This window comes from Rattus rattus, chromosome 18, assembly GCF_011064425.1.
Source record: "Rattus rattus isolate New Zealand chromosome 18, Rrattus_CSIRO_v1, whole genome shotgun sequence".
Lineage (NCBI taxonomy): Eukaryota > Metazoa > Chordata > Mammalia > Rodentia > Muridae > Rattus > Rattus rattus.
This window is the reverse complement of record NC_046171.1, coordinates 11,333,336-11,405,424: the sequence shown is the minus strand read 5'-3', so window position 1 is coordinate 11,405,424 and position 72,089 is coordinate 11,333,336. Positions and strand designations below refer to the sequence as shown.

The 72,089-nt window shown below is 44.7% G+C and overlaps 1 protein-coding gene across 2 annotated transcripts; it reads right to left on the bottom strand.

Moving 5' to 3' along the window:
• Window positions 1-17,194: 17,194 nt before the first annotated feature.
• On the bottom strand, window positions 17,195-68,091 carry LOC116887116 (solute carrier family 5 member 4-like). 2 transcript variants are annotated; one of them, XM_032888661.1, is made up of 15 exons: window positions 67,957-68,091; window positions 66,940-67,011; window positions 65,462-65,566; window positions 63,501-63,560; window positions 60,762-60,866; window positions 43,955-44,060; window positions 42,893-42,973; window positions 35,427-35,647; window positions 30,496-30,631; window positions 28,638-28,745; window positions 26,910-27,060; window positions 22,084-22,252; window positions 20,391-20,606; window positions 19,374-19,476; window positions 17,195-17,409 (listed from the first exon to the last, which is right to left on the bottom strand). In XM_032888661.1, exons 1-15 carry the CDS (start codon window positions 68,089-68,091, stop codon window positions 17,195-17,197), a joined length of 1,983 nt encoding a protein of 660 aa, XP_032744552.1. The 2 variants fall into 2 exon arrangements, with proteins under 2 accessions (XP_032744552.1, XP_032744553.1); XM_032888662.1 differs by having other exon boundaries at window positions 17,195-17,454; window positions 19,404-19,476; window positions 67,957-68,082.
• Between the last annotated feature and the right edge of the window lie 3,998 nt (window positions 68,092-72,089).

The following is a 72,089-nucleotide window of genomic DNA, read 5'->3' as shown; positions in this document are numbered from 1 at the left end:
ATAAACCCAGGGCCTTACATGTACCACGTAAGGGCTCTGCCACTGAACTAACTCCCTAGTCACCATTTGTGTCTTGTCTCATAGGTGGCTAGAATGTCTGTGTAATTTCCCTTTGTTGGGTGTATAACTCCCGAGTTGATCACACTAATATTGCTTGGGTCTTACTTGAAGCACTTTTTGTGTAGATTATGTCCTAAATGAAGACTTGCCTTTTCCCATGTGATATAGTGACTCAGCTGGTCACTAGTCTATGGAGGAACAACTTTTTGTAGAACTGTAGAGCATCCTCTGAGGATTGGTCTTCACCTTCAGTAGCATTAGCTCTTTCTGTAAATCTCCAGAGCTGTTCTTGAGCCTGGCCTAGTGCCACCTGTTGTCCCTCCACCTCCAGCCCAGGTGACCAGCTGCTGCTGCTTATCCCTTAAGGAGTCTGGGTGCATGCTGGCTGTAGACACTGGTCTCAAACACTCTCTGAGTTTCCCCATCCTTTCTTTAAGGTACCTTATCTTGCTGGGTGTGGTAGCACACACTGGTAATTAATTAGAGCTCTTGGGAGACCGGAAGATCTGGAGTTCACACTCAGCCTGAGCTCTTCAGTGAGTTCCAAGGTACCCAGCAAGACCCTGTCCCTTAACAACAAAAGAGTCAGTGGGGACAGGTTCCTTAGATGTCCCTGTCCCATTTTTCCTTCCTCGGTTTAGTGAAGTTTCCCTAGATTCCATGAAAAATTGAGCAGAGGTTTTCGCCAGGTCATGGCCTCTGAAGACTGAGGGAGACCAGAGGTTGTGAGTCTCTTGTGCTTGACCATTGATCTACTGTGATCTGTCTCCTTACTATTTTGATGGGCCTTTTCAGTGATTTTTTTTTTTTTTTTGGGGGGGGCATGTCCCCCTGTATCTTTCCTTTTTTTTTTTTTTTTTTTTTTTTTTTTTTTTCTTTTCTTTTCTTTTTTTTTTTTTTGAGCTGGGGACCGAGTACCTTTCCTTTAGATGTAGGAGGTGTATTTGTTCCCCTTGTTCTGGAGGAAAATCCCATCATCTATGAAATGAGTCTGCAGACTTATGTACTGTCTGTGGTAAAAGTGAGAACCCTCTTAGACCTGTGTTGTCTTCAGCCCAATAGCTGTGGTTTTCTGTCTCACTAAAGCAGGCTCCGAAGGAGTACAGACCGTTGTTTACTGCTAAGGGAGGCCCAGGGCTCTGGCTCCTGCCTACCTGCTTCTCCTGTCCCCTGCCGCTGTCCAACAGACTCCCCTGCTACTGCACTGTTGTGACTGACCTGGCCGTTCCTCAGTAAATTCCCGATCCCTCCTGTGCAGAGGCTGCGGGCTGTTCCCTTGTCACAGTGCTTTCCCTAAGCCTGCATGGCTGCTACCTCACTTGTGGTTATTAAGCTTATCAAGATTTTTAGAGTGACTCGAAATGTCCCCTGCTTCTGAAGCCCTATGTACCCTTCTCTTGGAAGGCAATTACCTCTCCCTGCAGCTTTTTTCTCCTCTCTGCAACCTAGCCAAGTTTCCTAGTCGCAGAACTTGAGGAAGAAATCGTTAGCAAGAGCTTTGGTTCGTCTTAGAAGTGAGCTAGCTTAAGTCCATTTTTGTGCCTAACACAAAGAAGTAGAGTGAGCTGAGTCTCTGGAAGCTTTCTGTTTTATATTGACAGCTCTATCTATTTTTAAAGCAATGTCACTTTGTTTTGTTTACACATGAATTAAATATTTGTCAAGATTACTATTTTGTTACTCTGTGAAGTTGGTTGCTTGTTTTACCAAATAAAAGTTATTATTTTAATGTTGCCAAAGTTATTTATAAGAACTAGTAATTAGAATAAAGCATTTTGTGGAAACCTTTTGTGTCTTTTTGTTTTTACTTTGAGCACCATGTATTTTAGTTTAATTTTTGTTTTGTGTCTTCTGTAGTTGAGTTTATTATTTTTCTTTTTTTCTTGGATATTTTATATATTTACATTTTAAATGTTATCCCCTTTCCTCCCTGAGTTTATTTTTACCACCTCATTGGTTATAACTTGTAAGTGATATGTTTAATAAAGCTAATAGTCTTCTTTAATTTTAATTTTATTTATTATTATTGTGTGCATGATTTGTGTGTAGGGGTGTGGGTGCATCTGTGTCACCACACATGTATGGAGGTCAGAGGACAACATTTTTTTTTTTTTTTTTTTTGGTTCTTTTTTTTTTTTTTTTTTTTGAGCTGGGGACCGAACCCAGGGCCTTATGCTTCCTAGGCAAGCGCTCTACCGCTGAGCTAAATCCCCAACCCCAGAGGACAACATTTTGGGGTTGGTTCTCCTACTCTGGGATCTGAGGACTGAACCCTGGCTGTTAAACTTTTTTTCTTTCTATTGATTGTGAATTTCACACTATGCACTCCGATCCTACTGAGCTCCTGTCCCTCCGTATCCACTTCCCCAACCTTGCAACTTCCCTTCCCTAAACCCAAAACAAAAAGCAAACAAAAGAAAAAACACCTAAAACCAAAACATCCCGCCTTGGAAGCTGTGGTATGTCATCCCTCTTTTTTTTTTTCCCCTTTTTTCGGAGCTGGGGACCGAACCCAGGGCCTTGCGCTTGCTAGGCAAGCCCTCTACTGCTGAGCTAAATCTCCAACTCCCACCGTATACCCTCTTGACCAAACAAACAGCTCTACTTGCAAATATTCATTGCTATGAGTCCTTGGTCTGGTTTGGGGCCCCTGGCTTCTGTTACACCATCAATACTCAGTCCTTACCCGGACCCCATATTGTTGCCCTGGGCCGTGTCACGTGCTCCAGCGGTCCATTGTTGGGGCGAGCCAGCTCAAAGCCCTGAACCTGGGCCTGGATAGTACCTGAGTTGTTTGCTCACCAGCTCTGCTGTGCTTGCTTAGGGGAGGGCCAGAGCCCGCTGGCCTGCACTGCCCCGCAAAGGACGGGGTCTGCTCTGCCCAGTGGGAAGGAGTGGAACCAGCTCTCCCACTCTCACCCTTGACCAGCTCTTCTTGAGCTGCCCAGGTGACGTGTGGGACGACCAACTCTTACATTCTTCAGCTACTGAGGTGTGGGTCAGCTCTGCTGAGCTTTTGGACATCAACATGGCCCCAAGGCAGCCCTGAACAGAGACATGTTGGTGAGCTGTGGTGGTAACAGGGCCCTGGATGTTGAATAGGTCCTCGCTGCTGCAGGACCACGGGTGGGGAGAGTTGGGGGTGTGGGGGTGAAGCGGGGAGAGGTGGGGGTGACATCACCATGGCCTCGGGTGGCAGTGCAGGCTCCTCACATCAGACTTTTCCTCAGCATGCTCCTTATAGGGCGCAAACTGTTCAGCTTCTCGTTCTCTCCCATCTTTCTACTCCACGCTCGCTCATTATAGTGGCTCCTGCGTGTCAGGGGTCAGGTGCCTTGGACCATTATCTACTGAGCCATCTCATTAATGCATTGTTGTTTTTAAATGAGACTTGGTATCAAGGGTCCACGATTGTGTTGCTTAAGAATTTCAATTAATAATCTTAGAATCTTTAAAGAGAGTGGTATTTTTGTTGGATACTTAATAAGTCTTTTCTTTTTCTTTACTAAATAAAGGTTTTGGTCTGTATGGTGACACACACTGTTAACCTCAGCTCTTGGGAGGCAGAGGCTGTTGGGTTTCTGAATTCCTAGCTAGGTAAGACTCCAAGGGAGACCCTGTCTCAATAAATAAGTAAACAAACCAAACAGAAACCAAATCAACAAGGTTTTGCTTGACTCTGTTAACGACTTTTCATTTTGCAAACCTTCAGTCAGGTGTGCTGAGGCTTCGTTCTAGCGGCACTCTGGAGAGTGAGGCAGGATTGTGAGTTCTAGGCCAGCCTGGGTTACTTTATGAGTGAGACTGCTTCAAAACCTCAAGACGCTGACTCATTTTATATATCACGGTTTTACCAGGATGTCTGGTTGGCTTTCATAAGCAGCAACCTCTGACTAATGCCTTAAGTAGTTTGTTCGCTATTGGCAGCCGCTATTGCTGCAAAGCCGCGCCCTAAAGATGGCGCTGATTTCCTGTGCGTGAGTCAGCAAAACCCGAAGAGCAGCAACATGCATGCACCTACTTTTCCTAGCCTACGCCCAAGGCATGCAAATTAAGCATGGCACTGTGCACCAATCAGGTGGAGACACCGGTCTTCCAAGCATATTTAAGCAGCGCTCCTTTCTCATTCAGGGTTCCCCTTCCTACACGAGCTGTACAATAAAGGCTTGTCTGCAGAAGAATCCTGGTGTTCCGCGTCGTTCTTGCCAGCGAGACGACAGTCTCACGGGACAGTCCGCGCCTGACAAGAACCCGGCGTAGACCTGCTAGGTTTAAGAAGAAACGCATACTCGGGTCATTCACGTTATGAGAATGCAAAAATCTTTTACTTGATTCACTGAATCTCTACCCAAAGTTCTCTGGGTGGAAAATTACAGGAAGCACAGTGGAAAAACCGGCTTGCACCCTCAGGAACAAAGAAAGAGGAACAAAGGACAGGAACCAATCCGGAACCAATTATCGCCCAGGTATACCACCCTGGCGTGTCACTTCAGGGCCAGGGCGTTCTTTTGATAGGAACGAAAGGCTTCCACATGCATCAGCAAGGCTTCAGCAGGGGTCAAACGCAGACGGGGGTGGAGGGTTTGGGGGGTGTGGGGGGAGGGTCAGACAGTAGTTTACTTTTTGTCTTATTTTGTTACACTTCTACTTGGGGACCATTCATTTTCTGGGCTGTTTGGGTTCAGACTCCAGGACAAGGGGCTGAGGTGCATATTTTACATAACAAAGCAGACCTGGCCTCCAGGTTCTCCCAGCATCCCTCAGTATGTCTGGCATGCCCCGCCCTCAAGCCTGAATTTTCTAGGGGGGCGGGGCTGAGCTGTGCCCCACACCCACACCCCCAGAGGCTCTTTGCTGTATAACCCAGATGTTTTTTCTTCCTCTTATTGCCGCCTTCTCTCTTCCTTCTGTGTGCCCACTTTCTAGCTCCCCCCACCCCCCACCTCCGTCCTCTTTCTCCCCCATGGTAACTTCCCTGACCTTCCTTGGGCCAGTGAACTTACCTGGGAGCAGCTTCCCAATAACCCTGCAATCGTGTATATTTTAATCTGGCTTGAATTGGCACATCTTACAGGCGGAGAAAAAATTGCCACTGTCTTCAGTGGTTTGTTCTTTGCTTCAATGAAGACAGAATCTGTCACTGTTCTAGAGGCAGTTGGGCCCCGGTGGAACGGATGAAGTTGGGCTAGTGCTCCTTTGTAGTGGACCAGTTCTTGCAGGCTGCACTGACTGTATTACCTGGTCTCTGCAGTGGGTTCCCATGATGGAACAAGTTTTTTGACTCTTTTTTTTTTTAAAGATTTATTCATTTATTATATATAAGTACACTGTAGCTGTCTTCAGACACACCAGAAGAGGGCATCGGATCCCATTACAGACGGTTGTGAGCCACCATGTGGTTGCTGGGAATTGAACTCAGGACCTCTGGAAGAGCAGTCGGGTGCTCTTAACCGCTGAGCCATCTCTCCAGCCCAAGTTTTTGACTCTTAAAGCTGCACTCAGAAAGAATTCTCTCAAAATGGTTTCCCAACAGTGTACTGAGGAGCCCAGATTCCAGTCATTGGACCACCACCCCATTCCACCTGGTCTTCGTGAGCCCCATAAACGTTGAGATAAGACAGCTGCCTTAGAATATCCTTGAGTCTGTCCACCAGCTTGCTATCTGCCACATCTGGGGCTTGAGAACTAACCTTCCTCAGTTTATGAATTCCCTCTTATTATCCCCTCAAAAGGAGACTGCTTGAGCTCTTTCAAGGTCTTTGTCAGCTCCGGAGACTGAGACCCTAACCGGTTAGGAGCACTTCCCATCCCCCACCTCCCAGCACGAAGTGGATAAAATTGCCCTTGGCTTACCCTGACTTCCATGGTCCTTCCTCATTATTTGTGTGCCTCGTGACCCCAACGTATACCGAGACTGGTGGAGAAAAACTTCTGGTTGCCTGTGTGCTCCACAGACTCCAGGATTTCTGTAAGGTTAGACTCTCACTGATGAGTCCAGACTGAGTTCATGGATCCTCTGGGTGTGTCTCTGTCTCCCCTCCCCTCTCCCTCCCCCTCCCTTCCCCTTCCCCTCCCCTCCCCCCCCCTCCTTCTCTCTCTCTCTCCTTTCTTCTTCTTCTTCTTCTTCTTCTTCTTCTTCTTCTTCTTCTTCTTCTTCTTCTTCTTCTTCTTCTTCTTCTTCTTCTTCTTCTTCTTCTTCTCTCTCTCTCTCTCTCTCTCTCTCTCTCTCTCTCTCTCTCTCTCTCTCTCTCTCTCTCTCTCTCTTCCTGTCCCTAATCCAGAGGCCTCTTTCCTTTGTTTCACACTTATCCATAGAAAATCATAGCGCCCATTTCAGGTAGAATAAAATATTCTTGAGGCAAACAAAGGGACGATGATTCAGGTTACCTCCAATACTATGATGTTCCAATATGGTGACTTTTTTTTTTTTTCAGTAACAAGAAAGCCATAAATCTGGACTTTATTTATTTATTTATTTATTTTGGTTCTTTTTTTTTTTTTTTTTTTTTTTTTTTGGTGTTGGGGCCCGAACCCAGGGCCTTGCGCTTCCTGTGCAAGCCCTCTCCCACTTCCTTAAATCCCCAACCCCATAAATCTGGACTTTAAAATGCACTGATCGTGTAAGGGTCCAAGAATCACAGAGGAGAATCCCCAGATTTTGTATGTTAAAACAGAGAGGGTTTTATTCTGCAGAAATCCAGCATTCATCAAGATGGCGACCATAGACAAAGGCAAGTAAGCCTTTTCACAGGAAACTGCGGGGGTGGCGGGGGTGGGGGGGGAGATTAGTTAGAGTTACGTAATCTAAAACTTCACTGGTGGGCGCTGGGGATGTTACATGGGTCAGTTTCTGACTGACTCGCATCCAAGTGGTCAATGGGCTGCATTCCTGTGTCTTGAACATTTAACCACAGGATGGGATGCTCAAACCATATAAGGCAGCCCAGCGCCGATGGCCCATCCAGAGATAAGATATTTCCCCATCCTTGTGGGGGTCTCCAGGCTGGTCTTTGGATGGGGCATTTTATGGAGTTGTTATCTCCTCTAGCAGGGAGCTGACTGACTCCAGACTTATCCTTCCTAAGTCAGGGCTGGGCGTTGACTAACGATCTGTTGTCCGTGGTTCCCTCCGAGGAGCCCAGTATGCTTGGGGGGGGGGGGGCGATGGGAAAATTTTTATTCCCAAGGTTTCTGGACCCCTCAGTTTGAACCTCAGATATAGCAAAACAAGAACATCTCTGCTAACAGCCTCACATCTGATGGCTCTCCCTCTTTGTGCTGTGGAGGCTAAAGGTCTGTTTGCACATTCCAAAAGGGTTTACTTACACAATCGTCACAAGCATGAGGGCGCGTTAGGTCAAACACAGAGGCGGACCAGGAATACCTATTGAAAGCTATCAAAAGCTAAAGATAGCCCAAGACCATTTGGCGTCAGACCTGACGAATCTCAGCTTCCCACAATCCCTGACACGTTAACCAATCAGCCTTTCAGATCTTCATCGAAACCGTGTTTTTCCATAGAGGCATATAAAGAATGGTTAAAACGTTTAATTGACTAATAGTAGCAAGCAGTAATGAGTAATCTGGGTTAGCATTTTCTTCTAGGCTCTGCCCCCACAGTTACCTGGCAACAGTCAGGTATGCTTGACTCATTATAAAAGGGGCTGCTTACCCCCTCCTCACCCTCCTCCTCTCTCTCCTGGCTGGCCTCTCCTCTATATATTCTCTCTCTCTCTCTCTCTCTCTCTCTCTCTCTCTCTCTCTCTCTCTCTCTCTCTCTCTCTCTCCTCCCATCCCAACTCCCCTTCCTGTGCCCTGAATAAACTCTATTCTATACTATGTCCATTCTGTGGCTGATCTCTCAGGGAAAGGGATGCCTCAGCATGGGTCTGAGGAGGCACCCCTCCCCCACACCATACCTCCCCTCTCTCAAACACGTTCCTGGCACTCATTTTTTTATAAAACACAACGATCTGAAGTAAACTCACACCTATCTACACCTGGGAGGAGCAGGAAGTGCATTCAAAGAACAATTCTGTGTTTTGAAGAAACTGAGGTCACAGACAAGCACTCAGATTTCCCCCTTATACAAGAATTCTCTTCACATGACTCTATTCTTGGACTGTGTTCTGACAAGAATTTCAGATTTTTTTTTTTTTTTTTTTGCCTACTGCTGTCTATAGCTTTGCCGGAATCCCAAGAATTTTGATGCACGATTTTAAGTTTTCATCCTTAATACTGTAAAAATAAATGTTAATTCAAAAGATTTAAGATTTTACAGACTAAGTGCTTCGAGGACCGACCCTGGGCACGGTGTGTACAAGCTGTTCCCCTGAACTGCATTCCTTCCCAGGGCTACAATTTATAACTTTATAATTTATAATTGTATAGAGATTGAGTTATTCTTTGCTTTTAAAAGCTGTTTGTGTGTGTTTGATGTATTGGCACGCCTACTTTCAATGTATTACGTGGAGTGTTTAAAATTCTTTTTCTATGATAAAAACGGATAGCTTATTTCTGTTAGTGAAATGAGCCCCAATTCAAGCCAGATCAGATTATATTAAACACAGGATTATTGGGGAACTGCTCGCTGGCGAATCCACTGGCCCCAAGGACCAAGGTCAGGGAAGTCACCATGGGGAATGGGGGGAATGTGGTGAAGAGAAAGAAAGGAGGTGTGCACAGAAAGAGAGAAGAGGAGGAGGAGAGAGGGGAGTTGGGGGGAGAGAGGTGGGGCCTAGGAGACCAAGATGTCAGGATTATTTAGGGAGGAGCCTCTGGGGGAAGGGCAGCTCAGTTTTTTTGGCTGAAACGTTCTGGATTGGAAGCAGGGCATGCCAGGAAGGGACCGAGGGATGCTGGGAGAACCCGGAGGCCCGGTCTGCTTTGGTATGTAAAATATGCACCTCACCGCCTGTCCCTGTCCAAAACCAAACAATGATAAGTTGTAAAGGTAGAAGTTCGTCAACCTTGATGAATGCAAAGTAAAAACTGAAGCGTACAACATTTGAAACCAGACTGTAGAGTGAACAAGTCTGATGTGTGCGCGTGTGCATGCATGGTCCTTAATCAAAAGGTTAGACGAATTTCCAAGAGCTTTGGATGAGGCTGATAAAGCTGACATTTCTCTACCCTCTGGGCCAGTTTACTTTCAGGTTCTCTTCTGGCCTAGATGACTAGGTGGTTAGTCTGTTAGGCACAGATGAAAATTAGGAAGGATATGTCCCTTGCTTTGTTAATTTTACTCACGTTAGGCTTGACTCTGGCTGCCGTTTGCTTTGTACACATATTTTAGGAATCCCCCCCCCCCATTCTTTGAGGAAAGTGATTGGTATCATGATAGACATTGCTTTGGCAAGAACGAAAGTTTTTTCCCCCAGTTTTGTGTGTGTGAGTTTTTAAATTTTCTTTTATCGTTTGCGATGGTTTGCATATGCTTGGCCCAGGGAGTGGCACTATTAGAAGGTGTGGCCCTGTTGTAGGTGTGGCCTTGTTGGGGCGGGCGTGACCTTTTGGAGTGGGCGTGGTCTTGTTGGAGTGGGTGTGTCACTGTGGGCGTGAGCTTTAAGACCCTCCTCCTAGCTGCCTGAGGATGCTCAGTCTGTCCCTGGCTTCCTTCGGGCGAAGGAACTCGGCTCTTCCTGCACCATGTCTGCCTGGATGCTGCTGTGCTCCTGCCTTGATGATAAGGGACTGAACCTCTGAATCTGTAAGCCAGCCCCAATGAAATGTTGTCCTTTATAAAACTTACACTGGGGGTTGGGGATTTAGCTCAGTGGTAGATCGCTTGCCTAGCATGCGCAAGGCCCTGAGTTCGGTCCCCAGCTCCGAAAAAAAAAAAAATAAAAAAAAATAAATAAAACTTACACTGGTCATGGTGTCTGTTCACAGCAATAAGATTCTAACTAAGACATCGATGTTTTGTAATTTTCATTGTAGGGCTCTTTTGTCTCTGATTTTAAAGGTATTACTGGTTGTATAAACTGACAAGACCACTGTGTGGTATTGTTAATGTTATTTTTAAACCCCTCACAAGGGACTTACGTGCTTATTTAACATATCAAAGTGGACCTGGCCCTGCAGGGTCTCCCAGCATCCCTCAGTCCCTACCTGTTACAGGGAATGGCTGGCACATCCCACACTCTGCCCTGAGCTCTGCAGCCCAGTGGCTGGGCTACCTTTCCTCAGAGGCTCTTCCCTGTATAATACAGACATTTTGGTTACCTGCTCTCTCCTCCCCTCTCCACCTCTCTTTTGCACCTTCAGCCTCCTGGCTCCTGTACTCACTTCCTCTCTCTCCCTTCCCCTCCCCCTCTTCCCACATGATTCAGGGTCATGACTCTCCCAGAGGTCTCTGCCTCTGGCTATCTTCTCATCCACGTCTCTATAATAAACTGCTTCTCCATCATACCTAGGAGCCACATGTCCTATTTCAGAGTGTAGGGGTCAGGCACAGTAGGGTGGGTGTCAGCCACTCTACCACGGTTTACCTCTCCTAAGTCCTGGACTGGGCGATAATCGTTAGTGGGTAATTGTTAGCGCCTGACTTCTTAACTGGCAGGAGCGGTGTGTCCCAGGCCGAATGGCACTAAGTAACTCCCAAGCTGGAGGAGCTGGGAGATGTATCCCTCAATTCCTTCTCATGCCTCCCCCGACATTGTGTACTGGTGCACTGAAGCAGGATCAGCCTGGGTCTTAAGCTCCACATACACAGGGACCTGCAGACACGCATGACCTAGTCCGGCTGTTTCAACCCAAGCAAGAGGGAACTTTTCCAGCCACCAAGCAATATCCTCTGTCTTTTGGGTACTGGTCTCAAATAATTTGTATTTGTCCTCCAGCTAATAACAGTAAGCACCTAGACAGGTTCTCCAGCAGGCCCCCTCAGTTGAGGGCCGTCAGGAAGGAAGTGGATCTGAGTCCCCATCTTGGAGAGCAAGTCTCTCCTGAGCAAGGGATGGGACAGTCAGGGATGACCATGAACAAGTGGGACACCTGGCCCTCAATTCTTCGGGTAGTCCATGAATTAGTCCTAGTGACCCCTTGGACCCACGATTTTTTGCTGGAGACTGCCCCATCAGCTTGGAGGAGAACGGAGTGTTGGGCCCCAGAATTCACCAAGAATTGACTGGATTGGGGTTGGGGATTTAGCTCAGCGGTAGAGCGCTTGCCTAGCAAGCCAAGGCCCTGGGTTCGGTCCCCAGCTCTGAAGAAAAAAAAAAAAAAAAAAAGAATTGACTGGATTTTCCTTCCACTTTTTTTTTTTTTTCAGAGCTGGGGACTGAACCCAGAGCCTTGCGCTTGCTAGGCAAGCGCTCTACCACTAAGCTAAATCCCCAACCCCTTCCTTCCACTTTTAAGGTTACCCTGGGCTCGGGGAGGGGGTCCAAACCCCATTCTCCCTAGTCACTGTCTTCCCTCAGGGCTAACACCTTTACCATTTGGGGGTGCTTTTCCCAAGGCCTGGGATTTCCTGCCCCTGGCTCCTGTTTGTTAGGGCACTCTTGGGTGGGCCCAGTGGCCCTTCTCCTCCCAATATGCACACTGCTCCTTTTCAAGGGGGTTTCTGTCTCTCTTTGGTTGGAGTCTCTCTTCTCTGTTTTCTCTAACTACTGTAGCCAAGATTCTCTGTAAATTCCTTTCCTGTTATTTTTCTTTTTTCATCTTCTTCTTCCTTTCTTTCTTCTCCTTCTCCTCCTGTCTCCTGGTTATGGTAGACTTTCTCAGCAACCCGCACTAAATCCCTCAACGACTTATCCTGTAGTCCCTCTGGCCTCTGAAGCTTTTTCCTGATGTCTCTACTAGCCTGGTCTAAAAAAGCCATAGTCACAATAGCTTTGTGCTCTTTGCTGCTGGGGTCCTAGGGTGTATATTGGCGGAATGCCTCCATGAGCCACTCTAGAAAGGCTGAGGGTGACTCGTCTGGTCCCTGCTTAACCTCATATACCTCGGTCAAATTGGTGGGTCACCCTGTGACCTCCCCTTGAGACCTGCCAATGGAGTCTGGTGGTGGACCTTCAGGTGATCCTTACTTCCTACTGTATTAAAGACCCAGCCAGGTCTAGTCAGGGGAAATCCACTGTCGATGACAGCCTGGCCAATCGATGGTGCCCTGTGTCTGAGGGAACATTCTTTCTGGCTTCCTGCATTATGCTCTCTCACTCTTCAGTGATTAAGAGCATGAATTATTGGATATCCCAGGTGGGCTGTTGAGTAAATCAACAGTCTCAAAGAGATTAATTAGCCCCTTGGGGTTATCTGAAAAGAGGGGTATTGGGCCTTCCAGTTGTACAAGTTGGCCAAAGAGAAAGGCCAATATTGCATGGCTCAGAGGCAGATGGACCACGGTTGTATTGGAGGAAGTGGCCCTTTTGCTCTGGGTCCCCACGGCCGGTCCTAGTTCTGAGGATCTCTCCCCACCCTCCCCCCTTGCAGGAGCCAGAGGAAGGGGGTGGTAAAGGGATGCTGGATGAGGGCTCAAGGAAGATCCTTGAGGGGCCATGGGAACCGGGGCCATGGTAGGGGGGTAAGGGAGGATCCATCAGTATCAGATCCGCTGTGGAAGAGTCCTGGAAGGTGTTGATCTTTACAGACTCGTTGGTCTCTACACAGTTCTTCTCCTTCATAGCCAGGACCTTCAAGAGTCTTGGAGACAAAAAAAGCTTTAATCCACGATTTTATTCTCCACTAGATCCTTCCAGGTAACTATATATAGGGCACTTGGTCTGGGTGCCCAAGGGATCCTGACCTAAAGACTGTTTCCTTTACTACATTGATCACCTGAAATCGAAGGTCCCTGTGGGTGGCCACCCTACTCCCAAGGTGGGCCATTCGGAGGAGCAGAGAGGAATTAACCTGCCCTTCTTTACTGCTACTGACAAGTTTTCTCCTCTTCCCCCAACTTCCCTCCAGTGGTTAACTAGGATGTCTAACGGGGTAGATTCAGTCTGTCCCATGTCCAGAAATAATCTTAGTTCAAGTCCAAGTCCAAGAACACAGAGAAAGACAATCAACACACAGAAAACTTGCCCCTGCCCCGGGCACAGAAACCAGGTAATCAGGCGACTTGGCCAGTTCTTGCTGGTATCAAGTCCAAAAAGAGTTGGAGGCCTCCTCCCGACTCTCTCGGGGTGAGGGTGGGGCTGAAGCGTCCTCCAGACTCCCCTCAGTCAGGGAATTAAAGCACGTCTGCCCACCACAATTGACTGCACCAGACCAGAGGCTCTCTAAGCGTTACAGATGCTCTCGTTTAAGCAGAAAGCAAGACAGACAGCACAGACACAGACAACATGGATATAGACAGCCCGGATACAGACGACAGGGATAGGGACAACCGCAGAGCTATTCCTCTGACCACTGTTCCTCGAGACCGCATAGGGGGTCTGGCTTCCCGGCCAACGCACCAAATGTAAGACTTGAAGTGAGTCTTAACTACCAGGAGATTTCCCCCACCAAGTGAGACTCGAGAACGGAGTTCGATGCAAATGCAAGAGGTTTATTTTCCAGTGCCTCAGGGTTAAGCCTCAATCAGCACCTCGTGGCAAGTGACTGGAAGGTGACCCCAAATGACTACAACAAGCAGTCTTTATACTTTTTAGGGGTACAGGTTACATCAGCAAGGTTACAGTTTAAACTTACTGGCTAAGCATATTGGCCTTTGACTCTATTGGCTAGCAAGCATGGGCAGATTATGACATGTATTCGAACTCTATCTGGGACCAGAGGGGCAGGTATCAGTCAGTACATTCTTCCGGTTTTCAAGAATGTTCCTGCTCCTCCTGAGAACTGTGGGTGGAGAATGGAACCTGGGCTAGCCTCGACCCGAGCGGGGAAGCTGGAGCTTGGCCTAGTCTTGACCTGAGGCAGTGGGTGTAAGGCTGGTGAAAATACCTAGGGTCCTTCACCAGCAGTAGACTGGACTTGGCCACGGCAGAAGCTGGACCAGAGCTGATCAAGAAAGCAGGAGAGAGAGCAAGAGTGAGAGTGTGAGAGAGCAAGCCAGAACAAGAGTGAGAGAGAGCGAGAGCGAGAGCGAGCGAGCGAGCAAGAGAGAGAGAGAGAGAGAGAGAGAGAGAGAGAGAGAATGAGAGGGGGAGCGGGCATCAATATCATGGATGGAGAATGAATGCTTAGGGGAGGGAAGCCTGTGAGCTGGAGGGAGTTTAGGGTAGTGGGGGAGGGGAGAAGATAGAATGCTAGCCTGGACTCTGAACTGTGCAAGGAGGGAGAGCCTGGGGGCCAGTTTGTGCTTTGGTATGCTAATAGGGACCACAGCTAGCCTTTTGTATGAATCTTCACAAGTTCCTGAGGAGTGCTGTCTTTTATTCGGAAATCCTCTCCTAGTCTAGGTTGAGCTCATTTCTGGATGTTTGAACCGCCCTCCTGGAATCTTGGAAAATGGAGTTTCCATTGTACTTGAAACCAGGTCTTGCTTCATTAATTTCTATGCCAGGTAATTTGCCCTCAGTGTGTAACAGTGTTATTTTATTTTAAAGGGGGCGGGGTACTGAGATTGCATTCAGGGCCTCAATCGGACAAAGCAAGTGCTAAGTGCATTATACTGCCTTCCTTTCCCTTTCCCTCCTTTTGTTTATAAATTCCTAAGTTTGTAAAGGTCTACTGGGTGAGCAGAAAATGACTTGAAGATAGGTGTTTAGCCTAAGGCCTCTGCTAACGTTGTTGGATGTTCTCCCTCATATATACAATAAAAGCCTTCCTCTTAAACCATATGGTGGAACTGTCAGTGTTATGTTTTTTTTTTAAATTAATTAATTAATTATATATAAGTACACTGTAGCTGTCTTAGACATACAAGATCCATTACAGATGGTTATGAGCCACCATGTGGTTGCTGGGATTTGAACTCATGACCTCTGGAAGAGCAGCCAGTGCTCTTAACCACTGAGCCATCTCTCCAGCCCCACCGCCTACTTTTTTTTTTTTTTTTTTTGGTTCTTTTTTTCGGAGCTGGGGACCGAACCCAGGGCCTTGCGCTTCCTAGGTAAGCGCTCTACCACTGAGCTAAATCCCCAGCCCGTCATTCTGCTTTCTTATTCAACTCAGGACCACCTGCCCAGGAGTGGCATCATCCCCAACCCCTTCCAGCCAAGTGCCGAACTCGCCATATCAATCATCAATCAAGAGAAAGTACTTCACACTTGCCTACAGGCAATCTGATGGAATTTCCTCTTCCCACATGACTCTAACTTGTGACAATCGACCCAACAAAACGGCAATCAAGCCAACTGTGATGACCCTGAAGGTCTAGTCTGTGCCGTTGACCTGGGATTCCTCTCTTTTATCTATGCCTATAATGTGGAGAGTTGGCCTTTTCATGGTGTCCCATAGTTTCTGCATGTGCCTTTCCTGCACGTGCCTGCGTGCGTGCGCGGGTGCGCAGGTACCCGTGTGTGCGTGCGTGAGTGCGTTCGTGGTTTTCTTTTGCTCATTTATTTTGTTGCCATATTCTTTGCTTGTTTGGTCTAATTCCTCTACTTTATCTTCAAGTCCTGATATCCTATCTTCAACTTGATCCATTCAGTTTGTAAAGTTTTCCCTTGAGTTTTCTAGTCGGGTTAAAGTGTACCTCCGTTTTCCCTGGGGTTCTCTTTAATACTTGTTTTCTCCTTACTGAATCCAGATTTCAAGCCTTGGATTGTCTTTATTTTTCCCTCAGCTATATATTTGTATTTTCGTGGATGTCACTCAGTTGGGAGAGGGGAAGCTGCACTTAACAGACGACCTGGGGCCAGGCCGGTGGGTGTGCTGATAGGGGTAGGGGTGGATGAGAGAGGGGCTCCTGTGTGTGTTTCAGGCATCCGTAGTCTTTTGCTTAGGTTTTAATGTTCTAGTACAGATCAATTACACAGTAATGGCAGAGACCATCTTTTTACCATATTGTAATATATGCAGCCTGATCCATTTGATCCCGTTAGAGTTAAATATCGAGACCCACACTAGGGATGAACCATGTGGTTTTTGCATTAAGGGAACTAGGCAGAATTGGAAAACTGATGACCAAACTGGGCCCATTCTCAGGCTGTGTGAATGTAAATGAGTCACAGAACCTTTCTAGGACAGAGAGAGAGGGGAGGAGAGGGAGAGGGAGGGGATAGGAAGGGGAAGAAGGGGGAGGAGAGGGAGGAGGAGAGATAGAATATAGATAGATAGATAGATAGATAGATAGATAGATAGATAGAAAGATAGATAGATAGAAAGAAAAGAAAGAATATGAGGTGCAGGGTGCAGATTTCCATTAAAGACAAGGTCAAACATTTTAGTTCATTCATTGCTATCATATTTATAGTCCCTTTTCAGGGAGGTAGAATATACACAAGACAAACATACAAGTGCATCACAAATACTTGGAAATATAGATACAAAAGCTTGCTCCACAGAAACAATTGATGGGGAGAAAACATCTTGGAACATGTGCTTTGCAGCCCCTTGATGCTCATTCATTGGGATGCCACATAGTATCTAAGGAATATTGAGCGTCCATACATTGTACGTTTTGAAACACATGTTGATCAAAGGGCATACAGTTTTGGATTAAAGAAAATAATTTTGGGGCTGGAGAGATGGCTCAGCGGTTAAGAGCACTGACTGCTCTTCCAGAGGTCCTGAGTTCAATTCCCAGCAACCACATGGTGGCTCACAACCATCTGTAATGGGATCTGATGCCCTCTTCTGGTGTGTCTGAGGACAGCTACAGAGTACTCATAGACATAAAATAAATAATATTAAAAAAGGAGAATCCATGTGAATTATGGAGACTACCCTTTAAAACATCTGTTGTGCACCTGAAATTTACTAGGTGAGCACATCTTAGATATTGTTGCCATAAACACACAAAGGATGACCAAATCAGATGGAGTCTATGAAACTGATCACAACAGTCATTTCAAAGTGTGTACATATCAAATCACCATGGTGTACATCTTAAAAATATATTCACTGCCATTTACATCTAAATAGAGCTGGGGAGAAAAAAGAATTCTTAAACTAGTCACAGAGGTGTGACAAAATCGAGAAATCTAATTATACAACATTTCCAATTGGCCATTTATCTTCGTCACACAACCAACTTTATAAAGGGAAACTCGACAGAAGCACTCTCTGCTTCATTCAGGGATCAGGCAAAGTAGGCGTGGACAAAGACAGCCACAGCCAGGAGGAGGATGGCGTTGATGTTCACTACATTTCTCCACAGGGGCTTCTCAGAGGTGTCTGAGAATTTCTGCCTCAGAGCTGCCTCCTCTTCTTCGGTCAGCTTGGGCCCCGTATTCTGCAAACCGCAGAATAAGCTGCACGCCCTCCGAAGACATCCACGGGATTGCTCGGCATCATCTGAAGCAGGAAAAGGCATCGATGAGTTATCCCCAAAGACAGGAACTAGAAGTCACTGTTGCTGCCGTATACATGGCTGTGAGCAACGTCACAACCAAGAGTTGGGGGAATCCATGGGGAAATATGTTTAACTTGGACTATATGAAATAAAATATATAAAATAAAATAAATTGGACTATATGAAATAAAATATGTTTAAATTGGACTATATGAAATAAAAATTCTGCATGTTAAGATTCCAAAAAACAGGGCTGGAGAGATGGCTCAGCGGTTAGAGCACTGGCTGCTCTTCCAGAGGTCCTGAGTTCAAATCCATGGTGGCTCACGGCCATCTGTAATGAGATCTGATGCCCTCTTCTGGTGTGTCCGAAGACAGCTATTGTACACTTACATAGAATAAATAAATAAATCTTTAAAAAAAAAAAAGGATTCCAATAAACAAAATAAAAAAGAAGCAAAGACTGGGGCGGGGGACGTTGACATATTGCAATGAGGTTTTAAAAATAGAAGAAAAGAGCACCAACCACCTCATGTAAACACGCGAGAAGAAGGACATAGTTAAAACAACAGTAACAGGTGGTTCATAGAAACACTCAGGAAAGAACGATTTGAACTAAATTATTTTGAAATAGCAGTTCACATCCATCATTAGTAAACATTGAAAACCTTTTAATACTTGTGTCAGGAAGTTGGCATGCAAACAGAACCGCTAAATGTTGTTGCAAGGACATTTAATTCCCAAGTAGGAGACAGTGGGGAATGCCCTTACCCTTCAGTCAGACTTTTAAAAGTATGTACCAATGGTACCGTGGACCACACAAAAGAGTTTTGTGCAAAGCTCTTCATGGTGGCTTTTGGAAAATTAAGACAAGTTTTTAAACAGTAATCTATGAAAATAATTAAAGATAAAGCAGAAATCTGTGAAACACAACAAAAGTATTGGGGGGGGTTGTGACCTTTGTATTTAAAGAGACTGAAAATTAATGAAACACCCAACTGTCACCTAACCTAATGTAGAAATCATATTTAATAGAGTAACCTCAAGTACTATAAATGGAAGGGTATACTAAGGGGAAAGGTCATCAAAGAAGATAGAAGGATAAAAACAAAGAGAAACAAACCCTAAAGTTAGTCCATTGATAACACATGGATTAGCTTGGTCTGGAGGAGAAGATGTATCAGGGAGAATGGTGAGGAATAAGGGTGGAGAGGAGATTGTGTCAGACACTAAGGCATGACCAATCGAGACTGATGTGTTGAGCACAGTACATAGAGATGGGTCCGTCTGTAACTGTTATTTTGGCAGCTGGCACTCAGATTCATGGATAGATGGTGGGTGGATGGATGGGTCGATGGGTGGATGGATGGATAGATGGATGGGTGGGTGGATGGATGGGTGGGTGGATGGATGGATGGATGGTAGGTGGATGGATGGGTGGATGGATGGATGGGTGGATGGATGGGTGGGTGGATGGATGGATGGGTGGATGGATGGATGGGTGGGTGGATGAATGGGTGGATGGATGGATGGATGGATGGATGGGTGGATGGATGGATGGATGGATGGATGGATGGATGGGTGGATGGATGGATGGGTGGATGGGTGGATGGATGGGTGGATGGGTGGATGGATGGATGGATGAGGTAGATGGGTGGATGGATGGATAGGTGGGTGGGTAGATGGATGGATAGATGGGTGGATGAATGGGTGGATGGATAGATGGGTAGGTGGATGGGTGAATGGATGGGTAGATAGATGGACTGGAGATGAATAAGTGGATCTCTTATTGGATGATCAGAAGCCCTGGATGTTGAGGACATGTTTTAAATTTTTTAGTTGTATGTACATACATGTAAATCTCAGGAGCTGAATTTAGTGGGATTTAAAAACAAACAAAAGCCACGAAAGACCACATAGCCAAACATACACAGTGTTCTTACATTAAAGGTAAACCAGATTTTACCTTCTTCAAGAGCACCACCAACTTCTTCACGAGTTTCCTGTTCTGCATCTAAGTCAATCCGTTCCTCTGTGTTGTTCCAAAGACTCCAGCACAGGCGGTATAGCTAAACAGGGACAGCGTGTAAGTTCATTAGTGATGGGAAGGTATCTATGGTGACCCAAGGATACCTCACTTAATGTATGGTTTTAAAAACACAACTGTGCCAGGACAGTATAGGTTAAAAGGGAAGATCTCCTACTAACTGTCTCACCAAAACGCATCAAACATTTAAAATTATTTCTGTTTTTAATTCTAGTATTTGCTCATAGCTCCAAGTAGTATTTTTAGACTCCTACTTCTGCGTTTGTGATAACAGAAAGGGCATAGATTCAGCTGTCCTACAGAGACCCTCGGCTGAATTCGCTACCCTATCACTTGTGTGAGTGATACATTGTGATTACTTTCATTCTGTCTAATAGTTACTCTTATTCTTTAAAGCATTTGAATGAAGTTGTCTTTTGGGATGCATCATCCTTAGATTGTATCTGTGTGTTGTTCTCCCCCCCCAAACATTATTGATATTCTTTTGGTCAATTTCAATATCATGTGACAAAAATGAACACCGTATGTTCCATGTTCTCATCCCCGCTGCCATGTGCATTTCACCTCTGTTCATGCTGTGGACAATATTTGGTTGGCCCCTAAACTGGCCCAGCCCAGGTACCTCTTCTGCTCTCTGGTATTCCCTGGTCTCTTAGGCAACGCCAGGTGCTGTCATTCTGGTATCCTGAAATGGTGGTGGTGGCATGGAGTTATCACCCCAGCCGCATTAGGGAGATTGTGGACTCCCAGTTCATTTCCTAATCTCACACATCTTCATTCTCTGCTGCTGGCATAGGCTGGGCACAAGGCCAGCGTTTGGTGGAATCTAGCTCTAGTCTAAGTTACAATGTTTCCATTGGGTAAGCCGGGATAGTAGCTAATGGTGTTAGGAAGAGATATTTTTAAATAAGCATGGAGTCGTCAGTTATTACTCACGTGGACATCAGGAATCGGCTCCGTTAGGAAGGAGACTCCCAGGATTACCAATATGGACACAAAGAAGAGAATAATGGCGAAATACATATAGTGCACTCCACAGATTATCCTGGGACAGTTACTGGGCTCCAGGCAGCTGCCCGTTCCATATATAAACTCAGTGATCATACGAATAAGGCCTATCACGAGTCCGACCATTAGCCCCCAGAAGGCTCCCTGAAAGGAAAAAACAAAAAGAAAAACAGAAACCATTACCATCATCCTGCTTGCTGGCTCCCTTAAGGCAAAAGGAAAGTTGAGAATCTGTCTTTATTCGTGGGCTGTTGCTGTCTTTGCTTCTCAGATACCAGAGCATTTAAAAACCTGTTTATTTGGGGTTGGGGATTTAGCTCGGTGGTAGGGCGCTTGCCTAGCAAGCACAAGGCCCTGGGTTCGGTCCTCAGCTCCGAAAAAAAAAAAAAAAACCTGTTTATTTTGATTTATGTCTATGTGTACTTGCTTGCTTGTATGAGCACCGCATGCATGAAGTACCTGCAGAGGCCAGAAGAGGGAGCTAAAGTCCAAGAACCAACTTACAGGTGGTTGAGTGAGTGAGGTGTCGTGCTTGACAGGTCAAAGCCTTTAGTTTTTTTCCAGTGATCTACGGTATTGGAAACACATACTCTCAGTTCAGCTCTCTGGAACCAGCATGGCCCGGGCATCAGAAATATGAGCTTTAGACTGTGGAAGACTACGCCTGAATTTCAACGCCCTACTTAGTAAGGCAGAACAGACACCAGCTTCTCCATACCCGTTCCTTGCCTGAGGAGTATATGGAAGAGTTGATGGATTAACATAATGGCCTACAGGAACCAATCCCGTACAGAGCAATAGGATTTAATGCATTTGAGTTAGTGCTAGTGTGCTTGATTTTTTTTTCTTCTTGTAAACATTCTACATATCTTCTATTTTATTTATTTATTTATTTTTTCGGAGCTGAGGACCGAACCCAGGGCCTTGCGCTTCCTAGGCAAGCGCTCTACCACTGAGCTAAATCCCCAACCCCTCTACATATCTTCTATTTCCACCTTCTCAGCACTCAAATGAGGGAGGCACACAGTTGTTTCTGCGTTATAGAGTTGGTTGATTTACTTGATATCCATATTACCATGACTGGACCTTGGAGTCCCGTTTTGAAAATAAGTGGGTTTTTTTTTTAATACCTTACAATGAGCGTACATAGCTTGTGAAACACGGTAAGAGTTTAATATGATTGTGCGTTCCATCCGCTGTCACGCACTTCCGTGAGGACTACAAACTGTGGCTTACCCCAGGGGACGTCGAAATGGGCCTTAAGTGACAGATTTAGATGGGACAGAATGCATGACTTTTGGGATGGGACGTCACTGTGCTGCCCTGGTTGGTCTTGACTCAAGATCTAGACTCAAGGGGTTGGGGATTTAGCTCCGGGGTAGGGCGCTTGCCTAGGAAGCGCAAGGCCCTGGGTTCGGGCCCCAGCTCCAAAAAAAAAAACAAAAAAAAAAAAAAAAAAGATCTAGACTCAAGATGTCTTCCTGACGCAAGCTCTTGAATAATAGTCTGGAACCCTAGGCGTGGGCAACTGCGCTTACGTAAAAGAACGTCTGTTTCTATCCCGGAAGGAGTCCTAATGTTGGCCTCATTCCTGCTAAGGCTTCGCTTAAGTCGGCCCCACCTGTTCATTGACCCTCTTGCAGAAGATGGCAAGCAGGAACACAGCGCCAACAGGAGGCCCGATGTAACTAGAAAACGAGGAGATGTAGTGGAAGAGCTGTCCGTTCTGTGACGCCTGTACCAGCGGGACCCACAGGATGCTGATGACGATTAGGACGATGCCAAATACCCTGCCAGGGAAACACCACGGTTTAAAGATTAGACTAAAGCCACCGGCCCGGCCCCGCCATTCCCGACATCGTTCTTCCATTGGATTTCCAAGGAAAGTCAGGCTGCTCGACCTTGCACGGACCCATACCATGCCTAAAGAATATCAGGTAGTAAAAAAGTCAGTGAGGGCTGGAGAGATGGCTCAGAGGTTAAGAACACTGACTGCTCTTCCAGAGGTCCTGAGTTCAATTCCCAGCAACCACATGGTGCCTCGCAACCATCTGTAATGGGGGTCCAATGCCTGAAGACAGCTCAGTGTATTCATATACATAAGGTAAATAAATAAATCTTTTTTTTAAAAAAAAAAGATTTATTTATTTCACGTATGTGAGTACACTGTTGCTATCTTCAGATACACCAGGTCCCATTATAGATGGTTGTGAGCCATCATGTGGTTGCTGGGATTTGAACTCAGGACCTCTGGAAGAGCAGTCAGTGCTCTTAACCGCTGAGCTATCTCTCCAGCCCCCTAAATAAATCTTTTTTAAAAGGTCAATGAGTAAACTTCTTTTCAAAATTAGCTGTAACTATTTAATTTATATTCATGAAATCGATTCCAATTGTAGCAACTGACTAGCACTTCTCAAGGTACTCATACGTTAGAGACAAACATCAAACTACTTCTATCCACCACTAATAATTTATGTGATAGATAAAGCAGATTTGCCTTTTGCCTTTTTCCAGTTTCCCAGTTGGAGGGAAACTGAGTCAATCTTCAGAGATTAGGATGCAAATGTCAAACATCTCAGATGTCGAGTGGCATGGTAAGAAACAGGGGACGTACACTCCCCAACTTGAGTATTTCAGCAGCTGAAATGAATTCCTTAAAATACTGAAGCTAAAAAGGCTTTAGAGGTAGCTGTGGTCCACAGGGGATGAGTCGCTATTCCAAACCCAGCATCTTAAATGATTGTGAGCAATCCTAGTCCGCATGATCTCCTGAGCAAACATGGTGGCGGTGGGGGTGTGTCACCACGAGTCTGTCAAAGGACAGAGGGACAAGAGTTTCAGATGTAGAAACTGCTCCAATCTCACAAGTATGGGAAAAACCACACCAGATGGTCTTAGCGTGATGCCTGAAGGACTGAAGATTTGATCACACATCCCTACCCTCCACTCTTATCACTGGAAAGTAAGTCACACCCTCTGCACCTCACTCTGCCTCAGTGCCTCCTGTCACGTGTCCAGCACAATCAAATGTCCTGTTGTAGGTGACCGAGTCCACTTCACTCCTCACAGCTCTCCCACTAAGCTGGTATTGTCTCTCACACGTTCCACCTTCGCTTAGGTGACTGCCTTGTTGACCAAAGTACCACATCCCAATCACTTACTCTGGTGCGAGCAGATGTCAAGCAGAAGACAGATACACACAGGGGCCTGGGTGTGGGCACCCAGGAAATTGATCCTGGGTAATGAAACCCTAATTATCTATTTGGGGATCACCGTATTAGTGGGTCACATGAAACTCACGGCAAGCAGGAGGATAGCAGCCAGTGAGATAGGAATATGACTTGAATATTAAGTGAAAACATAGATTCATGAATGCTGATCTTACCAGGAGAATAGATTCCTTATTGCTTTTCCCAGAAAGCCAAGGGACTCCACACTATACCTATGTCAAACTACTTTCGGTCCCTCTATACATTGATACATCTTTTTTATCATGTTCTGAATTTATTCCCAGAACTTATGGCTGTGTGACAGAGGATATAGTTGTTAATTATTTATTTTCCTCACAGAATCATACATCTCATTGAGAAATTAAAAAAAAATCTATGGTTGTTTTTTTCTCGTGTCTTTGTTATGAGAAACTGTGGGCTTTAGACAACGTAGGTGGAGGATTCATTAACTTAATCACGGAAACGTTAACAGGACTATGAGTTTATGGGGTCTTCCTTCTCCCCAGGGGTCGTTAGCCACTGGCCGGCCAGCCAAGGACAAAGGGAGCGGAGGTAGAGCACAGGGCGAGTATCACAGATGGACCTGGAGATGCTGCAGTGAGACAAACGTACTCTTTCCGGAGTTGGGTTCATAAGGGCTTGTAGGGGTAAGGGTGGAAAGAACTCATTGGTCATAATACAATTCCCGATTACCATGTGAGAATTACCATGCAGGAATTACCATGCGGGACTTGGGTGCTGAGGTATGAAGCTCTCCACAAGTCATTCTTCACAGAAGGCCAGGCACCTATGCTCAGGGATGCTCTCCAAAGAAAGGCAGGCAGAGAGAGGGAAAGTCCCGCTGAGAAAGGAGTCCTCCATTTTGCACCGAGCTCGGAGAGCCTTCTGGTCATGGCGGACTTAGACCTTCATAGCAGGCACGGTTCTCTAACCTGAGTTTTTACTGGAACTGTTCCAACCTGAGCCTCATGAAATCCAGGTCACCAAGAAACTCAGAGGCCTTATTTCTCATCTGTCCCTGTCTCTCTGTCTCTGTCTCTGTCTCTGTCTCTCTCACTTCATTTGTAAAGAATCAAGATTTGGAACTAGGGACATTTTTGAGTTTGTATGCCAGGTGGTTAATGTGTTAGAGTTATTGTTGCTATTGCTGCAAAAGCATAACATTTTAGACATGCACTCTCTTCCCCATGCAGCCAGTGTGAACGTTAAAGCTTTTTTAAAAAAAGAATTATTTATTTCATGTATGTGAGTTCACTGTAGCTGTCTTCAGACACACCAGAAGAGGGCATCAGATCCCATTACAGATGGTTGTGAGCCACCATGTGGTTGCTGGGAATTGAACTCAGGACCTCTGGAGGAGCAGTCAGTGCTCTTAACCACTGAGCCATCTCTCCAGCCCTTGCTAAAGCTCTTCTAATGCTGTTCTTCATAGATGCTGTACTTAATTTGCCAGCGGGAGAGCATCTCCACCTTGAAAGAACTGATCACCCACCCCCAGGTTTCCTCGGTGTGCAATCTGGGAGATATCAGTCTCCTAATGGCTTCAGAACAAATTCACCTGCCAGCCCACACAGATGGAGTGATGTTTCCACTATAGGAGACCCGCATGGGTATATGGTGTAAAGGAAAAATGATCCGCCTGTTTTTTTTTTAATCAGCTCACTCAGAGTTATTCCTGCCATTAATTTTTGCAAAAGTCATAATGTCTTTTCTTTCAAAATCACTCCCCATATTTCTTTTTAATTGGGACTACTGAATATTCTTTGATATTAATTAAAATGAAATGTGTACACACACACACACACACACACACACACACACACACACTCACACACACTGATATCCTTGATAGAATTACATGTTCATATAAGCTAACAGACAGAAATACTCCAGTCAGATTCCCATGAACAGTAAATTCTAATATAGTCCTATAATGAATATATATACATATATATGTGTGTGTATGAATATGTATATATATATGTATAGATACACATATATGTATTTATATATAAGTATAAATATATACTTATATAAGCACAAATACACTCATATCTATACCTATATATACAGTGGTTAAATGAATAAACCATTCCAGAAAAATACAACATTTCCTCATCATAGAAGACTTAGAAATCCACTGTGTTATTCTGGTTACCATATCCTAACCTGGGAAGGTTTGAACCGCTTGATGAATCACCAATAGTAGTTGTTAGCTCTGGAAATGTGGAAGCCAAGAAAAGGTTTGGGGTTCCTAGTAATTTCTTTTTTTTTTTTTTTTTTTTTTCCTAGTAATTTTTAATTTTTGACAAAAACTACAGTTATAGGAGTGTTCAACTTTTTTAAAAAAAGGATTTATTTGTTTTATGTATATGAGTGTTCTATCTGCATATACACCTGCATACCAGAGGAGGCCATCAGATCATATTGTAGATGGTTGTGACCCAACATGTGGTTGCTGGGAATTGAACTCAGGACCTTGGGAATAGCAGCCAGTGCCTTTAACTGCTGACCCATCTCTCTAGCCCTGAGCATTCAGTTTTTCCATGGGGATTTGTTTCCTGTTCTCCCTCTACGTTTTTCACTTTAAATTTTAGAACATTATACAAAATGGCAGATAGATTTTGTCTAAAAATTAAGTGAAGAACAGAACACCACATTGGCTGCTATCTCTTGTTCCCTTCCATCTACTCCCCTCAAGGCCCCCAGTCTGCCCAAGGTCTCCTAACTCCTGAAGCAGCCTCTTGGACTTTGTATCTTCTGGAGGATCTGTCTCTGTCTAACATGGCTCAACCTTGAGTGAATGCAGTTGTTAGACTTCTCTGTATAATGTGGACAAGGTAGTTGATCGTTTCCGTACAGTACGCGTAGAAACTGTTAAAGGAAAGTCATTCAGCTGTCAGACTTAGGGTGTGAGGTACATCCCATTAAACACAGAGTTTTGTGAAGTGACGGTGTAGGGATAATGAGAAGGGGAAGGGATGGGCAGTAACCAGACAGTGGGAGTCTGAAAAACTAAACTATATACGTTTAAAACTATGGCTATAGTTTTTGGGTCTGTGAAGAGAAAGGTTGAGCTGAACATCTCCTAATGATTCTTCCCCAACGGTTGAACTACATTTTTAGTTTTCCCTGAATCCAAAGAGCAGGGCTCTACAGTTCCTGTCTATAGCCACCCTTCCTCAGAGCAGTTCTAGGCAGAGACAGGTTCCCTCACCGTCCGGCTACCATGAGCTCTCTCTCCGATGCCTTCTTCCTTATCTTGGTGTAGAGGTCCATGGTGAAGAGGGTGCTGGCGCTGTTGAAGATGGAGGTCAGGGAGCTCATGAGAGAAGCCAACATGACCGACAGCATCAGGCCTCGCAGTCCTGGGGTGAGAAGGGAGCAAGCTCTGGTTAAGGTGGATGTCATGGCTTATGAACATCTACATCAAAGAATCGTTCAAGGGTAAAACACTCTTACAGAGTTGTTAGCTAAAGCCACTGTTGACGTGTGTCACTGCTTAGTTTTTCTTGGAGATACAATCAGTTAAAGCACACAAAATATTTAGAACGTTGTTCAAACACAGTAAAGCTTCAATATGGGTTGGATACTGTGATTATTCATGAAAAGTAAATAAGTAAATCATTACAGAATATAACAAGGTTTAATCAAATTCATCATATTCGAATGTGGTACTGAAATCCTTGTCTTTTGATCTGAGAGTTTAATTTTAATTTTTTATTTATTTAATGTATATGAGTACACTGCCACTGTCTTCAGACACACCGCAAGAGGGCATCGGATCCCATTACAGATGGTTGTGAGCCACCATGTGGTTGCCGGGATTTGAACTCAGGACCTCTGGAAGAGCAGTCAGAGCTCTTAACTGTTGAGCCATCTCTCCAGCCCAAGAGTTTAATTTTTAAAAATACAAAGTTATCACGTGAATGGTTGGCTTCTGTGGCTTAAAATTAGCTTTAAGAGGTGCAATTACCTGCATTTATACTGCAAACATTTTCTGAGGTTCTTCCTCAGGGTCAGCTTAGTATTAGCTGAGAGCTAAATATCACTTAAAGGTCACGTTCTGGGAACTACTTTGCAAGAGAAGGAAGAACCCGGAACCATCTTTCTTTGGAGGCGAAACTCTTGACTTTGTGAAGACTTTGAGAATTGGAGACCTAGAGTCCTGACAGACGATACTGCTGAGAAAACCTTTATGGGCAAAGCTGATCGTTTTGAATCATTGCGAGAGCTTCACAGTTCTGCTCATAACCTCTGTTAGTAATGGCTCCAGGCCTCCCAGTACAGGGTAAATTGAGAATGGAGTTTGTGGGTCCCTTAATTTTGAATAATCTCCGTGTAAATCAAGGAGGAGAGATGGCACAGAAGTGTCAACCGAGACCCCCAGGCCGCTTAGACTTTACAGCTCTGTACTTGCTCAGGGTACAGCCTGCACAGCAATGATCACTTTCTGAATTTCCAATAATCAGGGCTTCACAGATGAAGCTTATGATCTGGACTGTAACACTACAGTGAGTTCCACGGGCGATCATGCATACTTCACTGGTTAAAAAGCCAACGAACCTCTCAAGGAATGGTATGTACTTAGGTATGAAGCAGGCAGACTGTGATATTATCCTAAAACCAAGGTAAAAGTTAACTTCTAGCCTTCTGGGTTTCCGAATTTTGTAGCATTATAACTTCCTCTTTGGCTAACACATCATTTCAATGCTGACTGAGCCGGAAGACAGCGTTCACGCTAAGCGGTATTCTCCTAACGGAAATTAGCTCCTCCCTGCAATCTCCAGACCTAGCCAGCATGTGACTGGTAGACTGTGATTGGTTCTTAAGAATTATCTGATGAGTAGGACTGAATCAATGGAAGGGATACCCAAGACTCTTCCCCCAGTATATCCCTCATGGCCCGTGGAGCCCTCGAGACGTGCTATGGGTGTTTACCAACCATCAGGCATCAGCTCCAGCACCAGGGTAGGGTAGGCATAGTTAGTGCAGCCGACGGCCGTGCCGCACTGTTTCACGCACTCAGAAGGTACGACGCAGGCCACCTTATCTGAGGGGGAGACACAGTTCATTGAGCAGGACTCAACTAGGTACAATCTGCAGACGGGGGACAGAGGGAAGACACAAGATGGGAGGATCTATATTTGCCTAGAAATTGGATGCTGAACTTTGAACTTGATACACTTCTGCCTAGTTGGGAAAACACAGTGAACGTTGTGTGATGGGACTGACGATAAGAATGTGTCTTCCGTTCCTCAGAAATGATTGGCTGTGTCTCTTCTACCTTTCCTAATCGAGAAAAAGTAATTTCTCAAGGAAAAAAAGTCAGCAGTAGCTATCCTCATCTGACTCAGAAATTAGTTTTCCCCAAACATTGACTTCCTGTCTTGATGATAATGGACTGAACCTCTGAACCTGTAAGCCAGCCCAATTAAATGTTGTCCTTTATAAGAGTTGTCTTGGTCATGGTGTCTGTTCACAGCAATGGGAACCCTAACTAAGACAGAATTTGGTACCAGGGACTGGGATATTGCTGACCATGCTTTTGTTTGGAGTAATGTGGATTTTGGGACTTTGGATTTGGAAAGCAATGGAATGCTTTAAGTGGGACGTAATGGGCCATCCTGGTGGAAATATGGGAGGCATTCATTGGTGCTGAGGGTGATTTGAACTCTGGAGATTGTTCTTATGATGTTTTGGTGAAGCTTCTTTCCTTAGTGTGCCTTATAGGGGAGGAAGCGTCCCTCGAGAAGTGTTAGAAGCTTTGACTTTGGCTAGGGGGAGGGCTTCAAGGGCCACTTCCACAGTGACACATTTCCTCCAGCAAGGCCACACCTACTCTACCAAGGCCACACCCGCTCTGAAGGCCACGCCCACTCCAACAAGGCCACACCTCCTAACAGTGCCACTCCCTGGGCCACCACAGTCAGCTATCATATCCTTGCTCAGTTCCAACTCATCATCAAGGGAACTTCTGGACTATCTTACATCAAATCCACTCACGGGAACAGGATGCACAGTTTCAGAAGTCTGCAAGGAGACTGGCAGCATGTATGAAAGTGACGCAGAAGAGTGCCAAGTCTGCTGAATGTTCTCCTTCTGACCCTTTTCTCAGAAGTGCCTCCCTCTGTTGGGGATGGGTTCTAATGCTTTGAATTAATCAGGCCCCCAAAAATCGTGACTCTGTGTACCCAAATGCTGAAGGTCCTTGTCCTCAGTTGGTTTTTGATCGATCAACAAAGAGCCAATGGCCAATGGTTGGGCAGAAAGACTGAGGCAGGACCTTTAGATTTGCGTGGGCTAGGAACTGGGAAAAAGAAGTTGAGGGAGATCGCCATGACTTGGGGAGGAGGATGGGACATGAGAGCTACAGGAGAGAAAGCCAACCAGTCATGTGAGAATTCGAGTAAGTGGCCACTTCCCTGATGAGGCCTGGGGTAGCATGGAAAGGTTCAGGGTCTTAGGAGTACCAGAGGGGAACGTTTGCTAGCAGGGGAAGGTTTAGGAGTGCCTAATCTTTGAGCTAGTCAGGGCATGTCAAAAATTAACTGGCGCGCGCGCGCGCGCGTGTGTGTGTGTGTGTGTGTGTGTGTGTGTGTGTGTGCGCGCGCGCGCACGTGTGTCTTTCATTCTCAAATCCAGAGGGCTCTGGTAGGGTGGTGGCCGGGAGCAGGAAGTGGTCTAGCTAAAATTACCACAATATCCCTCCATCGCTCCTTCTAACCTATCAAGGTTTTTCTTATCTTAAAAACCACAGACATCAAATATAGAAAAAGCGGATTCATATATCCACGGCTTGCCTGTGTACAGAATACGGCTGATCATCCCCGGCATCACCATGAGGAACATGGGCAGCAGCTTCAGGTACCCACACATGATGCAGGCGGCCTTCACGTGGGACATGTTCTTGCCACATAAGCAGCGCTGTACCATGACCTGCCAGGGAAACACAGCATTATTAGTGCAAGGATCTGCTATGACTTTAAAGAGGGCGAAGATACATTTTCAAGGCTTAAGATTACATAGAATAAGAAATTATATGGTTAGGGCTGAAGACGCGGGTCAGCAGTGAAAAACTCTTGATATTGTACGTGCAGAGGGCCAGGGTTCAGTTCCCAGCAGCCATAGACATCTATAATTCCGGCACTGGAAGAATTAATACCCTCTTTTGACCTCCAGATCGCGAGATACTTATCGGAAGACAGAACACGCATATGCACAGAATAAAATTAAATTAAAACGTTTTCCAAAGGTGTGGTTAGTGGAAACCAATGGGCTTTAGAGCAGCATCAGGATTTGCATTACTATTTTATTTGCACTGCTGAACCCCTGTACGTCTCCTGTTTCTCATCTCTAAATTAGAAATACCTCTGATAGGACTTTCCAGACGTTTTATAATGAATGCATTCATGGCCCTTGGCACATGGAAAGTAGTATACATTATCTATTATTAAAACATATTCTCAACGTTTTCAGTCTCGTATGAAGTACACATGACCCTTGTACATAGACTGTATACATCGGCTGTTACTGAAACATGGTTCTCACACCCAGATTGCAGCCCGGTAAGGCAGCATGCCCCCCAAGCCACTTCTGATGCTGCCGCAAGCTGTGTGTGTTTTTGTCTCAAACGTCGTACATACACCTATCCCCAACACCTTCCTTGTAATTATCAGGTAGCTGACTTCTAGGCGGTCAGGCCAGTTTCCATGGAAACGCCATAAGTAGGAAGCCAATGAAAATAGAACGTCGAGATGTTTCTAGAATTCTTCAGACTACTCTGAAAACTCATCTGGGCTAGGAATCGAAAGTGATAGAACTGGTGTGGTCCTGAGGGGAGGGATTTGGTGGAGACATCCGTTTAGGGCCGAGTGTTCCAAGGAATCTCACTCTCTGCTCATTGTTTGGCTGCGGCCTCCGAATTCCCATCTGCTTCGGGAGGAAGCTTCTGAGGGTGGCTGTGAGAGACACTGGTCTAGGAGTGTAGCAGAATGTCGTCAGGAGTCATTATATTGCATTTGGTTTTTACCCTAGGTCCCTGGATTGCCTGGTCTTAGTTTCTTGGCCACCGAACTATGGTCGGCTGTGGGTCCCATCTCGCCGCTTGGGCCTTAAATCAGAGCTTGCGTGGCTACTTTCACAAGCTTTGTTCTGCCATTGCATCAGCATATTTCGCAGGCGGGTGACCATCGTAGATCAAACGGTTTGCAGCTAGGCTGGCGTTTACCTTTCTCCTCTGGTATTGTGAAGCATACCTTACCGTACAGTGAGCAGTAGTTTATAGGGGTGAAGGCTCTGGTTAGGTGTGGCAAGGACCTTCCACTAATGAATAAGGATTTCAGGGGACCAATCACTGAGCGAGGAGTGGGCGGGACTTCCTGATTGGAAGGGGGAAGAGAGGAGGAGAAGAGAGAGACGGAGAGGGGAGAAGGAGGAAGATGGAGGAAGAGAAGGATGACCCAGATCCGTGTGGCTTTAAATAGCCACAGGTAACTATGAATATCTTATAAGGGATGGGTAATTATGTGACAATATTTCTTATCTAGGTGGGCAGTTTCTATCAATATCAATTGGCTCTGAGTTTATTGTGTGGATGTTTTGTGGGGTGAAAGATTATTGATATAAATCTGATTGGTAACTTTTAAGACTCTTGAGTTTTGATTTTTGGTGGGGTACAGGGATTTATGACAGCTAATGCGAGATGGGCAGTCATTACACGGGGCTGGCGTGGCAGTGACCCGCTAAGGGAACTTTGTCAGTCGTGTGAAGACATTTTGAGAGCTCTGGGCCAGTCTGGTTGACTGAGATAAGAACACCCCGCTGGTGCCATGTGGCCCAGTGGTGCGGGTTCTAGCATGATGTTCTGCTTTAAAAATATTTCCCGCTACAGTTAGGTACCAGCCCACCACCTCTGTTCAATGAGCTGTGTAAGTGCTGTCATCAACCATAGGCTCTTACTGTCACTTTGTGTAGAAGAACCACTAATAACATTGGCTCTAGGCTGGGTTGTTTATGTGTTCCCATAAAGACCATTCCTGTGGGATGATGTCACAGGTGAGGCAGGTACAAGATAGAAGGAGGCCTGTCATTGGACGAGAAGGAAGGATGGGCGGGAGAAAAGTTTGGAGGAAGAGGAGGAGACTGGAACGGAAAGGAGGAAGAGACAGGAGGGAGAGCGGGGAGAAGCCATGGCAGGACAATATGGCAGGTGACGTTAAGATTCCGCTTTGTGTATTTAATGTTCTTAAGAGATGGATGGTACTGGGCTTTGTATGTTTAGGTGGGCAATTATATCTTATCAATTGGGTCAAAGGTTATTGTGTTGTGTGTTCTTTCATGTGTAGATTTAAGTGTAATGGAGTTTGGGGTGGCTGGTCTGGGCCACCACAGAGTTGGGATGTGTGTTTCTGGCATGGAAACCTGCCTTGGGAACTAGATAGGTAGAGAGATTGCTGATGGCTCAGAGAGAGGCCTTTGGCAGTGTGATACGGGATGGAGCGAAACGGGTGAGATGAGAGGCTTTGCTGACTGAGAATTAAGAGATCCAGCAGATATCCTGGGGCACTGTGGTAACGGATCTAGCGGGGATAAAAAGACAACCTTACTTTTCTTTTATTTATTATATTTTTACAACAACACAGTCCTAGTTTGCTCTTATTATTTCCTGTTTGAGGTGTAAGATGTGAGCTCTCTCTTGGCTTGCTACTCTATATGCCTGCCTGCTGCCATGCTCCCTGGCTGTGACGGCAAAGGACTTCTTACTCCTCCCGAACCATAAATCCAAGTAAGCCCTTCCTTCTAGAAGCTGTCTTAGGCATGGTGATCAAAGCAGAAGAACAGTACAGGGTTAGATGAGAGACATGGAAAAACAGTGCAGAGGAATGTTTTTTTCTTTTCTATTTTCCGGAGCTGGGGACCGAACCCAGCGCTCTACCACTGAGCTAAATCCCCAACCCCTAGAGGAATGTTTTGAAGGGCAAGAGAAAACAAACGAGAGTTACAGAAAGGAAAGAGATGAAATGTAAACAAGAAAAGATTTTGAGTCAAAGAAGTTCCATCTAAACTCAATAAACTAAGAAAGGGAACAGCCACGAAGTAAAAATAAGAGTATTTCTAAAATACAATGTTGCAAACTCATGATCCCACCCCAAAGTAGAACATGATAGGAAAAAAAAAAAAAAAAAAAGCAAGCAGGACTACAAACAAAATTAAACTACAGAGAAAAAAAATCCCAGCAATAAAATTGTATGAATTGAATTAGATGAATATATGAAGAGTGGAAAATCTTTTAAAATTACAATAAAGTTAAAATACTGATATGAGTGCAGGACAAAGAGAGGGGGAGGGAAAGAGGGAGAAGGGGGGAGGGAGAGAAGGGGAGGGAGAGAGGGAGAAGGGGAGGGAGAGGGAGAGGGAGAGAATATGAGTCTTCAATAGTCAAAAGAAACAGTGGAGAAGAAAAACATCCTGGGGCAGGCAGGAAGGCATGATCAGGAAAACTATATAACATTTGTCTTTTCTATGGTTTACAATGTTGCAGAATCTAGAGCTGTATACATGGGCTGGACTGAGGCCCGCTGCACATGTGTGGCAGATGTGCAGCTTGGTCTTCATGGGGGTCTCCCAACAACTGGAGCAGGGGCTGTCCCTGACTCTAATTCAGCTATCTTGTCTGTTCTTGGGTGGGAGCTAACTGTCTCTCATCATCAAAGTGTGCCTTTCATTCCTGGTGCCCCTGGGCTCCTTGTAACACCCACTGTTTTGGGTTCTTAGAAGCTTGTAAGACATCGCAGAGTGAAGTCTTGCTATTTTGTTTACAGAGACAGGATAGAAGTGGAACGTCCTACTCTGATATATGATTGATGCCACGGCTCTGTTAAAAAAAAAAAATACTGTGAGGGTCTTCCACCAATCTGCAGATGTTTTAATACATAATGAGTAGTGATTGTCAAGAAGCTTTAAGGTAAATATAAGAATTGTTAATAGAAAAGGATAAAGCTAGAGAAAACCACATCCTGCACACATGCACAAGCCCGTGCACATGCACGTGCACACACTCATGCACATGCGCACGCACATGTGCACAAGCAAATGCACATATGCACACACACAATATGCACACGCATGCACACGCACGAGAGCGTATACAGAGCAAAAATGTGTATGTGCATAACAAATAATTACTTTCATATAATGACAAACCCTGTAGACTGAATGCTCTAAAATTGTGATCAAGATCTGTAGAAAGGTCAGGACAACCGAAGATCGGGAACTGAAGAAGGAAAGCTAAATTCTCAATTAAGAGAAAAAAACACTAAAAGTAGAAAGGTGAAAGAGAGAAATAGAAGCCTTTGCGTCATTTGGGGGCAAATTAAGTTTAAGATCCTGATTCGATGTGTCACTACACGCTTGGTAAGTGTCTATTTCTACTGCCATCAAAAATTACATCAATGCTGATATGTCACAGACTATACCAAATGCGGTGGTTTTAGAGACTAGAAATGGAGTTCAAAAAAACTTAAATGAAAAAACTGAATGTGTCTCTGAGGGGAAAAAACATGATGTAGTGAAGAGAGACCAAAACAACTGTTTTCTACAAGACAAGACATAGAAAAGCGTCTGACGCTTTAAATATTGTGAATGTATACAAAATAGAAGCAGCTAGATGCTTTTGCATGAAACGATAAAAATAAAAATAAACACAGTCACACATGCCGGTGCCCATGCTCACCTGGTCTGCACACCAGTACCAGATAGCTAAAATGGTCATTCCAAATATCAGTCCTGGCCACGGGATGTCTCCATTGATAGGATCTCGGAAGATGTGGAAGGAGTCGGGCTGAGGGGTGTAGCACTTGGGGCTGATCGTCAGGTTGTCCCCCTCCACCACAGAGGGGATGGCATTCATGTACTTCTCTGTAAAGCTCTCGTAGCCTCCGACTTCAGCAAATGCTGCAAAGGCATCAGACATAGTGTGTGAGCATTTCAAACACCTCATGCTCCTATTATAATATCCTCCTATAATAGGGTGCTTCCTATTAGCATGGTCACGTCTAGCTTCAGTACTTTCCCCAAGGGTCTGTGCAGGCAAAGAATTGTTTAACATTGTTTCTCTTTTAGAAGAAAGACACCCACACACCCTCCCCAGCCCTGTGGGAGGTACCATTGAGTTCAGCAAATGGTCTATGCCTTGGGTTCATCCGTGATAGAATATTGGCCATTTAGAAGCAATGGAACTTTGGTATGGTTTTACAGTTTCTCAGTCAATTACATTTTTATTCACCCCCCTCACACATGCACACTCATATACTCATACACAGTCCTCACACACACACTCATACATATTCATATGCATGCACATATACATACAGACATACACATGCACATACACACATGCATGTGCACACACACCATACATATTCATATACATGCACATATACACACAGACATACACATGCACATACACACATGCATGTGCACACACATACATACACTCATACACACCCACTCATACATACTCACACACATGCAGACACACGCAGACACACACAGACACACACTCACACATACTTACATGCATTCAGACACATGTACACACACATATGCACACACATACATACTGGCATGTAGACACATGTGCACACATACATGCACACACACTCACACATACACTCATGCACACACTCCTATATACTCACACACATACACATACACATACATATGCACACACACACTCATACATACTCACATGTAGACATGTGCATACATACATGCACACACACTCACACATACACTCATACACACATTCATATATATGAACACACACACACACACACACACACACACACGTGCACACATACTCACAACCATGACAGCTGAAACCAGAAAATAGTATCTTTCTATCCTTTATGCCTGCATTCTGTACTTCCTATCACCGATGTCACCCGTTTCTCTATCACTTTTCTATATGTTACACTCTACCCATATTTACAGTATTTCCATATAGACATGTATACATTGCCACAGGCTAGGATCTTCACTGGAGGAGAACTTGCGATGCCTGTTTTCTGTTTGATTTTTCTAAGTTTGAGTCACTTTGCTTAGTGTCATTCGTTCTGCATCCACCCACTTTTCTGCAAACTTCACGGTGAAATAGGAGAAATTCGAGTTCTTTTGAAAAGAACAGACATAAATGGCTTCCATTCCCGCCTTGAAGCCCTAGTGATATATGTTTCATTGTAGTCTGGTTTTCTGGTTCTAAACCAAGTGGGAGCTATAATTTTATATGAACAAGTGTGAGGGGGGAAAAAGACAGAGACCTCCGGATTAGGATGGAAAGAAGAGGGGTGGGGAGGGCGAGAGAGACAGAGAGGGACACACAGAGGGAGACACTGACACTGAGAGAGAGAGAGAGAGAGAGAGAGAGAAGGAGAGAGAGTGGGGAGGGGAGAGAGAGACAGACACACACACACAGAGACAGAGAGACAAAAAGAGGGCCAACCATACACACACAGAAAGAGAAACACACACACACACACACACACACCACAGGTTCCATGGTAAAACCATGCCAGGAAGTTTGGTAAGGTAGAGCATGTTGAGGCCCGGAGACTTGATGGGCAGACACCTGAAACTTAGGGGACTCCTCGCTCCCTGTCAGACTCCTGACTGGGAACACATGCCGTGCTTCTCACAAAAAAGAAACATGTCCTGTGGTCACCAAGACCCAAAACAGTTCTCCATGCTAATGAGGCACCTAGAGGCCCGGAGGGCTTAGCCAATAAGCTTCCTTTCCCAGACACTCCTCCCTGCAAAAGGTGTTTAATTTCAGGTTCATCCTGAGAAGTGGGTAGGGTTTTATGCATCCATTTTCCACCATGAATAACCAACAAACTGTTTAGAACCATGGACTGTCTCTTTCATCAAGATCTGCCATGATGAGCCATGGAGAAAGCCTTTGACTACAGAGCCCCAGCTTAATTCTCCTGTAGAAGGCCTCTCTGTGCTCCCAGCCACAACGGCCGCCAAGCCTGACTCCTCTAAGCAAAAGACAATCACCATGGAAATAAGCTGGAGCTCCCCATATCCCCGGGCCTGGGCTAGATGCTGTCCTTAGCCGGTGGCCCCTGACTCTATTCTTGGCTCTTCCATGACTCCCAGTGGTTCCTGAATGTCCAAGAGTCAGAGAACCCCATGGCCCTGGGGCCTTTTTGCAGGCCTGGGACCCCGAAACAGCTCCAGCTTTCCCACATCTCAGACTGCATTCCCATCCCCGGAGCAGTGTCTCACCACTTCCGGACAGCCTGGCACTCGCCTGGGCGTCGGCGTGGGATAAGCGTAGTCAAACTCTCCTCTCTGGTGTTCTGGTTCCCCAAGGAGCTGTGCCCAGTGGCAAAGTGGGGGTGCCACCCCTAACCCCCACACACACAGGAGAGAGAGAGAGGGAGAGGGAGGGAGGGAGGGAGGGAGGAAGGGAGAGAGAGAGAGAGAGAGAGAGAGAGAGAGAGGAAGGAGGAGAAGGAGAAGAAGAAGAAAAGAAGGAAAAGAAGAAGAAGAAAAGAAGAAGAAAAAGAAGTAGAAGGAAAAGAAGTAGAAGAAGAAGAAGAAGAAGAAGAAGAAGAAGAAGAAGGAGGAGGAGGAGGAGGAGGAGGAGGAGGAAAAGAAGAAGGAAAAGAAGGAAAAGAAGAAGAGAAAGAAGAGAAGAGAAAGAGAATAAACTGACGGACTCCATCCAGACTCTATGGTGAGCACAGTCCCAGTCTAACCAACCATACAGAAATCCTGGAGTCTTCAGGGCATACTGGCAGCTAGACCTGTTTCTCTCTCCACCCATCAGTCATGGTTCACTGTCAGGAAGCCATTTTGGGAGAATTCTTTCTGAGTCTGCAGCTTTAAGAATCAAAATCCTGAGTACAGGTGGAGCTTTTGGGACTTCTCCTCCCGCTGCGTTGCCTCTTCCCGCTTTAATAGGCTGGGAGGTGCCTTGTCTCATGGCAACTTAATACGTCACGTTTGGTTGATATCCCTCGGGAGGCCTGCCCTTTTCTGAAGGAGGAGGAGTGGTTGGGGGGCAGGAGAGGGGAATAGGAGAAGAGGAGGGAGTGGAACTGTGGCTGGGATGTAATATATGAGAGAGAAAAAAAAGTCAAAGTTGGTTTTGTTTTTTTTTTCATTCTATTACTGAGAACCCACAGTAAAGACCAGGCACATAGGCAGTCAGGGCTGCCCCCAAGGGCTCTGGCATGAGTCATGAAGAGTCATTTCATTGTTCTGGTCATTTAGCAGGATAATAGGAGTAACTTTTCCCCTAGGTGCCCGTGACTTACGTAATCTCCCATTATTGGCTTCACTAACTTGGTCAGTGTGATTTCAGTTTCATGGAGTGGGCCTTAAGCCCAGTCGAAGAGTGGTTGGCCACTCCCATGACACTCGTGCCACCATTGCACCAATGAGACTGTCTTGAAGCAGGTCATACTGTAGCTTTTAGGATTTGTAGCTGGGTGAGAAGAACGACCACTTTTCTCCTCTAGTAGCCCAACGAGTGCTTTCCAGCAACTCTGAATGTAGCTCACATGAGGTGAAGCTTCTAGTTGAGTACCAGCACCTTTTCTGTTTGAAGACCTACGGATGTGGTGTTTTCAGCAACAGAGTCTTACAGTCAAGTTACGGAGAGTAACCGATGACATCAACGATCTCCTGTAATGTTTGGGAGACGGCAACTAGAAGTCTCCTTGAGCCAAAAACTCAAAAAAGATGTAGCCTACTCCTGGTACCGGGTGTTTTGTTTGGTATCATATGTACTGTCTGCCATTATATGGTAATTCCATTTAAACTCCTTTTATGTTTTTATATTTATTAGGGTTATTTTATAGTAGGTTTCTACAGGGATTGTCAAAAGGCTTTTAGCGTTAGTGTGGTGGTTTGAATGAGAATGGCCTTCTTAGGCTCATGTCTTTGCACACTCTGTCCCCATTTGGTGGAACTGCGTGTGAGAATTAGGAGGTATTCTTGAGTTTTATGTCGAGTTGACACAAGCTAAAGTCATTTGAAAGGAGAGAGCCTCAATTTAGAAAAAGCCTCCATAAGATTGGGTTGTAGGCCGGCCTGAAAGGCATTTTCTTAATTAGTGATTAATTGGGGAGGGCTCAGCACATTGTGGGTGGTGCCATCCCTGGTGGTCCTGGGTTGTATAAGAGGGCAAGCTAAGCAAGCCTCAAGGAGCAAGTCAGTAAGCAGCCCTTCTCCATGGCTTCTGCTCAGCTCCTGTCTCCAGGTTCCTGCACTGCTTGAGTTCCTGTCCTGACTTCCTTCAGCGGTGAATAGTGATATGGAAGTGTAAGCCAGCCTAAACCCTTTCCTTTGCAGAGGCATTTTAATCCGTCAACATGGCTGCTCTGTCAAGGGCACATCTAAAGACCTTCTAGGTCGATGTGATCCTGCTGGAATGCAGACACACCACAGATTACACACAGTATGATCTAACTGGAATAAAGACACATCCTTAATACACACATTTAATCCCCAACAATGTAGGTTAGGTTAATTTGTAGACGGAAGCAGCCATGTTTGAAAGTGATGTCTAACTGACGGGCAAACAAACTGACAAATCAGAAAGATTTGACGGAATGAGTCAAAGATATGTTATGCACACCTCTCAGGAGAACAGCACAGGAAAGAGAGGCGACTTAAGTGGCAGCAAGCACACACACACACACACACACACACACACACACACACACACGGGGGGGGGCGGGGAGGGAAGGAGGAGAGGGAAAGAGGGAGAGGGAGAGGGAGAGAAATAGATTGCAGGTGAAGACTGAGGAAGCCATGGAGTGAGAAGCAGCCAGAAGATTAGAACAGATTGTCGGAGTTAGTTTGAGACCAAGCAGAGCAATTCAGTCAGAAGCTGAGAGAAGCCAGTTTGAACAAGTCAGCTTGGAGAGGAGTTTGAGCCAGATCAGCTGAGTTGAACTAGCCAGCCAGAGTTCAGAAAGAGCTAGGAAGGGTGAGTTTACTCAGCAGTAATCCTTCAAGACAACAAGTACATCGGGTGAATAAAAGTTGATTTTACATTCCTCCCAATTTGCCTTTTGGTCATGACATTCGATTACAGCGGTAGAAACCCTAACTACACAGGAGATACAGACTTGGAGGAGGTGTGTAACAAGGTAGGTGGGATTTGACTCGAACCATTCTCAGTGTCTTCTTGCTTCCTGCTTTGTGAGCTCAAAGATTCTGCTTTAGCACCACGCCTACTTGGCTGCCATGTTCTTTTCTACTGAGATGGTCTTGAATGTCTATGCCTCTTAAACTGCAAGCCCCAAATAAAATCTTCATTCTTTTTTTTTTTTTTTTTCTTTTTTTTCGGAGCTGGGGACTGAACCCAGGGCCTTGCGCTTCCTAGGCAAGTGCTCTACCGCTGAGCTAAGTCCCCAACCCCTAAAATCTTCATTCTAAAAGCTGCCTTGCCACGTGTTTTGTCACAGCAAGGGAAGTTTCTGTGACAGGCCCAATCATGGTGTTTTTTTGTTGTTTGTTTGTTTGTTTGTTTTTGGGGGAATGTAAAAGATTTGGGGAATCTAAAAGCATTTGGATGCTATGAGTAGGACTTAATGGGCTGTCCTAGCACAAGGTAGGAAAAGTCAACATGTTTCATTAATCTACATGTCTGTTTTTGTTCTGACACCACATTGGTTTTATTATTATGGCCCTGTAATGTATCTTGACTTCTGGAATGGCAATCCTGTTAGCATTTCTCTTTTCGCTCAGGATCATTTTAGCTATGTGTTGCCTTTTGCATTTCCGCATTAATGTTGGGGGAGTTTCTTCTATTTTTGTGAAGGACTAGATGAGGATTTCGATTGGGATTGTATTAAGTCTGTAAATAGCTTTTGGTAAAATGGTCCTCTTCACAAGTTAGTTCTGCCAACCCATGAGCGTGGGATGTTTTTCCATTTTCTAGTGCCTTTATCTCTTTCTTCGGAGGTTCAAAGTTTTTATTGGGTTTCATTTCTGTGCTTAGTTTTTCTTTGAGATATATTGTTTTCTTTGAGGCTATTGTGAATGGGAGTGTGTGCGTGATCGCATTCTCTGCATTTTGTTGTTGGTACTTCGAAAGGATATGGATAGGTTCAGTGGTTAAGAGCACTGACTGCTCTCCCAGAGGTCCTGAGTTCAATTCCCAGCAACCACATGGTGGCTCACAACCATCTGTCATGGGATCTGATGCCCTCTTCTTGTGTGTCTGAAGACAACTACAGTGTGCTCACCTACATAAAACAGGTAAATACATTTTTTTAAAAAAAGAAAGGCTATAGAGGCTATAGAGGTTTAAAATTTTATTCTGTATCCTGCCACACTGTTGATTATTTCTAGAGGTTTTCTTGTAGATCTTTAGGATTTCTTATGCATAGTAAGTACACCATTTGCAACCAGGCATAGTTTGATTTCTTTTCCTATTTGAATTCTTTTAATCCCTCCCCTTTGCCTCACTGCTCCAGCCATTGTTTTTTCAACACAATTGCCTAGACTATACCCAAGATATGAAATTGAAAATAGTAATAATAAACTCATCAAAAATTCCAGGACAATTAAGAAAGACACAAAGGAACATCTCAATAAATTTAAAGAGAAGAAAGGCCTGTACTGATGCACAAGAAAATGCAACATAAGGCTGGAGAAGGGAGGGGGGAGGGGGGATGAGAAGAAGAAGAGGAGGAGGAAGAGGAAGAAAAGGAGGAAGAGGAGGAAGAGGGAGAATATAGGACTTCAAAATGTAATACGAAACAGAAATTTGAAGAGGATTGAAGCGAAATGAAAAGCTCAATAGCCCAACTAGAAAACTCAAGGGAATGCTTTACAAGGAGATCGAATCTAGAAGAAGGGAGCATCTGCATTTGAGAAAAGTAGTCTAGATGTTAGTTCCTATCTGCCCAGGAAAAGTTTGTGGGACAGTGACTACTAACAGATGAATGGGCTTGGTGCTGCCAGAACTGAAGCGATTTTCCCTGTCTAACCACAGTCTTTATCCAGTACAGCCAAAGAACCCCAGCCAGATGACTGAACTGTTAACATTCCCATTAAGGGAACTATATGAAATGGACGCAGTTAAACCAGGAGGCAACATAACAGAACAAACAGACGAGAACATTTCCCATAATTCCTCAGCCCAAGGTGCACCCCACAGTCCTCACTTACCGAACCCCATGAGAATTAAGGAGCCAACCAGCATGATGAAAGTCTGCACAGAGTCTGTGTAGATCACTGAGGCCAACCCCCCTGCGGAGAGAAAATAATGGAGCAGGACATTTTATCCGTGCATACTGATTTCCCTCTTCACCTCTGGGCTCTCCTGTATCCCAAACATAGAAAGGAGTCAGCAGACAATGCATCATGGGTCCCGTGTGAGCCACAGCTTGTCTTGAGGTCAGTTTTCCCTAAGTGTTTATTAGTGTATTTAGTTCATCTGCTTTCTCTTGTCTTAATGAGATACAAAGAATCGTTGGTGGAGTTCCATGTTGGTGAGATTTTGAATATTAAATAAGGGAAAAATGAAGTTTTTATGCTATGACAGCTCACCATAATAATCTACTCAATTACCCCATATATTCATTCTTGTCTCAGTAAACCTTGCTTGTTTGGGACACATCATTGTTCCATTAGTTGGAGTCCAGAAATATCACTGACTTGTGCTTTGTAATAGTGTTGTATGAGAAAAAATATCCTCTCTAAATTCTAGTCTCACTGGATCTTCCACCCGAAGGTATTTCCTTCTGGGGAGTGCGACGCAGAAACAAGGGTGAGCTGGGAAATCAGAGGTCAGGGCCCCGTCCCTCATGAATCTGAAATGGTGTTCAATGTGCAACAGTCACTTCGGATTAACTTCTTCTCACTTTCTTATCTCCTCCAAGTCAGTGAGTAGAAACCATACTAGCTGATTTAAAACTTATGGAGAGGCGTTTAGTTTCTTATGCACGCCCGAGACACTAGACCAACATCTAAGCTTCGTGAGGAGCTAGTTTGAATGGCTGCCACACACTTTCCATATTGTTGTCTTGATCACTCTTCTTACATTTAACGGCGAGCATTCTATCGCGTTTCTTGAAACTGCTGCTCTTGTCCTGTGCTTTAGTGTCACAGTGGCAACGCGATGGCACCCTTCCTCTGACCCTTGGAAGGCTAACACCCAGCCTACTAATCACAGATGGGGGAGGACAAACGGAATACATTATGGGCGAGTAAAACTAGAGGCAGACTTACCGGCCACTGTGTAAAAAGCAGTGATAGCCAAGAGGATGAAGACCGCCAGGTACAGGTTCAATCCCAAGGCCAACTGAATAAATATGGCTCCGGAAAATATGGTTGACTGTCGGGATGGGAAAGAAACACATATTTTAGGCCTCATTTTCCTGCTCCAACATCCACCTCCTTTCCTAGCTCTCTTGATAGACTCCTGCCCCTCCTCCAAGTCTCCGGTTAGATGTCCCCACCACAACATCCCCTGCAAGTCATTGAACAATTTTCACTCTCTTTCCTATACACTCACCACAGGTAGTTCATTGTTCAATGGCTACAGAAAGGAAGTGGCATGTTCTTGTAGGGGGAGGTACTGATAGTAAAGGTCTCGTTCCCTGATTGGTTATTGATTTAGTCAATCAAGAAGGTGGGAGTCCATTGATGGGCAAAGGGTAAAGGAGGGACTCCTGAGTCCCAGGAGGAAAAAGGCGCAGGAGGAAAGAGAAGGGACCAGGCTCAGTCAGGCTTTGGGATGAGAAGCACGGAACCAGTACGATCTTGGGGTAGCTAGAACTCTTGGCCTCCGCCACGGGCAGATGGCTGATAGAGGCTGGCTGATAAGGTTAGGGCAGGAGATTCTGCGCCCAGCAATCGTGTTATCTGGCAAGTTCAAAGGTAATAAAGCCGTCTGAATGTTTTTCTTCTGAGGAGCAAAAGTAGCAGAGAAAGAGAGAAGCCGGGGTGGTAGCTGGCGGCTTGTCAAAGCTAGCTGGGAGGAACGGTCAAGCCAGGTCAAAGCTAGCGGTCGGAAGCGTGTTTTTTTAAAATTACACGCAACATGTCCTGTAACCTTTTTCTGTGCCATAAAGCTTAGAGGGGCTCAATAATCATCTATAGTAATTCTCTTGACGAGGGTATTTCAAAGAATATCTTATTGGCATTAGTATTCTATCAATGAAAATTTTAGGATTCTAATTGTTTTATTTTTATATAATTACATACTGCTTCAGAAAGAAAGGGATGACTCTTTAAAAATAATTTAAAAATCACTCTTAGAAATGTTTTAACTTGTTTTTTTTTTAAAGATTAATTTGTTTGTTTTATTTATATGAGTACACTGTAGCTGTCTTCAGACACACCAGAAGAGGGCATCGGATCTCATTACAGATGGTTGTGAGCCACCATGTGGTTGCTGGGAATTGAACTCAGGACCTCTGGGAGAGCAGTCAGTGCTCTAACCGCTGAGCCATCTCTCCAGCCTCATGTTTTAACTTTTAAGAATGTATTTTATCTTCTTTTATCTATCTATTTATTTATTCTTTTTGAGAGTATAACATAATTCTCTTATTTATTTTGGTGTCGATTGTAGGTGCCTTTGGGGGGGGAGGAGAGAGAGAGAGAGAGAGAGAGAGAGAGAGAGAGAGAGAGAGAGAGAAGTTCACCAAGATGCTAAGCATTCATTTTCCGAAGGGGCAGAGGGGTTCAGCCTTCTTGGAAAAGACTGACACCCAGCTGGCTCACTCTGGTTACTTTATTCAAACATTATACAAGGTTTTCTGGTTACCAAGGTTATCTTGCCCTCACTGCCAGAGAGAGCAGACAACCCACACACAAATCTCAGTCCCTTCTGACCAGGGCTAGCCACAATCAAAAGTTAAGAACTCCAGGTTTGGCAGGAGTTTCTTAGGACCAAGGCTGGTGCAGCCGCAAGCTCTCACGTAACACCAAGTGCAAATTCTCTAGAGAGACAACATTTGTTCAAGGTTCAAACAGTCTCCAAACAATTTCTCAGCCTCTACTGACTGACCTAAACATAACAAAGGCTTTGCTGAAACATTTCCATTAAAGCCAGACACAATGGCTTTGCTATCCGGTTCACTTAAAGCCAGACAGAAAGGCTTTAGTAGACATATTACTATGTTCAACTTCTTCCCTCTAAATTCTCTCATATACCCCTCTCCACTCTCTATCAAATGTAAGACCTTTCCCCAACTAGTTGTTATTCCATGAACATATGTATATGCACATGCACATATATTCCTAAATATAATCTATTTAGTTCATATGTTACCTGTATGTATATTTTCAGGGTTAACCACTCGGTAAAGGACAAACAACCGGTGTGCTCTTCCCTGGGGTAGACGACCTCTCTTGCTCCCAGCTTTCCTTAGTTACCTACAGTTCTTTGCATAGGGTTGAAGGCTGGTGAGCTTTTCCATGTCCAGTGTGACATGACCACTGGCGTCCTCTTTTTTTCAACTCAAGTTTGGGCAGTCATGTGGATGAGACTGTGTCAGCATGGCTTCTGATGTTACTATTTTCCTAGAACTCTTGAAATAATTCACAAATTCTTTCCTACTAAAACCAGGCGAGGCATGAATTATATCAGACATTCAATGGAGATCTACATCAAATAATATTTCTTAAATTATGTAAAAAGAAAAAAGTAGCAAAAAGAACACTTCTATGAAGATGGAATTACTTTAATATCAAAAATAGGCAAACACAGCAAATCGCAGGCCAATACCACATGAACAGAGATTAAAAAAAAATCAATAAAATACTTGCAAGCTCAATATAGACACATATTAAAAAGACCATCCACCATGATCAAGCTGGTTTTATCCCAGAGGAGCAGGGCGTGTTCAACATATGTAAGTGTCACAAATCATACAAATGGCCGAGGGCAGAAATCACATCAGCATCTGAATCGATGCAGAAAAAGCCTTTGACAAAAGCATGCCCACGTGACTGAAGCACCGGGGATGGCACGGAGGGAATAAACCTCCACACAATAAAGGCTATGTGTAAGAAAGAGAGGTGGCTCAGTGGTTAGAGCACTGACTGCTCTTCCAGAGGTCCTGAGTTCAAATCCCAGCAACCACAACCACACGGTGGCTCACAACCATGTGCAATGAGATCAGATGCCCTCTTCTGGTGTGTCTGAAGAGAGCGACAGTGTACTCATACATAAAATAAATAAATTAATTAAAAAAAAATGAAGAAACCCACAGCCAACATTATCCTATTAAAAACCCCATTAAAATCAAGAGTGAGAAAGGGCTGTTCCCAAAGTAGTACTCGAAGCGTTGTCTAGAGCAATAAGATAAGAGGAGGAAACTAAAGAGACATAAACAGGAATAATCAAATTACCCCTATTTGTGGATGATAAGATCTTGTATGTGAGAGAGTCCCAGAAAACTTGTAGCATGGATATAAAACCAGCTTTCTAACAATCAATAGCTTTACGATACACCGGAAACAAACACACCAAGAAAAAGCTCAAGGATGGACTCCCGTTGACAATCCCTCCAAAAATGTAAAGTATTTAAGAATGATCCTAACCAAGAAGGGTTTTCTCTGTGCCGAAAATGTCAACTCTCTGGGAAGAGAAATTGAGGAAGACGCTAGGAAGCGGAAAGACCATTTATATTTAGGGATTTATAGAATTAATACTGTGGAAATAAGCTGTCCTATCAAAAGCACTTTATAGTGCCAGGGCAATCCCAGTCAAGATTGTCTTAGCATTCTTCACAGAAAATACTTTAAAACTCCTAAATTACATATGGAACCATGAGCTCAGCTGGCCAAAGCAATGCCAAACCAAAAGGGGAGGGATTCGTAGAACGAATTTTTAATCTGTATCACTGAGTGATAGCAGTAAAAAGAGAATATGAGACTGGTACAGAAAAATCTTATTGACCCATGGAACAAAACAGAAGATCCATCCATACCCGAGCACACATAACCCCACCCATCTGATGCTTGACAAAGCTATCAAAAACACACACCAGAGAAAAGACATCGTCTTCAGTAAATGGTGTGAAGACAACCGGATGCCCACATGCTGTAGAGCGAAATTAGACCCATCTATGTCACCCTGAGCAAAAATCATCTCCAAACGGACTGAAATGGGAGTTTCTGGTTGGGTCATGTGACGCAGACTTGTGTGCTGTTTTGCTGAAGAAGGACAAGTGAGCAGACCCATGACGTTTGGAGAGTGTGTGAGTAGGACTCAACGGACAGTGACTGCATGCTTGCCTTGCTTGTTATGCAACGATTCGATTCGTTGATCTCATTTCTTTGCTCATCTCCACTTTGTTAAAAGAGGAATGGCAGAGAACGTCCCCTGGTATTCCTGCTGGACCTTGTTGCTCCCCGCTGACTTGTGCCGATTTGGCGGAGGCCTGGCTGTTTCTACTGGATCGTGCTGATTCTGTTTGGTGACACTACTGAACTGGACAGCTGGTATCCTGACAGTGTAGATTGGAATCGCCCCCAAAGAACTACTTCTAAACATGTTCCTCTCCTAACTTTGGACAGTGAGCTGGTAGGGGGAGTCAAAGCATTCGAGAATCCTTATTAAAAGTATGCTGAGGATTGCTCTAGTGCTCTTTGCATTTTGATGCTAATTCCACTTTCTCAAGAGGAGATGCTGTTGGGACCATCAAAGGCACACTGGTTCCGGATTAAGCAAAGGCTTGAAACTGAAACCTCAGTGACCCTGAAAGGGATGGTAGGAGTTTCACCTGACTCCTAAGAAACCAGGTTGGTCACGAGCCACAGCCCTCCACAGATTTGTGGCCGTCAGTCATGTAAGGGCAATGCCCCAAGCTCCTCCACTGATAGAGGATGTGACCACAGGTCACATAGGCTCAAGACAGATCTCCATTATAATGAGGTACCTAAAGGCCCAGAAGTGTAGCCAATGAACTTTCCTTCCCAGACACTCTCCCTGCAAAAGGTATTTAATCTCAGGACTACCCTGAGAAGTGGGGTATGGCTTTACTCATTCACTTCCCACCATGATAATAAATGTCTTAAAACCTTGGACTGTCTCTTTTCATCAGGTTCGCCGTGGGGAGCCACAGAGAAGGCCTTCACCTACAGAGCCACCATCTAATTGACTGTAGAAGGCCTCTCTGTGCTCCCACCTGTGGCTGCCACCATCAAGCCAAGAACTATCCCTGCGGGACCAGCCGGAGTCCCCCCTTTTCTCCCTCGGTCCCAGGGTAGATCCAGCCCCGAGGGCCCCCCCACTTCATTCTCAGCTCTTCAGTGGCATCCCAGTGGCTCCTGGATGCCCAAGAGTCTGAGGACCTGACGGTCCCCGCCTCCTTGCAGGCCCAGGGACCCCTGAGTCAGCTCCAGCTGGGTCCCGCTCTCAAACTGCGCTTCCCCACCCCGAGCGGTGTCCAGGGACCCCACAATAAGCCTACAGGCTGCTTCCAATGAGGAGTGGGTCAGTCAGGTGACTTCATGTGAACCCGTCCCTCACCTTAATTGGTCAAATAAAGGCTAGAGCCTGTGATTGGGCCATGGAAGAAAAAGGCGTGGTTTGAAAGTTTTGGAGAGGGAGAGAGAGGAAGACAGGAAAAAGAGGTGGGAGGAAGATGGAGCAGAAACATGTGGCCTGGAGGAACCGAAAGTTAAAAGAGATCTCATAGCTGGGGAGTAGAATAGAGCAGTGGTTTATCTGCCCGATCTAGGCGCGTAGCTTGTAAATATTATAATTGAGTTCTGTGTTCTTTGCCCAGGCTTATTGGGTTTGGAGATTTACTGCAGCAAGGGTAGGTTTTGAAAAAACTTAAGCCTACAATGGATAAAAGACTTCAGTATGAAGCCTGAAATACTGAACCGGCCAGAGGAAACATAAGCACTACACCGTAAGATCCAGGCCCTGGAAAGGACCTTTTGAATAGAACACCATTTGCCACGGAATTAAGGTCAACCCTAGACCGATGGGGCTTCTTCACCACAAAGGAAGCCGTCAACCTAAGGAAAAGGAAGGGCACAGAACTGGAGACTTTAACAGCTATGTATGTGTAGAGGATGAATCTGATAGATTCTCATAGAACATGAATGTGCAGAGATGATGAAGAACTTAAACAGAATAAAACAAAACAAACAAACAAACAAACAAAAAACAGAAAACCGTCAAGAGTCAATAAAACAAATGACCCTGTTAAAAAATGGGCCATGGATCTGAACAGAGAGTTCTTAAATAAAAACGACCCAGACGTATCTAGAAGAGTGTTCAACACCCTTAGTGATTAGGGAAACACAAATCAAACAGCCTCGAGATTTCCTCTTTCTCCAGTCAGAACTACTGAGGTCAGCAAATGCTAGGGAGGGTGAGGGAGGGGAACGGAACTCTCGCTCCCCATGGGTGGGGATTGCACACTGCGGCAGCCACTGCAGAAATAAGTGAGGAGAATTCTCAAAAACCTCAAAACAAACTTCCCACCTGTCCCAGCCATACCACTCCTTGACATCTGCCCAAAGGAGTCGACGTCCCCCTCCAGATACTTGACCAACTGTGTCCATTGACTCAGTGGCTGTGTTCAATTCACAATAGTTGGGAACAAACAAACTATCTTTCCACTGATGAATGTATACGGGAAATGTGGTTGATAGACTTGGTGAAATTTTATTCAGCCATAAAGAAAAATAAGATCATGAAGTTTGCAAGATATAACTGGAAAATCTACTAAGTGAGGTAACCCAGGCTCAGGAAGATAAACATCACATGCCATCTGTCATAGGAGGATCCCAGCTTCTGATTTATATATAAATGGAAATAAGTATTACATAAGTAGTATGATATTATAAATAGTATATAGTAAAACAAAATAAAAATAACACACAAATATGTATGTATATGTATATATACTTAAAAATATATATTTGTATGTGTATGTATGTATGTATATGTGCATATATGTATATGTATATATACTTAAAACCATATATATTTGTGTGTGTATGTATGTGTGTGTATGTGTATGTGCATGTGTGTATGTATATGTGTGTGTATGTATGTGCAAGTATGTGTTTTTGTCTATGTGTGTTTATGTGTTTATAAATCTGTATATGTGTGTGTGTTTATGTGTATGTGTGTGTGTCTATGTGTATGTGTGTGTTTATGTGTGTGTATGTATATGTATGTATGTGTATATATATGTTTGTGTATGTATGTGTGTGTTTGTGTGTGTATGTGTGTGTGTGATGGTGTGTGTGTGTGATGTATATGTGTGTGTGTTTATGTGTGTGTATGTGTGTCTGTGTGTATGTGTGTGTGTTTATGTGTGTGTGTGTGTGTGTGTATGTATGTGTGTGTGTATGTGTGTGTATGTGTGTATATGTGTATGTATGTGTGTGTGTGTGTTTATGTGTGTGTGTATGTGTGTGTGTATGTGTATGTGTGTGTCTATGTGTGTATATGTATATGTATGTATGTGTATGCATGTATATGTTTGTATATGTATATGTATGTGTGTGTGTTTATGTATATGTGTGTGTTTATGTGTATGTGTGTATGTGTATGTATATGTTTGTGTATGTATGTGTGAGTGTGTGTGTTTATTTGTGTGTGTGTATGTGTGTATAGCCATGAGTGCCAAGGCAGGTTATAAAAGGAGAGAGGGACCCATAAACATCGAAAATGGCTTTAAAGAGGTCATGTAGAGAGGGTAATAGAAAACACGCAACATGAAGTCAGAAAGGGGAATCCTGGGAATGGAGGAGTATGAATGAGGGGTTGGGGATTTAGCTCAGTGGTAGAGCGCCTGGGTTCGTTCCCCAGCTCCGAAAAAAAAAAAAAAGAAAAGAGGAGTATGAATGGGGGACAGAAATATGGGTAGGGGTGCATTCAACCCAAGCGAAGTATTGGGGAAATGCCACGGGAAACCTGACACTGTGCATGCCAGTCAAAGCTAACTTTTTTTTTTTTTTTAAGATTTATTTACATATAAGTACACTGTAGCTGTTTTCAGACACACCAGAAGAGGGCATCAGATCTCATTACAGATGGTTATGAGCCACCGTATGGTTGCTGGGATTTGAACTCAGGACCTTTGGAAGAGCAGCCAGTGCTCTTAACCGCTGAGCCATCTCTCCAGCGCCCCAAAGCTAACTCTTATGAAAGCCTTTCACACCCCTTCTTTCCCCACCAAAAGGGGAAAAACTCAACCAAGGGAAGACCTGACAAATAGCGACAATATTTACAAACTAGACACTTAAATAAGTCAACAGCAGAACGCGCACGGGAGCTGATTACAAATGAATAAACGATCTCAAGAAATCATTCTCACGAGGAGAAATATTAATAACGCATACAAATCTTCAAGTTTTACTTATTTTTGTGGTACGTGCATGCATGCTTTGTCTGAAAGCAAGCATACTTCCTGCCTGCCTGCTATCAGTGGAAGCCAGAAAAAGGATCCAAGGTCCGCTGCAGCTGGAGTTACATATCCTTGTAAGTCTCCCTGTGAGCCCCGAACAGCAAGGGCTTATACCACCGAACCATCCCTCAATCCCCACAACAATTTTATATTAAGAAAAAGTTGAGCATTGGTAATCAGCGGGAAAATGCAAACCCAGCCACGCTCAGACACACTAAAAGTAACATGGGCAGGTTGAAGACGCAGAGAAAGCGGAAGGCTTGCACGCAGTTTCCATATGAGGCTACGCAGCCCTTTCAGAAAGCGGCCTGTAGGTCTCTGATAACACGAACGCTAGGTGAGCCTGCCGAGACACCCGGGCACAAGGGCGTGGAGCACACAGTGATGGCACCAAGTCAGCCTGGGTCCAGCCCTGGAGTGGTGAAACACGAGGCAGAGTTGTGCGCCAACCAGCGAACCCAGACCCAGCGAACGGGACACATCATGATGACAGTGCAGATTTGCCTGAGGAGTCCGGAGGGCACTTACGGCTGGAACAGCAAGAGGGCTTAAAATCCCTGCACATACATTGCAGAGGACTCAGTGGGAGAGGACGCTCCTAATCCTGTAGAAACTCGATGCCCCAGGGAGGGGTGGAGGGTGCGGGGGGGGGGGGCGGGGGGGCGCATCCCCCCAGAGGCACGTGGGAGAGGGGAGGCAGGAGAAGAACTCTACAATGGGGGAATTGGGCAACATTTGGGATGTAAATAAATAAATATAATAATAAAAAAAATCTAAAATGGGCTGCAGTGAATCGTAGGAAACTGCACCCATTTCAAAAGACGCCCTGTGAATGTTTTAAAAGTTATAATAACCCTATGACTTCAGCTTTGAGGAGGACAGAGGCAGGAAGATCGCTGATACTTGATGGCTTCCGGATAAAATAAAAAAAAAAAAAAAAAAGTAAATGAAGAAATCAACGATGAAAAAATAGGGGAAGAGATCAAAATTATCTTGAGACGTACACAAGTTAAGGCAAGTCCCAGAAAATCAGCATTCTAGAAAATTCTCGAATAAATGCTGTGTACCTAGGAAGGAGAAAATTTTACATACAAGACGGTACGGGGCCTGAAAGCAATCGGTCCACCGAGGAGAATGGAGAAGGGGCCAGTCATAGCCACATAGCCAACCGGCAAACACCCAGCACTACCACGAGAAAAAAAAAGGATATGACTAACTTAAATTAGCCATCAACCAGAACAACCAAAACAAAACCACATACAACAGCAGACCCTCCTCATTCACAATAGTGGGCACAGTGGCCTTAACCCCCCAATTTAAGGACACGCACTAACGGACCGGATTTAGATAAGCAACGAAACACGGGCCCAGTTATGTGCTGACTCCGAGAAACAGACGTCTAGGGACTGAGTGTCAAAGGTTAGGAAGCAATCTATAAGGCATCGGGAAGCCATAAACATGTTGGCATAGCAATGGTCCTCTCCGATAACGATAACTTGATTTAAACGCCTAACGAATCAGAAGAGATAAAGCAACTCCAGGGGTTGGGGATTTAGCTCAGTGGTAGAGCGCTTGCCTAGCAAGCACAAGGCCCTGGGTTCGATCCCATGCTCCAAAAAAAAAAAAAAAAAAAAAAAAAAAAAAAAAAAAAAAGCAACTCCATATTGGTAAAGGAACAATTCATCAAGGCATGTAGCCACTGTAAATATTTATATCCCGACCCTTGCTGCACTCAGTGTCATAGACGAGCCTCTAAGGCATGAAGGACCACAGACGCCCAAACTCAATAATCATGGGGGATTTCGGTACATCTGAAGATCCTTGAAATCAAAACCAGAAAAGGAACCGCAGAGCTAGATTACACCATAGATCAATTGGCTTGAACAGCTGAAAGGGACGAAGATGACACAGGAGAAAATCATTGGTTTTTATCTGCAGAGGATGTGGTCTGTTAGTGAAAAGATTCACCTTTAAAAAAAAAAGATTTTTTTAAAGCGAATATCCACTTATTAGTGAGAACATACCATACCATGCTTGTCCTTTTGGGTCTGAGTTACCTCACTCAGGAGGACATTTTCGAGTTCCATCCATTTGCCTGTAAAACTCAGGATGTCCTTGTTCCTAATAGCTGAGTGGTACTCCATTGTGTAAATGAACCATTTTCTGTATCCATTCCTCTGTTGAGGGACATCTGGGTTGTTTCCAACTTCTGGCGATCACAAATAAGGCCACTATGAACACAGTGGACCACTGTGGCATGGTGAAGCATCTTTGGGGTGTATTCCCAAGAGTGGTATTTCTGGGTCTTTAGGTAAGTCTATATCCAATTTTCTGAGCAACCTCCAAATTGATTTCCAGAGTGGTTGTACCAGTTTGCAATCGCATTCAATTAACCTGGACCCTCGAGATCTCTCAGACACTGGACCACCCACCAGGCAGCATACATCAGCTGAGATGAGGCCTCCAACACATACACAGCAGAGGACTCCCGTGTCTGGGTTCAGTCAGAGAAGATGCACCTAACCCTCAAGAGAATGGAGGCCCCAGGAAGTTTAGAGGTCTGGTGGTGTGGGTGGTGTGGGATCATCCTTGTGGAGATGGGTGTGTGTGTGTGGGTGCGGGGAGGAGGTATGGGATGTGGAACCCTCGGGGGTAGGGGGTGGACTGGGAGGGGAATAAAATCTGGAGTGTAAAAAAAAAAAAAAAAAAAACTGGATGTGATCAATACTTTCAGCAAATAGCATACAAAGCCAACATACAAAATCCGGTAGCTTTAGAGTCACCAACAGCGAACAGAGACTGGGACAGACCTCATTTATCATAGCTTCAAAAAGGCCTGGGACTAGACCTTACCAAGGACGTGAAAGGCTTCTTTCTACAGTGGAAACTTTAAGACATTGAATGAAATAAGTGAAGGGAAACACTGGTAATGCAAAGACCTTCCGGGCTCCTCGACAGGTAGAATTACTGTGGTGGAAATGGCTACACTCTCAAGAGCAATCTATAGAATCTATAGTGAGATACCGATCAAAATACAATGACGTTTCTCACAGAACTAGAACACAGTCCCTGTGCGTGTGTAGAAGCACCTACAGGTGCTCTCTCCCTCTCCCTCTCCCTCTCCCTCTCTCTCTCTCCCCCCCACACACCTTTGAGTAGCCAAAGCAGTTTTAAGCATAAAGAACGCAGCTAGAGAGAGACATCATATTACTTGAACTACAACTATATTACAAAGGCACAGTAATAAAGACAGCACGAACACCAGGGAACTCTAATATTAGACTGGAGACAAACCCACAAACTATAGACACCTAATTTTAACAAGGGTATCAAAAATACCTGTCCCCCCAAAAACAAAAAACAACAAATGGTATTGGCCAAATTGGAAATCATCTTCAGAAGAATGAAAATACGCCTGTGTCCCTCATACTACACAAATGTCAACTCAAATTGGATCAAAGACCTTGATTTAAAACCGAAAATGCACGTGGGAGGAGTTAGAAGGACATTGTGTGTCTGGAGTTTTCAAAGAATTAATAAATACATCATTTCAGGATGTAAACATAGGCTGCAAATTTGAATGCCAGTCACAGAGGAAACAATACAAGAATTGACAAACGGGGTTACATAAACTTAAAAAGCTTCTGTACTGCGAGAAACTATCCACGGAAGAGACAGCTCGAGGAACGGGAGGGAGCCTTTAGCAGCATTCTTCAGACAAGGGCTTCACACCACATAAGAACGGAAAGAATTAAATACCAGAAAAAAAAAAAGAAATTCCAATCAATAACTGGGCCAATAATACAACAGAGCGATCTCAAAAGAAGACACACAAAGGGCCAGTGAGTATTTTTGAGGCGTTCCAGGTCTCTATCCATCAGAGAAGTGCAAATTAGAGCTAGTCTGAAATCCCACCTCAGAGGGATTTTCATCAGCCAAACACAGAAGGCGACAGATGCGTGGGAAGGCCATGGGAAGAGGAATCGTTATTTCCTGTTGCTGGGAGTGTACTCCAGGACAACCACTATGGAACTCAGCGTGGAGGCTTCTCACAGAACGGAGAACAGACCTCCTGTATGACCACACTACACGACTACCGGGTGTATCTTTCCAAGACTCCACAGGTATTTGCTCAGTTCACAACAGTAGGATGTGGGGTGAGCCTACACGCGTATCCACAGATGACTGAAAATGAAACTAAAGCAAAGAGAACCGTGAAATTTCCAGGAGCATGGACGGAACTAGAAAATATTATTTGAGGCAGGTTAACCCTGCCCAGGGAAGACAAATACCACATATCCGATCTCAGATGCCGATTGGTCGATGTGACTGTTAAAGATGCCTATCTGGGTAAAGGCCGGGAGACTAGACAGAGGTTTCCTGACTGTGGATAAAGAGATTTCTTTAAGACGGGCGTCTGAGCAAGAAGAGGGAAGAATTTAGGAAGGCAAATGGTTAAGCAGTGGGAAAAGAGGGTCCGGGAGGTAAGAGGAGAGCTTAGCGGGAGACAGTCACCCGACGTGGGTGGGGTATGTACGAAAACTATGCGGAAACCTGGTCATTGAATCTAGTACCCCACTGTAGTATAGCAAGCCTATAACTTTATATATGCATACATCTAAATTAGTGAACTGAAGAGAAATCTGCGCCCTATTTACTTTTGCCTTATGCACAATAATAAACACACAGGACAAACCTAGATGTCCACATCTAGGGAAATAGGAAAAGAGAATGTGGCCCATATAGATAATGTATTATATATAACCAGCCACAAAAAACATCTTGAAGCACATAAGGTAACCGATATGGTATTGTACCCCACACAGAAAACAAGCAGAAAGTGTTCTTACCCACATGTGGGTATTAAATTAGTTGATCTCCTAGGAGAGGAGATTAGAATAGTGGTTACCAAAGGCTAGAAGGTATAGATGGGTGGAAACAATAGAGAGATACGGACCAGGCGTGAAAACGCTAGGTCGTAGTGGTCTGCATTACGGCGGGATTGCATAGTGAACTATTCTTCATTGTGCACATCAAAACTGATAGAGAAGTGGAAGTGAAACCTTTTCAATACATCGAAATGCTATATCTTCAGATGCTGACTATACTCATCAAGCACCCCCATTTTACCATTGTGGTTTTATATGGCATGGAAATGACCCCCAGTGTAGTATTTGCATAACAATTAAGAGGTTTAAAACAGAAGAATCCTGTTACTAGTGTATTGTTTTTTCCTGTGGTGTAGTACAATTAAAGCATTGCATCTATGATCCTGAAATCACACATAGCCGATTTTTGTACCAATAACTATTTTCCTGTTATTAAATATGCCCAGCTTAAAAATTCATATTTGAACAATTTTAGGTACAAGATGCAAGGCGCAGATGGTATCAGAAAACGATCAGAAAACGCTCCCTGGGAGGAAGATTAACTCCAGAGATGAAAAAAAATCTTTCTTGCGCCACATGATTCTTTGGGAGCAACTATTGGTTATTGGGGCTACAAGCAGTTGTTAGTAAATACAAACTAAAACGTGGAGGAATTAAGGCACAAGCTACAACTAGCTCTATGTATATTATTGGGGGTTGAAAACAAGTGACTTTCTTTTTTCAATCCAAGAAAAGGAAAAAAATCTCACAAAATGATGTCATCCCTTCTATACAGAGTAACTACCACCCAGTGCAAATCTGTTATCACAGTGTCAGAGTACTGTGCTGGCTGGATTCTGTTGTTGTGTGTAATCTGGGAAGAAGGAAGCTTCACTGAGAGGTCGTCTCCACCAGATTGACATCAGAAAGTCCGTGGAGAGAAATCTTTTGATCAATGGTTGTGGGGCAGTGGACCATTAGAAGTAGCCTGGTCCTCAGTTAAGCTAAAGGCTACGAAGCCCTGGAGACCCTGAAGGGACGGTAGAAGCTTCACCTGCTCCCAGACACAAGACTACTGTCACTGGCCCCAGCCCCCCATAGATGTGTGGGCATCAGTCACCTAAGGGCAATGTCCCTAAGTCCCTTCCACTTGTAGATGAGGCATCCCTAACATCTCAGACCAAGACGATAGGAAAAGAGATGTGACCTGTGGCTCACATAGGCTCAAGACCATGTTAATGAGGTACCTAGAGGCTTAGCCAATAAGCTTTCCTCCCCAGACATGCCTCCCTGCAGACAAATGGTTAATGTGGGAGGGTCCAGCCCACTCATGGACAGTGCCACTCCTGGGCAGGCCAACCTGGGCGGTATAAGGAATTAAACTGAACCAGGCAGTGACAACACATGCCTTCAGTTCCAGCACTTTCGAAGCAAAGGTTGTTGAATCTCTGAGTCTGAGGCCAGCCTGGCCTACAGAGCGAGTACCAGGACAACCAGAGAAACCCTGTCTCAGAAATCCAGAACTAATACCAAAACAAACCAAAAGCACAAAACCCAGAACAATAAACAAAGAAACAAACTAAACGGAGCAAGTGTTAGGAGGGCGAGCAAGGGAGCAGCATTCTTCCACAATGTCTGCTTCAGTTCCAACCTCCGGAGTTCCTGCCCAGGCTTCTCTTCATGACGTCCTGTAAACTGTAAGATAAAGCAAACCCTTTCCTCTCCAAGCTGCTTTTGGTCATTGTGGTGGATTGAATCTGCCTGGCCCAGGGAGCGGCACTGTTAGGAGGTGTGGCCTTGTTGGAGGAAGTGCGTCACTGTGGGGGTGGGCTTTGAGGCCCTTCTCCTAACCACATGGGAGCCAGTCTTCTCCTGTTTGCCTTTGGAACAAGATGTAGAACCATTGGCTCCTCCTGCACCATGCCTGCCTGGATGCTGCCATGCTCCCACCTTGATGATAATAACCTGAACCTCTGAGGTTGTAAGCCAGCCCCAATTAAATGTTGTCCTTATGAGAGTTGCCGTGGTCATGGCGTCTGTTCACAGCAGTAAAACCCTAACTAAAACAATCATGGTCTTCATTACAGCAACAGAGGTGCAAAAAGGACAAGGACACAAATACCTATGTCTAAATGATCGTCCCTGATATCACTTAAGACGCACTCTTGCAGGCAAGCTGGTGTTCTTTCATTGTGGAGGACCAGCAGATCCTTCACAGTCCAACACGTAGGTTCTTGGCTTCTTTGTAGCTCCAGTTAGCTCACGCACACCCCCATCTCCTTCCATCACCAGGAATCCTTCATTTTGGGATGCTCATCCTGAGAGGACCTCTGAAGTTGCTATTCTTGAGACAATGCTCTTTGGAGACTAAGCTCTAGCTGTCAGACTTGGAGGGGAACTGGGTACTTTTATTCTATAACACAGAAGTACATGACTCCTTGACATCCCTGGTCCCACCGGCTTCCCTCTTTCTCTTCAGATTGTCTTTCGGAGTAATTCTTTTTTTTTTTTTTTTTTTTTTCCCGGAGCTGAGGACCGAACCCAGGGCCTTGCACTTGCTAGGCAAATGCTCTACCACTGAGCTAAATCCCCAACCCCCAGATTGTCTTTCTCTGTAAGCTATTTCAGTGCTGTCCTCCTAGGGATAACTTACAATTTCATTCATCAGTAAGCAAACGTTTATGTCACCCAAACCTGGCAGCTGGTTTGCTTGTAACAATGATTCTGCTCAGCCAAAAAGCGAAGGTTAAAGCCAGCCTTTCTCTCATAAAAATTATGACACCCAATGGGCCATAAAGCTGATAATTTATCGTTAGACACAAATGCACATGGACCAAACTACTCTTCCCATATATTCTATGCCTGATGCTGAATCTTTAACTTTTTTTCTTCTTTCTTTTCAATTATCTCCAAAGACACAACTTTAAAGAACCTTTTACATTATCTCAACATTTAATTGTGGTTTCTATTTTAAAGAGGATGTTTTAGGACACAGATAAGGTCAATTAAGAAAAATAAGTATATTCCCTTCTGGTTCAAGTGAAAAGGAAACTATTAACCTGGATCAAAATATGAGCATGAGAGAGAATGAAAGGGTTACCATTGAGAACACAGAGCTCAAAATGGCTGCACAATGGCTAAAGAGAATGTAAAAAAGTCTCATGGAAGCGTTTGCATCTTATGCGGTACGGGAGGAAACCTTTCAGCGCTTTATATTCAGCTAACGCAGAAAGATCCCACAGTGAGCAGTCTTTCACTGGCACAGATATTTCAATAGATCAGCCAATGTGACCGTTCTGATTCTGGTCAGTCCTTGCTTATCCCCAAAGGATGATGAGTCACCCCCACTTCACTTTCCTTATTAGCTGCATTTGTCTTCGTGGGGCATTTGATCAGTTCCAAACTAAACCCATCTCTACTGATTTCTACTGGGCACCTAAATAAGGGTGTCTCTGTTTTTAAACCCATTTTTATTTTCCAGTTCATATTATACAATGGAAGTAGAAGGTGAAACAGGTCCTCTACATCCCTGAATAGCTAGCTGTCATTTAAAGAGAAAATATTTTCTTTGCATATATCTAGTCTTTGTAGCTGAAGGCCAGTAGGATTAATAGTCTCTGAAATTCTCCTTTATCTCATTAATGCATGGTGGAATGAACCGAAGGAGGTTAAAGCATCTACACGGCTCCAGGCTGCTGAAACACCACATCCCATTTTATAATTTTGTCCTTCTATCAAGCAACCTCTGACAGCTAAACTGTCAGGAGGCACTGAACTCACGGAAGTCTGAATAGCCACCATGATGAAGAGGGAGAGGACAGAAAGGTAGATTTGCAGTCGCTTCCCACCGAAGCGCTTCCTGAGGTACTCTGGCATGGTCGTCACCTGCAGAGACAGACATGAACAGGAAATCTCCTCAGAGGCTACCTCTACGTACAATAAACGCCTATGGACAGTTAAGTACCGAGCATTGTATGTTGAAATAGACAGATGAGAAATGTGTAGTTCCAACCGTGTAGGTCCATAGGCTGAAACGATCATGGAGACTTGAAACAGACCATGTTATGATTCCTTCCTAACATTTACTACAAGTTGTGACCTTGGACCAATAGTTTTATATCTTTCTCTTGCCCACCAAGTGAGCCGGTCTTCCTCCCTTCCTTAAGACAATCTAACAGTGTAGTCTGGGTGATCTTGAACTCACAAACTTCTGGCTTGCAATTACTCAGTTCTAGGATTAGAGGTATTTATTACCCTGCTCATCTCTAGTATAGGTTTATCGTCCATGTAGACAGTAAGTACCTACAACTCCAAATGACATATAGATGTAACTTTGTATTGTTTTTACTAATAATTCTGTATCATCTAAGAGCAACATTACTTGTAATTAAGCAACCACTATTATGTGTTGTGCTGGCTAGTTTTATGCTAACTCGATACAAGTTAGAGTCATTTGGGAAGAGGGACAGTGTACTGGCTGGTTTTGTGTGTCAACTTGACACAAGCTGGAGTTACACAGAGAAAGGAGCCTCCCTTGAGGAGATGCCTCCCTGAGCCCCAGCTGTAAGGCATTTTCTCAATTAGTGATCAAGGGTGGGAGGGCCCATGGTGGGTGGTGCTATTCCTAGGCTGGTAGTCTTGGGTCTATAAGAAAGCAAGCTGAGCAAGCCATGAGGAACAAGCCGTCAGATTGGCCTGATACATTTTCTTAATTGATTATTGATGTGGATCTGTCACCCCCACGGTGGGCAGTGCCACTGCTGGGACCATGGCACTGGAAAATAGCAGAAAGCAGGCTGAAGAAAATCACAGTGAGCAAGCAAGTAAGCAGCAATCCTCCATGGCCTCTGCTTCTTCAGGTTCCTGCCTTCAGGTTCCTGCCTTCAGGTTCCTGCCTTCAGGTTCCTGTCCTCAGGTTCCTACCTTCAGGTTCCTGCCTTTGGGTTCCTGTCTTCAGGTTTCTGCCCTTGGGTTCCTGTCTTCAGGTTCCTGCCCCTGCCTGAGGTGAGTGGAATTAACCCTTTCCTCCCCATGTTGTTTATGGTCATGGTGTTATCACAGCAACCTTACCAGAGTTTCTCCAGAGTCTCCAATAAGATTTTGGACTTTTGAGTCGCTTCTAAAATGACCTCAGCCTTTAGAACTCTTGTTACAGAATGAGCGTGTTTTGTACTATGAGAAAGGCACCCTCTTTGGAGACCAGGGACAGAATTCTATGACTTGATTTTTCTCCTCAAGTTTTCAGGAGGTTCAGCTTTGGTGCCTCACACGATGCCATTGGGACTGGGCAATCTGTATGAGGCAGCGCTTAGTGGGAAGACAGGTAACAGGAGCTCTACCACCACGGGTGGGGGATGCTATTCTCACAAGAGTAACTAAGGTCTTTAGAGATGGGTGGTCACAGCGCCAGGATGAGGCCCATGCTTGACTTCTCCCCCAGGTAACCATTTCCTTCTCCACTTCGTCACCATATTTTTGATGCAGCAGTGGCTAATGTATTTTGGGTACCATGTTGATGAACCTCCATGACTGTGAGCTGAATAAACCTGTTTTCTTTATAAAGGACTCTCCTTCTGGCCTTTTGATAGATGCACAAAACTTACTAAGATGCATTCTAATAGGCACCGAACACCCATTTCCAAACTGAGTCTTAATCCATCACGGGCATCCTTTCTGTGATTTCTAGCCCCACTAATGGGGGTTGCACACTGCCTGACCATGAAGCCTCAAGTCTTCAAATTATTCCCACGCTTCTCTCTTCATCCCCTGACTCTTTGGACCTGGTATCAAGCATGTCACCTTTATCCCAGGAGAATCTATCTTTCCTATAAAATTGTGAAATATGATGTCCTTTGTAAAATGTCTACCATAGGCCCATCATCGCTTGGGTGTGTTGTCCTCTCAGCTGATTTGACTGGGGCTTCCTAAAATAACAAGCTGGCCACGACGTTTGAGTTTCCAGAAGGCTGGGCTGCTCACTTCCCAGGGGTGAGAGGAGACGTGTCTATTATGATTGATACCTCCTCCCCTCCCCCACACATGCACACCCACCTCTGTCTCCTACACTTCCTGCATATGCTTTTATCTTCCAGCTGCCCTCCAGGTAATGCAAGGTCTCTGCCGATGTTTAGCCTCTGTGTGGTTCCTTTAGCACTCTTGTGTCTGATTTTTCCCCCTGCCTTCAAGGGTGATGCCCTCAGTTCAATGCCAAGTCATTTTTTATTCCTTCTGATGAGCTTCCCTTAAAGCCCATGGGAGATCCTAGATTCAGGTTCCTGCACCAGGTAGACAAGCACAGTGGCCATTACACAGAGCCTTACAGATTTCTTGCTCATCTGTGGCCACCTCTTGCACTGAGTCCTTCCAGCGGGAGGGACGGGGGCTTTGTCACCTGCATATCTTTAGCAGTAGTAGGCCATGAGAGGGTTGAGTATTGAGTTTTACTTCAAAGACATTGGTGAAGAAAAGCACCCGGAGTTTCCTTCTGGAAGGCTCAATTGTAGGTCCATGAATACTCACCCCTGCCTTGATGTAGATGGGGACAAACACCCACCCAAGAACCAGCACCATAAGCAGGGCCTGTAAGAGATGGAGGAGAGAAAGTAAAGTTAAAGAGGCACTGCTTGTGAGCCATGGACCATGGAGTAGAAAAGCAGCAGTAAGAAGCCATTTTGTTAAATCTTGTCCCACTGAAACAGTTGAGGTCTTCAGACAACTATCATGTCCTTTCCTCTGAGTTTATGACTCAGAGGCCAACACTTTCTCAGACATAGGATGAGACCCAAGACGTGAGATAAAAGTGTCAGACAAGATGGCAGACTGGGCCCACTTGGGCCACTGGAAAAGCTATCACAAAACATTGCCCTTGGAGGGCAGGCAGTGAGCACGATATTCTTGAATGGATAAAGCAACCAAAAGGACATTTCAAGCTCTATGAACATTCTTGATGGGGAGGTTAATCCTAACTCCCCAGACAAAGCAATAACAGATACAACCAAACATTAACACGTGTGTTCGCACGTTCTTGACAGGTGTGGCCCTGTTGCTTCAACAGCAAGTGGGGCAGCTATTTTAGGCAGTTGTCCTTATCTTATAGACGCGGAAACCGCACCTCATAGAGATTAGGCAGCACAGAGTCACATGCCAGACTAAAGGGGAATAGCTGAGCTTCAGACCCAGAATCGCACCAAAGAGGCCATCTGAATGTGACTCTAGAAGCAAAGTGTGTGGCGCTATCAGAATCCAACTCTGGCCAAAGGGCACACCTGGAGGCTGGGTATACACAGGAGGCTCTCGTGCTACTAATGTAAAATGAGAATAAATACATAACAAGGGCAGAGCAAAGGTATTCGTGATGAATCTTAGTCATTCCTAAGTCCACCCAGGGATGGTCGGTCTAAACTCTGACCGTGGTCTGACTTTCTCCTACACTGATGTCCTCCTCTCACCTTATGCACCCACGCTACACGAGAAAATATTGGAGGGGGGGGTGAAGAGATAAGATCAAGCTCCTAATAGCATGTGTCAAGTCCTCTACACTCTCTGTGATTGTCCTCCCATGGATCCCTATGCACAATATGTACAATGTTCTCCCAGTGGATTCTACACTACAGAGTTCATTTGGAAGCTTCTCACAACGGGTAACCACTGCTTTTGTATTTTATGTAGTCGATGGCTAGAAATACAGGTTCTAGGAAGGAGAGAGAAAACTGAGATTACAATTGGTCAATGGGGAAATGATAATGACCGTTGAGTCTTAGCATGTAACTTCAGAAGGATGGTCACAGGGTCAGTCATGATGTGGTCAATGTTCCAGGGATTCTTTTTTTTTTCTTTAAAGATTTATTTATTTAATATATGTGAGCACACTGTAGCTGTCTTCAGACACACCAGAAGAGGGCATCAGATCTCATTACAGATGCTTGTGAGCCACCATGTGGTTACTGGGATTTGATCTCAGGACCTCTGGAAGAGCAGTCAGTGCCATCTCTCCAGCCCAATAAATAACAATTTTTAAAGTATAAACATCAAGCAACAAAATCCAAGATATCCTTTGTACCTGCAGCCACAGTTCCTGACCTCCTTACTTCAAGCCTGGGGAGTCGTAAGCCAAGGGGGAAATAGACAGGACCTCGTCCCTAAATGCTTCTCATATTTTATTTTTGAGATATGGTCTTACTATGTAGCCTTGGCTGGCCTGAAACTAGCTATGTAGAGCAGGTTAGCCATGAACTCAGAGATCCACCTGCCTCTGCCTCCACATCCAGTCACAACTACTTTTGGCTTGCAGTGGGAAAGGGAAAACTCTATTGAGTGGTCTAGAGACCCAAGGGGAAAAGGGGACTAACATAAAGGGAAGCAGGAAGAAAATCAAAGAGGAGCTCATCCTATAAACGCCTTTTGGAATATCTAGAATACGAGTTTGATTGAAATAACTTTGTATGGACTTCGTTAAAAGAACCTTGCCCCACACCACTCACGTTCCATTCCACTGCTGCAATAGCAATTCCTGAAGCAGCTCCCGTTCCAGCCAAGCCCACGAAGTGGTTGCTGCCGATGTTACTGGCAAAGAGAGAGGCGCCCATCTGAAACGCAACCAGAGATTGTGGCTGGAGTTAAAAAGACCCAAAGCAGCCTTATTGACGAGAAATCGCAATTGGTGTTTTGTGGTCACAGGTGGTCTGTTTTGGAGGAAGTCCTATGAGCTGGTTAGAAGAATGTATATTCTTTATTGTTTGGGTGGAACGTCTAGAGATACTGCATGTCATGAATTCTGATGTCGCTGAACTGCAGTTTCCAGGTGATTGGCTTATTGGTGAGGGTGCATTCTTGAATGACAAAGAACAAGTCTAAGACCTCTGCAGCACGATAGCCTGAGGAATAGTACTTAAGGCTTTTGACTGGGTAACTTGCCTTGAAACCACAAGAGTGGTAATATTTTGAAAGACAACCATACTTATTGGTTTTACTATTGACTGTGTTGTTGAATATTACACAGCATGCGTGGTCTAATAGATTTACAATTTTCTTATCAGACAAGCTTATTGAACACTTCCTTATGGGTGCTTTGACTGTTCTGTAAGTGGTCTATGAAATGAACCTGCCTTTGGCCAAAGCTGCTAGTATTCTTATCAGATTTTGCAACTTAGATCAGTCTTAAGGATTTCATGCTCCAGAATGAGGGACTTCCTCTCCAACCTTTGTCACAGGGCATTCTATTCCTCTATCTCTATGTAGTTCTGCCTGCTGTTTTTTTTTTAAAGATTTATTTATTTTATGTATATAAGTACACTGTAGCTGTCTTCAGACACACCAAAAGAGAATATCAGATCTCATTACAGATGGTTGTGAACCCCATGTGGGATTTGAACTCAGGACCTCTGGAAGAGCAGTCAGTGCTCTTAACCACTGAGCCATCTCTCCAGCCCCTGTCTGTTGTTCTTAAGACTCAAAAGTCAAGAAAGGTCTGATCCATTACATCAAACCACCCCTGATCAAATGCAGAGTTGTGGATCCCAGGGCCAACTGATCCATCTACAGCACAACTCTTGCAACTAAGGCTCGGAGATTCATGCTGAAGAAGGACTGGGAAGATTGTAAGAACTAGAGGAACAGGAAGTGTTCTATGAATATATAACTCTTAGAAATGTCAGAGAACCTACACCTATGGAATCTCACCAACAGGGCCTCCTGAACACGACCTGAACAAGGGCAACACCAACAGCCATGCTATTGAGGAGAAGGAATCCTCACCAGGCCTCAAACCTGGATGAAGAATTACAGGTAACTAACGGATGTTGAGAACTGGAGAATAGTCCTTCCCGATGACGACCATGCCAACCAGTTGTCCAATTGCAAACAACCAACTCTGAAAGCATACGTACATGTAAACGTTCTATAGACAGAGCGGATTTGATTTCCCGCCCCATTTATCTCCAGTAATCTCCGGCCCACTTACCGGCCACCAGGACACGTCCCGACCAGCCAGGAAGAAGCCTCCAACAGTGCCTCTGTTGCTTCTCACCATTGACTGAGTAGGAAGGAAAAACAAGATGAGGGTTAAAGAGCAGCAGGTGCACCTCAGCGCTCCAGCCAGGGTTCGAGCAGTAGTGAGTTTCCAGTGCTCTCCCAGGAGACACTCTCCAGAGACTGCTGCTTGGACGGCTTTTCAGTGGGGTTCAAGGACCAGGAGGGGTTTAAGAAACCATCCTCTCGGGGCTGGAGAGATGGCTCAGTGCTTAAGAGCACTGACTGCTTTTCCTAAAGGTCCTGAGTTCAATTCCCAGCAACCACACGATGGCTCACAACCATCTGTAAAGGGATCCAATGCCCTCTTCCGGTGTGCATGAAGACAGCTACAGTGTACTTATATATAATAAATAAATAAATCTTAAAAAAAAAAGAAAAGAAACCATCCTCTCTGAAAAGCAGCTGTTTGCTGTCAGCCGTGGAAACAATAGGAGGTGCATTGTGCTGTGTTGGGTGAAAATTTGCAGCATGGAATTCGATACTGAAAACGAATAGAGAGGACACAAATGATTCAAGCGGCCAACTCGCCAAGCTGGAAGTTCAAATGATACACGGAAATAAAAGAAAACGCGATAATATGTTTTTGTCAAGTGCTAGGGATGCAAAAAGAACTCTGTCATTTTTTTTCTTTCTTTTTTTTTTTTTTTTTTTTGAGTGGGGACCGAACCCAGGGCCTTTTATGCCATAGACAAGCGCTCTACCACTGAGCTAAATCCCCAACCCCGAACTTTGTCATTTTTGATGCCCCCCCCATTCAAATAATTGTGTTGCCTTAGGAAGGAGCCCACTCGGCACTACCACCTACCAGAAAATGATCCAGATAGAAAGGCGATGACGTCCCTGTCAACCTATCCCTGTCTCAGCTTATCGCGACACACCTTCTCCACCCGAAGACACTGTCCCCCGGCCGGGTGCCCACCCGAAAGCCAGCATGCTTCTCACATACCCACAGCCCTACAGCCAGCACCACAAGGAAGTAGATGACAATGACGGAGATGTCCGCCGCATTCTGAATGCGCTCTGACACCTCAGGAGGCTCCTCGGTCCGAGGCGCGGTGCTAGGACTTAGTGTGCTAGCCATGGTTTCAGGAGGTTCTGGTCCCTTCCTGAGGATGAGTCCCGTCTTTATGCAGACACTGGATTAATGATCAACCCCCAAGCAAATGGAGCAAGGTGTCAGGGCTGATCTTGGACGCATGGACCTTAAACCTCTGCTGTGTGTTCAAGCTTCGGGACCTTGGCCCTTCATCAGTCGTGTTCTTGGTAGTGGGTAAGAGTGAGGGATAAAAATCAGACATGGAGGGGGGATTAGAAGTGGTGTGCAGAGTGCTCATGGATGGGAAAGACAGCACACTCAAGACTAGACAGGTTCAGCTGCACACTATGGAGAGAGTAAGGGAGAGAGGGGAAGAAGCAAAAGGCAGAACAGAGCGAGCATTGGGGCCAAGGCTCCTTACGAAACATTCTCTATGGTAAAAAAAAAAAAAAAAAGGCTATCTCTTAAAGGTAAGGTTAATTCTTTATTTTAAGGTTTCCAAAGTACTGTATTTCTCTGGGACTTATCATTTGAATGAAATTTATATGATAGTTCAAGACCATGGTGTTGTGGGGTTCTGATCAAAGAAATGGGGCTCCAACACTCCTTCTGAGAACACCTTTTATATATGCAGGGACATTCATTGGGCAGGTCCCACGCTCAAAAGAAGCAGAGGAACATAGGCTGTAACAGGGCTTTTTAACTGTGACTCATGCTACGTCGCCTTCCATACATGGTGACTTATAATTTCATTAGTTATTTTTAAGCCCCAGTGTGTGATTCTTACCAACAAAATGGCCTGGGTGTAGGACGAGAGGGCTATTGGATAATCTAGCAAGGTCTCACATAAGCATTTTGGCAGGGACCAAGTCACTTGGCAACTGTGTTTTCCTTCTTTCAAGGTCTCTGAAAGGCTTCCTAAACAAGGTGGAGGAGGTTTACAGAAAAGATGGAGTCAAGTTTGTGGACATTGTTCCGTCGGTGTGGCTGTTTCCTGGTTTTCTTTTCCTTTGCTGTTCAAGGAGCCTCACCAGAGTCCTTTCTTCGGTGGCCTAAGAATATCATCCTGACTTGGGGCTACTATTTCAACGGCATTTCACATGGGTATTTTCCTTCAACAGAGGCCTCAATAAGGATGAAACAGACTTCTTGACCAAGGGAACCACATGAGGAAGAATCGAACAAGTCCCCAATATTAATATCCGGTCACTTTTCAGAATCTCGAATCTTTCACAAGTTGAACCCCCCCCCCAGATGATCTAACTGGGCTCTAACCATTCCAAGCTTGAATGGGGGCATCCAAAACTTTCTTGGTCTATGACTTATTCTTAATTATTGCGAGCAGCTGTTGTTCAAGTTTAATTTATGGATAGGCAGGAATCCAAAGATGCTATTGGCTTCTGGGTTAATGATATGGGCTGAGGAAACAAGAATCCTCTCTTGTGAGAGAGCTCAGGACTTTGGTTCAAATTTCAAAACAGATTTGTGTGTTTGTACTTGACTATGTTCATTGAACATATGTGGTTGGATATATATATATGTATATATATACATGTATATACATATATATATTCAAAGCATATATACACAAATCACACACACACATACATACATACATACATACATACATACATACATACATACATACATACATACAAACATACATACATATGTATGTCCGGAGCACAAATGTCCTTGAACTCACAGATAAGCACCAGGAAAACCAAGAACGTTGTACACACAGGGTCATCCCTTCCACAAGATGTATAACCTGCTTTCCTGCCCGTAAGGCTGGGAATGGAGGTGGTTAACAGCCTGGTGATCTGTGCTGTCTACAGGGCCAGACCATAATACAAATTCTCACGCACAGGACTGGAGATGGTAGGACTGGAGATGGCTAATGGTCTAGATGACCTTTTTCATTATCTGTGCAGCCAGGGGCTCCTCCCAAGTAACCAAACCAGTAGAGAGGTGGCTGATATCCCGAATCCCCTCTCCACTGTCAGTGCGGGTGACACCACACCAGATCATCCCCTAAGCCCTTAAGAAATGCATGTAGCTTATCTCTACAACACATCCTCATCAAAGAGGCGGCATGTACTTTGATAAGCGTACATGTTTATTATAACTATGCCTCCTTGTTTAAGGGGGATTGTGTTACATCAGGAAACCTCCCCTCTTCCCCAAGTATTTTTGCATTTTTATTGGATATTTTATGTATTTACATTTCAAATGTTATTCCCTTTCACAGTGCCCCCCTTTCCCATCCCCTTTCTTCCTTCTATGAGAATGTTCCCCCCTCCTACTTACCCATCCCCATCTCACCACCCTGGCATTCCCCTACACTGGGGAAATGAGCCTTCACAGGACCAAGGGCTTCTCCTCCTATTGATGCTAGAAAATTCCATCCTCTGCTACATATGCGGCTGGGGCCATGGGTCCCCCATGTGTACTGGTTGGTGGTTTAGTCCCTGGGAGCTCTAGGAGGCTCTAGCTGGTTGATATTGTTCTTTCTATGGGGTTTCAACTCCCTTCAGCTCCTTTAGTCCTTTCTCTAATTTCCTTGGGGTCCCTGTGCTCGGTCCAATGATTAGCTGCAAGCATCCTCATCTGAACTGATAAGGATGACAACTCTCTCAGGAGACAGCTATAGCAGGCTCCTGTCAGCAAGTACTTCTTGGCACCAGCAATAGTGATTGAGTTTGGTGGCTGCATATGGGATGGATCCCCAGGTAGGGAAGTCTCTGGATGGTCTTTGCTTCAGTCTCTGCTCCACTCTTTGTCCCTGTATTTCCTCCTATGAGTATTGTATTTCCCATTCTAAGAAGGACTGAAGCATCGACATTTTGACTTTCCTTCTTCTTGAGCTTCATGTGGTCTATGAATTGTATCTTGGGTATTTTGAGCTTTTGAGCTAATATCCACTCATCAGTGAGTACAAACCATGTGTGTTCTTTTGTGAATGGGTTACCTCACTCAGGATGATATTTTCAAGGTCCATCCCTTTGCCTATGAATTTCACAAAGTCATTGGTTTAATAGCTAAGTAGTACTCCATTGTGTAGATGCACCACATTTTCTGTATCCATCCCTCTGTTAAAGGACATCTGGGTTCTTCCCAGCTTCTGGCTATTATAAATAAGGTTGCTTTGAACATAGTGGAGCATGTGTCTTTGTTGTATGTTGGAGCATCTGTTGGGCATATGCCCAGGAGTGGTATAGCTGGGTCCTCAGATAGTTCAATGTCCAATTTTCTGAGGAACCACAAGGCTGATTTCCAAAGTAGTTGTACTAGCTTGCAATCCCACTGACAATGGAGGAGTGTTTCTCTTTCTCCACATTCTCACCGACATCTGCTGTCACCTGAGTTTTTGATCTTAGCTGTTCTGACTGGTGTGAGGTGGAATCTCAGGGTTTTTTTTGATTTGCATTCTCTAATGACTAAGGATTTTGAACATTTCTTTAGGAACTTCTCAGCCATTTGATATTCCTCAGCTGAGAATTCTTTGTTTAGCTCTGTACTCCATTTTTAATAGGTTTATTTGACTCTCTGAAGTCTAACTTCTTGAGTTCTTTGTATATATTGGATATTAGTCCTCTATTGGATGTAGGATTGGTAAAGATCTTTCCCAATCTGTTGGTTGCTGTTTTGTCCTATTGAGAGTGCAATTTTACGAGGTGCCATTTCTCAATTTTTGATTTTAGAGCATAAGACATTGGGGTTCTGTTCAGGAAATTTTACCCTGTGCCTTTGTGTTCGAGGCTCTTCCCCACTTTCTCTTCTATTAGTTTCAGTGTATCTGGTTTTATGTGGAGGCCCTTGATCCACTTGGACTTGAGCTTTGTACAAGGAGATAAGAATGGATCGATTAGTATTCTTCTACATGCTGACTGCCAGTTGAACTAGCACCATTCACTGAAAATGCTGTCTTTTTTCCATTGGACGATTTTATCTCTCTTGTCAAAGATCAAGTGACCATAGGTGTGTGGGTTCATTTCTGGGTCTTAAATTCTATTCCATTGATCTACCTGCCTGTTTCTGTA

Bases quoted from the DNA above. Each gene is read 5' to 3' on its own strand.
- LOC116887116 (XM_032888661.1), bottom strand. From the start codon at position 68,091: ATGGCTAGCACACTAAGTCCTAGCACCGCGCCTCGGACCGAGGAGCCT. The intron at 63,561-65,461 runs GTGAGTGGTGTG...CATCTCTTACAG, and splicing joins TTGCAGCAGTGGAATGGAAC to GCCCTGCTTATGGTGCTGGT. The intron at 42,974-43,954 runs GTAAGTCTGCCT...TTCTCTCCGCAG, and splicing joins TGCTTTTTACACAGTGGCCG to GGGGGTTGGCCTCAGTGATC.